The 67,253-nt window shown below is 34.6% G+C and overlaps 5 protein-coding genes across 8 annotated transcripts; 2 read left to right on the top strand and 3 right to left on the bottom strand.

Moving 5' to 3' along the window:
• Positions 1 to 39,752: 39,752 nt before the first annotated feature.
• Positions 39,753 to 42,563, bottom strand: LOC123880084 (actin-1-like). The gene is made up of 2 exons (XM_045927991.1): positions 41,990 to 42,563; positions 39,753 to 41,555 (listed from the first exon to the last, which is right to left on the bottom strand). Exons 1-2 carry the CDS (start codon positions 42,334 to 42,336, stop codon positions 40,799 to 40,801), a joined length of 1,104 nt encoding a protein of 367 aa, XP_045783947.1. The 5' UTR covers positions 42,337 to 42,563; the 3' UTR covers positions 39,753 to 40,798.
• A 536-nt stretch (positions 42,564 to 43,099) lies between these two features.
• Positions 43,100 to 44,664, bottom strand: LOC123880079 (cytochrome b-c1 complex subunit 1, mitochondrial-like). The gene has a single exon (XM_045927980.1). The coding sequence runs from the start codon at positions 44,648 to 44,650 to the stop codon at positions 43,109 to 43,111; it is 1,542 nt and encodes a 513-aa protein (XP_045783936.1). The 5' UTR covers positions 44,651 to 44,664; the 3' UTR covers positions 43,100 to 43,108.
• Positions 44,665 to 44,809: 145 nt separating this feature from the next.
• LOC123880080 (cytochrome b-c1 complex subunit 1, mitochondrial-like) lies at positions 44,810 to 46,355 on the top strand. Its single transcript, XM_045927981.1, has one exon. It carries the CDS (start codon positions 44,901 to 44,903, stop codon positions 46,281 to 46,283), a length of 1,383 nt encoding a protein of 460 aa, XP_045783937.1. The 5' UTR covers positions 44,810 to 44,900; the 3' UTR covers positions 46,284 to 46,355.
• A 3,449-nt stretch (positions 46,356 to 49,804) lies between these two features.
• On the bottom strand, positions 49,805 to 62,231 carry LOC123880082 (protein tramtrack, beta isoform-like). 4 transcript variants are annotated; one of them, XM_045927984.1, is made up of 10 exons: positions 61,744 to 62,231; positions 60,899 to 61,072; positions 60,100 to 60,290; positions 59,340 to 59,450; positions 59,031 to 59,101; positions 58,669 to 58,909; positions 58,203 to 58,268; positions 57,913 to 57,978; positions 57,629 to 57,694; positions 49,805 to 54,637 (listed from the first exon to the last, which is right to left on the bottom strand). In XM_045927984.1, exons 1-10 carry the CDS (start codon positions 61,927 to 61,929, stop codon positions 54,523 to 54,525), a joined length of 1,287 nt encoding a protein of 428 aa, XP_045783940.1. In that variant the 5' UTR covers positions 61,930 to 62,231; the 3' UTR covers positions 49,805 to 54,522. The 4 variants fall into 4 exon arrangements, with proteins under 4 accessions (XP_045783940.1, XP_045783941.1, XP_045783942.1 ...); XM_045927985.1 differs by having other exon boundaries at positions 58,675 to 58,909; XM_045927986.1 differs by lacking the exon at positions 58,203 to 58,268.
• A 948-nt stretch (positions 62,232 to 63,179) lies between these two features.
• Positions 63,180 to 64,548, top strand: LOC123880087 (UDP-sugar transporter UST74c). Its single transcript, XM_045927996.1, has one exon. It carries the CDS (start codon positions 63,404 to 63,406, stop codon positions 64,394 to 64,396), a length of 993 nt encoding a protein of 330 aa, XP_045783952.1. The 5' UTR covers positions 63,180 to 63,403; the 3' UTR covers positions 64,397 to 64,548.
• The last annotated feature ends 2,705 nt before the right edge of the window (positions 64,549 to 67,253 follow it).

The following is a 67,253-nucleotide window of genomic DNA, read 5'->3' as shown; positions in this document are numbered from 1 at the left end:
GCGATCCATTACATCTAATGAAGATGGATTTTCAGACCCAGTACCTATCTACAATAAGAATATTAAATTGGCTTCGTAGGAGGAAGCTGCAGCGGTCAAAGTATCTGCGTTATTTTAAATAGCGTATTTATGAAGAATTGATATTGTTGTAAGACTACAAAATTAAAGTTTAAATAGCTTAATATTATACTTAGCATAATTTAAGAATAATATCTATAATTATTTTGTGTTAGGTTTATTTTTATAGTTATCAAGTTGCCCCTGTTATAATATCGTGTTGCGTTACCTTTTTCATTTTTTGTAAATAAATTGACCGACTCATGCATTGTAAGGTTTATTTTTATAGGTATTATGAAGTTGCCCCTGTTATCATATCATGTCCCGTTACCGTTTTTTTTTTTTGTTATTTTCAATTAGACTTTTACAAGTAAGTACTTTTGAATCGTCAAAAGCATCAACCACTGGTTCGGAATGTCTTTCCTACCGACAAGAACCTGGAAAACGCTATTGTTACAACTTTCTGGTACAAAAACACATAAATAAAACGAATACACAAATAAGTTTTAGAAAATATTATTAAGTTTACACCTATTTACACAAATCACATTTTCCTTGACAGACACGACGGACGGACGGACGGATGGACGGACAGACAGACAGACAGCAAAGTGATCCTATAAGGGTTCCGTTTTTCCAGTTGAGGTAAGGAACCCTAAAAATAAAAGGTACAATCCTTCATGTGCGAGTCCTACTCGCACTTGACAGGTTTTTATCATTTACATAATCTGAGACAATAAACTTAGTTTAAACATTACAATAGGTTAATCAAAGGCATATGATTAAACCTGGCTTTGTGCATTACATCCTGACCATCCTACTTCCTGCGGTGGACGTTGCCTGCCAATCAAGGGGTTCGCGCTGGATAATAATATTCCACCCTGACAATATCCGACACCGATAAATGAACGTTTAAATTAAATCCGCCGTGTTATGCCTACGAAGCATGATTAATGTTTGTTTTGCTGGAAATGAAGCGCGCTTAAAGAGTAGGTAAATAAGTTTTCTCCCACTTGCTCGAAAATTGCTACATTACTAAAAAAACAGTATGGTAATCGGCCTTAACTGTACACACGCCAGCAATTTCCGACAGGACGGTAATAGAAATTGCTGGACAGTTTCAAACTGGTAACGAGGATTTTTGGATGCACACTAACAAATATCAAAACGTAATATTTGGATGATTTGATCTTCAGTGTGGCATACAATGTTCATGATCCTTGCCTCTTGAGAAAGAACAAAAATTGAAAATAAAGACAGAGGTAGTCAGTTGATTGAAGATCGAAGAACAGCAAGGAACTTATTGTTGACAAGAGACGGGAGCACATCAGCGTAAAGGATGGATTAAGGTAATATCCCATACGTAATATTATCTACTATTTTATCGTAATACTACTTATACTTCCTATTTTGAAAATTCAATTTTTTTTAAATTATATAGACTAGCGCTTGGCTGCAATCAGACCTGCTAGAAAGTGATAATGCAGCCTAAGATGGAGCGGACTTGCCTATTCACTCTTGACTTGAAGGTACCCATATTATAGATGGAAGGGAAAACTGATGCCGGAAGGGCGTTCCATATCCTAGGGGTTCGGATTAGAAAAGAGGAAGCAAATCGCTTAGTACGTGTTCGAGGAATTTCGACTACGTATGGATGCAGACCTTGACGATGCCTGGCAGTACGATGGTAGAAAGGTTAAGGAGGAACCAGGTCAAAGAGTTCTTGTGCATACTCTCCGAAATATATCCTGTAGAATACCAATAGACTGGGAACGTCAATATCAAACACTAGCATTTATTAAAAAAAGACTGACACTTGCTCATACATATTTTATTTCAGTACTAGTTACAAAATATCGTATTAATACCAGACATACACTTTGAAAGCAATATTAATTTACATGATACTCAAAACTCGGCCAGTGCATAAAACAAATGCAGCTGTAACCAATCATTGTTCAAATTACATAATGGATAGCATGATATCATGATATGCAATGATATTGTGTGCGGGTGTCAGACTCACTGCATTTATAATGATTAATGAAATATTTTGGATTTATCAATCTTGTTTACGATATCAATAATATGATGGACGCGTTTTAGATAGCGTTTATCAGAAACTACATTAATAACGTCTGCGTAGATTTAATTTTTAATATTTCCCTAAAAATTCTTTGATTTTCCAAGACAAATTATGGAAGCTATCTCTGTATCTTCTGACATTTTGCACGATAAATCAAAACTATTATGCATAAAAATAAATAATAATCTGTTTTAGAATATACAGGTAAAGCCCTTTCATATGATACACCACTTGGTACAGTTATCTTACTTTGAAAATTTAAACACATTTTAATATTTTTTTATTGATGTAACCACAAATTCACGGTTTTCGGATTTATTACTTTACTTGTGCTATAAGACCTACCTGTCTGCCAAATTTCATGATTCTAGGTCAACGGGAAATACCCTATAGGTTTTCTTGACAGACACGACGGACGGACGGACGGACGGACGGACAGATGGACGGACAGACAGATAGACAGACAGACAACAAAGTGATTCTATAAGGGTTCCGTTTTCCTTTTGAGGTACGGAACCCTAAAAAATCATATATGCCACTGTAATGAATCAAGGTGCCCAGAACACTGGCTGACTAATCAATTGGTAATCAAATCGGAAGGTTGGTTACCACGGTCAGCATGACCGTGGTAACTGCCAACCTTCCGGTTACCCGTGGACTCCACCGGTATCCTCATGAGAACCCAACTAGTCAGAGGAAATAGTATGTCGACGCAGGGACGGATCTTGAATTTGTGGGGCCCTGGGCTAATCCTGCTTAGGGGCCCTACCTAATTACTCAACTAATTGAAGACTAATTGCCATTTTGACAAGAAACTGTTTTCCGTTTAAAACACGGGTTGATTGATCGTAGTGTTGCCAACCTTATGATCGGTTTTTATTAATTCTAGATAATTTTTATTATTGACAATATCGTCTATTGGTTTCAGTTCGGTTGGGGGCCCTCTGTATTCGCGGGGCCCTGGGCTGCAGCCCAAAAAGCCTTTAAGTAGATCCGCCCCTGTGTCTACGCACTACGTGTGGAAATTTACCAACGCAGCAATAGCTTGCGCTTAGCATCACCGCCAATCCCGCTCGCATCTGTACGTGATCTCAACATAACCAACCACTGAAGTATGGTAGAAAGGAAACAAATATGAAACTGTAAATCTTCAGTTTCATAGTAGTTAGTAAGATAATCATGAATTTATCATAGTGAATAATTACATTGTCACTTAGATAAGATAGTTTAAAAGAATAAAATTAGTTATTAAAAAGTCTTCGTTGTATGCATGGATGGATGTTTGTTACTCTTTCACGCAAAAACGGATTGGACTGGACGGATGGACTTCTGCACGCTTTTATCTGAATTGCGTAATGGAGATAGATTATACCCTGGATTAACACATTATCCCGGAAAATCGATGAGTTCCCACGGGGTTTTTAAAAAACCTATATCCACGCGAACGAAGTCGCGGGCATCACCCAGTACATAATAATGATAAAGTTTTCCATGTCCCAAAAAAACCTCTCAATTAGATTCAAGTAGATTTTGTTCAACTGTTGAATTTCGAAATTCCAAAATTGTTTTTAATTTGAAGTTAAAGTTCAACACGGCGTGCTTTCAAATGCGATTAAAAAGAAAATGAATTGTTCCTCCAGTGGAACGGTTACAAAAGCGTTGTATACTTTTTGTTTTGAGGGTAAAAGTTCGAGCACCGTAGCGGCCAGCAACTATATAGCTTACCATAGCGAGGATTTTTATTTTATTGTTTAACTTTACTTAGTAAAAAATAAACCGATTGCAATCGGAAAGTCGTATCTATAGTAAATTAATATATAATATAATTTATTGATACTTATACATTCATGGGTTACATAGCAAGATTGAGATTCCTACCTTCTGCTGCAAATACCTGTATTGCAGAAGGTAGGAGTACAAAGTTTAAAGTTTTCTTAGTTAATTTCTAATATTCAAACTTAACTAGGCTAAAATTCTGTGGTCGTAAGGAAAAGGGGCATAAGTCAGAAACGCGGCTACAGCTCGTTTCGCCAGTACGGGCCAAAGAAAGAAATTAGTCGAGACACCGTTTCTTAAAATCAAGATACCCTTTGAAATATACATTATATTGTGACTTAATTTATAGTTTTCTTTTGTAAATGAGCTCATATAATATATATTCCAATTTTTTTTTAATTTATTATTATATATTTTAAATTAATGTGACTTGTGCCTCTTTTCTAAACCCAACTTCGGCTGCCAACCTTACGTCATACTAACTTAGGCCATTTTTTTAGTAAGTAGTTATTAATAAAAACGAACAAATTAAGATAATTTGTTTGTTATACTATTCATTTATTTGATAAAAATACTTATAATCTTAGATCACCGGATGTAGCTGGTTCAAATCTCAATAATTTGAAGTATTTGTGTTATTAACACAGATTTTTAGATGATTCTATGTTTATGTAAATGTGATTTTGATATTATATTATATTAAATATATAAACCTAAATCTAATATAATATATATTATATTTATATATATTTTATTATATATAGATTTAGATTTATATTACATTTAATTTTTGTATGTCTGTAAATTATTTTTAAAAGTGATGTTAACAAGAATTGCTGCAAACCAAAGGTTAATCTTTCATTGCTGAAGGTTTCTTTGTTTCTTCAATTTTCTAGATTAGCAAAATCTGTTTTTATTTGATGACTGTCAAGTTGGTGTCTCTTTTTCAATGGGCTCTACTAATTTAATTATCATATGTATCGCGTCATAGGTATCACACGTGTCTAGAACTGGCTTTTAAATTTAAGACCAGTGCTCTTAAATATTTTGCCAAAGTGTAATCTGGAAACTGGATTTTTGTCTTCTTTATACATTTCGTACCCACATAAATTGTTAAGTTCAAGCCTAATAGAAGATAGGTTTTGCCTGTGTGTCGTCGTGAATAATGAGATCTATAAGTTAGGTAAGTCATAAAGTAAGTAGCTTATGTGGTCAAGAATTAGTTATTCTTTTCTTCCGAAATTTTAGAAGGTGGAGTTGTAAGATCTAGTTTTGTCATTACTTGTAATAATGCCAGATATTTCAAAGAAGGATTTTTAATAACTGTTCGCATAAATTTGTCTGTCTCACAAAATGTCTGTTTGAAAGATTCTTATTTCAACTAAGACTTCTAAACTCCAGACAATCTAATCCCGAAATACATGGTCAATGTAATTGACATTTCTTCCATAAATTGTCCACTGATCGTTAAACGGACCTACAATCTTTTTAGGACCATGTGAAATCAGTTGTACTAAATATAAAACTCTCTTATTGAAATCACTATGGTTTCAGTACCCTTGAAATATCTGACTTTGCTGCTCAAAGGTAAATTTTATAAGCAGATTTCTTCCTGCAATCTGATTAATTTTTTACTCATAGATATGTGTTTTACTTTACTCGCACTAACTATTCTTCCTTTTTGGTTTATATAATGTATCCTCTGTTTCTTTTAAGTTTTATAATGGACCTTATATTGTTGGCCTTCCTCTTTCTTTCGTTGTGAGTGAGATGAATCTAGAATAAGAAATATATTTCTGAATTTACCGGTAATATACAAATTATACAACAAAATTATAGGAGTAGGGCGTAGGATTACGGACACGTTTTGACAACAAAAAATAACAAATAAGTTATAACTAAACCGTTAACTAAGTAATAATAAATTAGAAAACTTATTACCTACTTAGGTACTTCCGAAGTGGTACAAAAGAATCCATAACTGACTTAAATGAAACAATGGTGGTGGAATCTTGCGCAAAGGTCCAGGTGCCTAGCAAACAGTGTTGTCCTATAATGGGATCGGTTACCTAACGGTTCGATAGTAATAATTGGCCCAAAAAAACACCAAAACAATTAAACAGTGCAACTTCGGTCATTTATCATGAGCTTTTTTGTTCTGAAACGCAACGATTTGAGAACTAAGTAGACATGATGCCATATTCCAAACCAAAAATTTTGCGAAACCTTGTTACAAGTAGGCATGATTTAAGTTGTGCCCCTATTCTTTGTTAAGAAGTGGTTAAGACAAACGATAATCGACTTGTGCCCAATTTTTGTTTAGTTTTTATTCTGGAATAAATAAAGTTTTCGTAAAATATGCCTTTTTCCCTTGAAGCTTGAAATAATATATTTCATTTGTGAGTTTTTGTAATTTTAGTGAAAAATGCGACTTGTGCCCCTTTTCCTTCCGACCACAGAATTATGGATGATTTTGTGTGTATGTGTGCACATGTGTTTGTTTGTGTGGGCGCGTGTAAATAAATATATAGTTGTAGTATATGGATTGGACGTCGATACCATTTTTTTTTATTTCATTACAAGTTAGCCCTTGTCTGCGATCTCACCTGGTCGTAAGTATATGGCAGTTTTTTTATAGCCCTCAGGACAATGACATCGTACAATAACGTTAAATTGTTGGCAGCACGCCTTTATTGGTGTGGTATCTAGCTACGGCCATAGCCTTCCACCAGACCAGACCAGGGAAAAACAAATATCAAGATGGCTTAGATTGTTTTTTTAAATAACTTTTCTTATTTGCTTTGACTGCTTTTTGAAGTTAGCTTTTTATTTTATGTCATGTTATTTTCAAAACTTGATTTAATGTAGGTATCGGTAAGTAATTTTTGACGTGACAACGTCTTATAATTCGATAGAGCCGGCTGCACGCACGAAAAAACATGACTCATGCGGCGTTACCTCGCTCTGAGGCGTTCCATGTAAGGCTTGAAGTGCAAGCGAGAGCGCGGAACGAGCAACAAAGAAGCACAATCGGCCTTTGTTGTCACGTTCAACTATCGTCAGTAAACCGACTTTACAGACAACCAATTTTTTTTTTATCTCTAATACATTCTCCGAACCATTGTGAGAATAATATAGTAAAACTAAATTAATATACTAATTTAAATATAAAATATTTATTCATACTGACTAAAATCGTACGTGAATTTGTTACTCTAGGTATGTCAATTTTTAACCATGCTCAACAATGTTCTCATGGAAGCAGTATAAGTCAATGCATGGAAGCTATTGACTCAATATTCTTTATTGAACACGTACGACCCACTTTATGTGGCTAACAGATTTTGTTTACATGACTCTTTCTATATTTCACAAAACCGAGAATAAAGTCGTAAATGTTGTGTCAATGATTATAAAGTAACAACACTCAAAAGGCCATTAAGCACGTATATGTTACTAGCTTATGCTCGCGACTTCGTCTGCGTGAACTACACACATTTCAAACCCCTACTTTACTCCCTTAGGAGGTGAATTTTCAAAAATCCTTTTTTAGCGGATATCTTCGTCATAATAGCTATCTGCATGGCTTTCAGCTCGATCATCCATCCAGCAATTTGAGCTGTGCGTTGAAAGAGATCAGACAGACAGTTTTTAGCTTTTCCTTTTATATATTTGTATTTATTTAAAGAATGGAGAAGTATCTGACTATCATACAGTATATAAATATGAGTAAATGAGTATATAGACTTATACAGTGATGAGTAATGTTAACAAATCTCATTGAAATTATTTAAAAAAAATACAAAAGGAAACCGGCCAAGTGCGAGTCAGACTCGCGCACTCGGGTATTTTTTCCGACACTTTGCACGATAAATCAAAAACTGTTATGTATAAAAATAAATAGAAATATCTTTTAGAATATACAGATGAAGCCCTTTTATACAGGGTGTTTGGTAATTAGTATATAATGACGACACATACTCATGCTACTTTGATCTGATAAACACAATGTTGAAGTGTAATGACGAAATAAAATTATAAAAATTTCCATACCAAACAGATACACAGATACACACGTCAAACTTATAACACCCCTCTTTTTGGGTCGGGGTTAAAAAATAAACACGTCGTTTTCGTTACACAAACATTATTTGCATTTCAAAGTATCTTGAATTAGATATAGCAGAGTAATAAGAGGCGGATGCTGAAATACGACGCCGCTCCCCGGAAATAATAAATCTTAACACGCAAACCTTTCTGTTTGAATCGATTTCGAATTTCCTTATTTCGTTATGGCTGTTCCCTTTTCATTTCACGTTTCTCCGATATCCGAATTACAATGAGAACGATCGGATCTATTTTCAATTTCATATCCGCCGTATTGTTCTATAAATAAAAGAAAATAACGTATATTAACAGGGCTCTCTCTGTCACTCGTTTCATACAATCGTAGTTCCAATTTCATTTGAGTATTAAGCAACCAAAGTCCATGAAATTTTGCAGACATATTCTAGAAACTAATATCTGTGTCTGTGGTGTTTTAGATTTTTCTAAAAATATGTAGTTTTAAAATTATAGGGGCTCAAAGATTTGTATGAAATTTTTTAAAACCGCGTAACTTTGAAACCGAATATTTTAACGGAAATCTGGAAAACCACAGGCATAGATATTACTTCCCGGAACGTTTCTACAAAATTCTATTGAGTATGTTTGGTTAGTATTCAAATGAGAGACGAACTACGTTGGTATGGAGCGAGTGACGGAGAGACCCCTCTTAAATCAATTGTGGTTGGAATTTGAAAAATAAAAACTATTTTACTATAAAAACCGTGTTTTAATATTTTACAAAATTTAAATACGTAAGTATTTTTATTTGAAAACTGGTTCTATGAAATATACTTCCATATTCCAACATTCTCTGAGTGCTTTGCGAATGGCCCTCAATCTAATTTTCTCTGCGAGAATAACTTTATGTAACTTTTATTTATAATTTTTAGTCCTTTAGCAATTTATTAAATCGTAGTGTTAAATATTTCCATATCTGAAATGAAGACTTAAAATTAGAACACTTGAACATTTGTAGAGCGCCAACTCTTTTACTCTAATGCGTTTTTATCTTCTGTCTTACTCATCACTGAGCATGAATTTTCCTGTATACACGCCATGTAATATGAACATATTATGTCTAGGTAGTGCTTGCATTTCCAACACAAACAAATCTGCCTATAAAAAACGCTCATCATGACAGACTTATCGAACCGCCTTTTAGTAAAGATGTCCAAATCAAGTTTTTTTAAACTTTCCGTATTATATTGGCTATGGGTTTTAATAGGATACAAGAACACAATATTGCAAATTATTATGTTTTCTGATTAAATTATTTATTGTGATATGTTTTGTACTCTTTAAAGATATTGCCAGGAGATATTTTATTTTTAAATATACACTTGCACGAAAACGTTTGAAAATACCAGCCATTTACATAAACGACCACACTGCTACTATCCACACAAATTCGATCACGTTACGAGCCACAAACAAAAGCTATTCAGAACTGCGAGTAACCTATGCATAGCAAATCGCTCTACCTCCAGCGATAGGCTTGCAAAGTGAACGGTTTAATAAAATTTTGGTAGAGATCGAGTCTGAATCGTGTGCCTCATCTGGAACAGTTGGCAAAATAAGCAAGATTTTGATTAGATTTGGTTTCTAGATATTCCATACACATATTATACCGAAATACGAAAGTGTATCTGTCTATCTCTCTTTGTGTGTGGAAGGATCTGTGAACCTACCGCATTATTATTCCAAGAGAACTCCTGCCACTATACAATGAAAGAATTTTAATAGAAAGAAGATACGACAATCAGCAATGAGAAATACGACTAGGTATAAAGAAATAGTAACTACCTCATAAAGTAAATATTAAAGTAGCCACGTGCGCTCGTTCTGACGTAACTTGAATTTGAAGTGGTATTATCGCAAAACAGTAAAACGTTTATCCCTAGAATGCCTAGTCTTTTAATTATAACATGATATAATAGAGCGTTGTATTATTATAATATATCAGTCCCAGTTCGTAAGTTCTGCACACAATTAGTTAAGTTTGTCTAGTAATTACGAAACACAAGTTAACTCATCTAATTCTAAACTTTGTTTAGTACATATAAATGGCACATAGAATCTGTGTATACGAGGAGTATTAGTATAAATACACCTTATGGATAGAAATTATAATTATATAGCTATGACAAATAGTTCACAGAATTGATAACTTTGTAGTTTCGACATATTTGGTAGAAATATTAGTAGGGAGTAAATTTGTTTGTGACTTCACTTTTCTAGACAACTAGCAAATATTTTTAATTAAGAAAAAAATTACGGGCAAGCAAAATGTCTGCTTTACTTTAAAAATGTCGGACCATCCTGTTCGTATGTTACGGTAGCAAGGATTTTCTTTCTTGAAAATTTCTAAACAATTTAATACACAACGCGTGTATAAAAGCACTTTATTTAATAATGAAAAGAAAATTTTATCACATTATAACAGGTAAGTATGATATAACGTGCACGACAAACTCGAGCTTTGAGATATATTTAAAATGTCGGAAGAGGATGAGAGTATTATGTAGAATGTAGGTGGGAATATTATGTAGAAAATGTTTTCCACTAAAGTCTCCGTCGTCTGTCATGTTGCGCGAAGTTATTCTAGAACGGAGTTCACAAGGCATCAGCAGATGTTCAATTTAACTTTATTTTAAGTAAGTGCCACACACAAAAGCAAAATTGAACACACCTTAGACTTTGATGCTAAGACCGATAGAGTAAGATCCGGGAACCGCCAGACCTTACTAAGAAACAAAATTAAAAAGTCCAGAAAGTCTGTACTAAGTTAATGTGCCTTGGGCCAATTAACCTATGTAAAAATATTACTCCCTTTTTTAAAGTCTGGGTGTAGACTTTTATCACCTATGTTTCACAGAAGATATTTAATAATTACTATTCAATACTTTGATACGTTTTTCGGCAGTAATTTCCACCAGACGAATTAAAGCTCGCAAAAAATAACATGTTATAGTCTGAGTCATAATTTGAATATATGATATTAAGAAATATCATATCTAAAAATCATCGCTCAGACTTTAAAAAAAGTGAGTACTGTTTTTAGTTAACTTTAGAAATTGATATTCTTAAATTAGCCCATGGCACAAGCTACCAAATATGCGTACCTACGTTAGAAGTAGGTACTCTATCACACATTATGATGATCTGGCGACACTGGGATCTTAGACCATCAATATTGTTCAAAGACATTGTTACTGTTTACTAGGAATCATCCGGATTTGACTTTTGAAAGTGGCCAGCCGAATTAATTAATTCAGTTTCCACGCAGAGCCCTTAGTTTCGTCATAACGCGAAAATACATCTCTACGCCAAAGTCATCAGCTGCATGTCTTCAAACTAACTGGGTCACATAACACTAAAAATGTCCACAATAGTAAAGTACTGCTAATAACAAGAGAGTTCAGTACATATAAATTCTGTCCGAGTTGTAATAAACAGGGTATCGTGCCTCTAACAAAGGCCATAATAGCCAGTGAAGAAATTCGAAGGAATTTGTAACAAAAGAACTGTGACGCCGTATACTGATTGGAAATAAAAATACAAAGCGACGAACAGAATAACGGCAAGTGAAACGAATATTTATATTATATATTATATCAGTCATTTTCTGCGCTAGGACGCTGACAAGTTCAAGTTTTGTGCGTTATCATCGATATTAATATGTCTGGGGTTTTCGGGACAACAATCTAGGGCTATTTAGGACACTGTCCCATTTAGCCCCTCACTTTCATATACGAGATTGTTTATTTGTAATTATTTTATTATTATACAGTATATTTTTATTTAACTGGGACTGTCTGGAGAAATTCAGAACTAAAGGAGGTGCAGAAAGAATGTCTTGGAAATTATTAGGTAGGTATTTTTTGTGAAAATAATTTTGGCATAGTTTATTATTTGAGCAAGTTTGAGTTTTCCATAAAAATAAAGCTAGCTGAATTTTCTTAAGGCTGATCAACACAGTTTCATATAAGAGCTATTTCATTATATAGGAAGAAAAACATTGGGACAGAAGAAGTTACAAGATTATTTGTGTTTTTAAATAAAATACGTTCGACAAAATGATTCGGATTTAGACTCAAAAAACTATAACAAACTAACGAAACTTTCCACCTCGCCTAAATAAATACTTTGTAATTCTATTAAAAAATGTAATAAACATAGCCAACGAAATTATTCTCAAACGCGAAGAAGTTATAAAAATATGAATAAAACCGTGGCAGTGAATTCATATTTTTAAGTAAGAGGGCTTACGGCGCGCAATTGAGGTCGCGCAATGTAAAAGAAAAAGTGTTATGCACATACCGTTATGCAATGAAATAATTTTAGATAGCGGGTGTTTATTGCTTTTAATTATTATTTTTATCAACCCCCGACCCAAAAAGTTTGAAGTGTGTATCTGTGTATCTGTCTGTGGCATCGTAGCTCTTAAACTAATGAGCCGATTTTAATTTAGTTTTTTTTGTTTGAAAGGTCGCTTGATCGAGAGTGTTATCAGCTATAATCCAAGAAAATTGGTTCAGCCGTTTGAAAGTTATCAGCTTTTCTAGTTACTGTAACCTTCACTAGTCGGGGGTGTTATAAATTTTTAATTTACACTTGTTAAAATGAATCGCTGATTTCATTCAAAATACTTGTATAATAATTATCAAGAGCAATATGATATTATTGTAACGGTGTCTGTAATGAATAGTAAAATCACCATTTATCAAAATGGTTAAGTGGCTTCTCTAGAGACTATGTAGAGGGTTACTCTGCTGTTAAAAATTATTCAGTTATTTTTACAATATTTTACTATTCATTTCCGATATTATGCCGATGGAATCTTGAAAGTACTGCTAGTAGCATTGTATACACTTTGCACTATATCATCTTTCAAATCTAACAAATCGGACAAACAAAAGGTGTATAATATCTATTTTGAATAAATGATTTTGACTTTGACTTAAAATTGAAAAGATTTTATATTTTTTAACTAAATCAAGTCAAAAATCTCAGAAGTTTATATACCTGCATATAAATACTTAAAGCTTAGGCAGCGTACTCGTACCTACGTAAGTTTGGCAATTTTTCAGTTTCAACTCTCAAACTGAGTTAAAATATACTTTTGAAATAAGTTTGTAGAAGATTAAAGAATATTATATTACCCATAAAACGTCTGATTTCATTCATGCCATGCCATTTTATTCATTTCCTTTCCATCCATGTTCATTCAAACTCGCATATGACTATACATATATATTTATATGTGTGTACGACACCGTACTAAGGGACAACACTTACAGATGGAGTTGAGTGTATTACTGGCCACAGTGTCTGGTTAAAGCTTATACTAATAGACTACAATATGTTGATGGAACTGGCATTTACCATGCATTTAGCCATAACCAATTTAGCTGGAAATTGAATATTCAAATAATTACGTTCACCGTCCAAATTAGAGAACCATTGTTGATCCTAGGTACATACCTAGCGTTCATAGAATTGCTCTTAAAATTAAATATCATTGGTGAAATTGAAAAATCTGAGACTTTGCATTGCTATAAAATAAAGATTTATTTTAAAATCCATCGCACCAACTGTTTTAAGCTAAACACTGTGGGTGTCTTTTTATAATATCTCAATGAAAACCATGTCGCTCTGACAAAAACGATGAATATCCAGCTATAAAGTGCAGACTCAACTAACAATTATTTCTACTTATATTTCCTATGGTGGATCCCATTCAATCGTTCATTCGACGTCTTTCGAGTTCTTCCCTCCGAGACAGGAATAACACCTATCCAGATTTTTAAAAGTATACAGCATTTATTAGATCAGAATAATTCCTTAAACACCAACCACCCATCTCTACCCACGCGAAAGTGTGTTTGAAGTGTGTGTTTGTCCTTCAATCACGTCGCAGCGGAGCAACGAAACGACGTAACTTCTTGCAGGGGTAAAGTTTTTAAATTAAAGAATATATTGTGCACTCGTTTCGCTCAATCACTTCAATAATTTAGAGAAGCCAAGAGACTTCTTCCAAACTTCCAAATATGAAAAATAGAATATACTTAAAATTGAAAATAGAGAAAAAAACCTTCTCATTCTGTTCTGAACACATTATCTATATTGTTTTAAAACATTTATCTTACTAGAGGAACGTACGAGTACTGCGAGGGAAAATAGAGTAATAGCTTTCGCCGTGTAGGAATGTAGACTGTATGCTTAGACCTATCACCTACCGGCCGAAGGCGGTTCCATAAAAAAGTCAAATTCAAATCATTTATTCAAATTGGGTACTATCTTGGTTTGTAAGATAATAATGTAATGGTGATTATTTGATGATTTTTTATTAATAATAAGGCTATTTCTAATAATCAGCTTTTTATTTGATTTCGAGGTTTTCATACCTGCTGTATCCATTATTATCTTTTCAAAAAGTTCAAAGTTAGACATATGGTAAAGTACGCTTGAACTAACTTACTAACAATATTGAGTCTTGCGTATGCGAAAAGTTTTCGAAATGTTGACTCTAATATTACTAAAACTCTTCGATATAATATTATCACACTAATATATATTAAACAACCGAAAAGTCTTATGTATGTGTGTGTCAGTGTGTATGTTTGTTACTTTTTCACACCAAAACTACTAACTACCGATTTGACTGAAATTTGAATGGAAATACCTTATACCCTGTCCTTAAAACGTATATCGATCATTGTATCATCTTGTATTAAATATTGCACAGTCCAAGGATTTAGGCTGGCCTTAATATTCACAAGGCTAACTTCAATGATATAAGCTCTCTCGGTTGCTTTCTGGCATCCGTATTAATCCAAGCGTTGCAGGCGCCAATAAATCATACACTACTTTGGGCTATCCATAGTTTCTCTAACCTTGGTCACAATAATATATCGAAGTACGCTGCTCTGTAGAAAAGCATTTCAAGATTTTCTATCAAACTAATCTATGTATTTTATACCTGAGGATGCCCGCGACTTCGTCCGCGTGGATTTAGATTTTTAAAGATCCCGTGGGAACTATTACATTTTTCGGGATAAAAAGTAGCCTATGTCCGTTCCCGGGATATAAGCTAACCCTGTACCAAATTTCGTCAGAATCGGTTAAACTGTTGGGCCGTGAAAAGGTAGCAGACAGACAGACAGACAGATAGACACACTTTCGCGTTTATAATATTAGTATGGATTTGCACCCATATTATTTTAGTGTATACTTTCTTCCGTATATTACTTATCATGTCCGCAAAACTCTGAAAATAGTCACTTGATTTGAAATTTTTACAACGTTGTTTTTTTATTTATTACTAGAGGATGCCCGCAGCTTCGCCCGCGTGGATTTAGTTTTTTTAAATCCTGTAGGAACTCCTTCTATTTTCTTATGTCCTTCCCCGGGATGTACCCCAAGTCTGTACCTTTCATTAAAATCGGTTCAGCGGTTGGGCCGTGAAAAAGTAGCAGACTGACAGACAGACAGACAGACACACTTTCGCATTTATAATATTAGTATGGATTGGCAAGCGCTTGACCACAATCACGCCTGATGGAAAGTGGTGATGTGGCCTAAGATAGAACGCGTTTACTTAGAAGATGCCTATTCACTCTTGTTTTAAAGATACCCGGATAATAATTGGTAGGAAACACCGTCATCTTGGACGGATGAGTATTCCAAACCTTGGTCATGCGTATGGGGAATGATGACGCAAAACGTTTGTGAGTGCGCGTGTATTTCTATTAGTGTTTTACATACTTTCTTACAATGAAGTGTGGCCCAGTTTATCCAGTATACCTAATTCGACATATTATATTCAATATAGGTAACACAGTAGGTATGAAATAAATAGTGACATAATTGTTAAGTAAAAATATATGTGAAACTAACGTACGTAGTACATGGTAGTACAATACGAGAAAAATATTTTTAAAACTAAGTTTTATAATTTTGCTTTGCTTAAATTTCTGCGTTAATTACCCTGCCTGGAGCATAAAGAACTTGACATGATATTGTTGCATGATACCTGTTTTCAAGTTAATAATAAGCCTTTGTGAATAATTCAGGAACAACAAACAGAACATTACGTTTGTTCTAGTTCTGTCTTCCAGCCAGTTTATTGTTTGTTAATGCATGGTAGATTATAATGCAATTCCATATGAGGCTAGTTGTTAGTGTGCCTATTTCATTTCTGTGGGCTGAAATGGACATGAAAAGGTGTGACTTATAATAATTACAATATATAAAGCCTCATTCGCACGAGAGCTTTTTTAACGTCTCTTAAAAAAGCGTTTCAAATAGAACAAATGCATTCCCAAGTATCTGTTCACACGTCAACGCTTTTTTAACGCGCACTTTGTAATATTATGTTCAGCGCAACGCCGGGTTTTAACGCAACGCTTTTTTAACGCTCTTGCGAATTATGGCTTAGGTACATTTATTTTTTTGTGCCAAGGCGCCCCACCGAGGCTACCGGAAATTAAAATTATTGACATTTTGTGTCAAGTGTCTTCTTATTGACAGTATCCATGTTGACAAATGTCTTTTCACTAATGTTCTAACTTCTGATATGCTAGATGCATATCAGAAGTTCACTAAGTAGGTACAGCAATCAGCGCCAAAATAGTGAAAACCAAGTTGCTTCAAAAACTTATCGTAAGTCCATTGTACTTTTAACTATTAATAGAGGTCAGTGTATTTAACTCTTAATGATCGACTTTTATAACTGAAGTGACAAGTGTACCAACTGTTCTTGAAGTTATCAATCCTGCATCCTGTTTTATGTATTACCGTACGGAAACCATTGCTTCTGGAAATTTTATAGCCTGTTTTATACTATAAGTATTTATGTGTGGAATTCTGACCAGATAACGCAGTATTTTTAATACTATCAGGAATTGTACCTAAATAGAGCCAAAATCTTTCTCTAACGCCAAAATTAGACTTCGAGACTTGGGCGAAACATGAACAAAACGCAATTTTGCTTAGTCCAAGTGCCAACACCTAAATTGAATTCAACTCTGGATTTGATTAAAATTTGCATGCTCGAGAATAGCTTTCACAGGCCGAATTCTAAACGAGACGCTTGAAATTTAATAACCTAATCTAATAAACTTTTAAGGCATTGGGTAAATATTATTATCCTCCAGCCTTGAGAGCTTTTTTTGTATGGTAAATTACTGAAACATCAAAATTTATTTATTTTTGTGTGTGTTATTTAGTTATTATTATTTAATTATATGAGACAATATTGTTTGCTTGAATTGTAGCGTAGTTTACTTTAGTAGTTTTAAACATTCGATTAATTATTTGAGTATACAGTTTGATTGTAATTCTTTGTATATTTGTGACAAAAAAAAAATTGTTGCTACTATTTATTACCTGCTTAGTTTAATAATGAATTGGGATACTTTTAGAAAGGCTTGTTTTTTAATTTTAATTGGAAGGTGATTGTGTCTTCAAGCGTCAAAAGAGACCTCCGGGAACCCTGTATCTTAAACAGATGTCTGTTAACCGACTAAGAACTAATTAACAACTAATCGCACGATACTGAAACTGAGCCAAGCCACAGCCACTATCTTTTTTATACTAAGGAGTCTATATTTATGAATGGAAGCAAAAATATTGTAGGATAGTTAGTATTCCTTTCCGTAGGTGAGTGAGAATCGTCTAGTAGGTAGTGTACGTTTTTGCCGACATTTAAACTAATAAATCCATACTAATATTATAAATGCAAAAGTGTGTCTTTTTTCTGTCTGTATGTCTGTCTTTCTGTCTGTCTGTCTCTCTGTCTGTTTATCTGCTACGTTTTCACGGCCCAACCACTGGGATACATCACGGGGAAGGACTTTTTATCCCGAAAAATTGAAGAGTGCCTACGGGATTTAAAAAAACCGAAACCCACGCGGGTGAGGCATCCTCTAGTAAAGTATAATAACCAAATTGATATATTATTTTTATTTAGAAAAGAAATGTACTAAGATCCTACTACTATAGGACATCACTGGACCTATAGGACGCGACAGGTCAAGATGGCAATCGGGGTGTGGGGGGGGGACCTCGCACACCCGCACGTCACCCGCGCTAACCCGCACAGGGTTAGCGCGGGGGCTGTGCGGGTGTGCCGGACGTCCCCACCACGATTGCTATCTCGACCTGTCGCCTATACTACTTAATCATGTCTTCACTTACTTATATAAAATTAGTTTGTTTTTGAGCAGATTTCCCAATATTTCACTAATTAATATAATTGCTAACGTAATCTTTTTCATTATACCCAGTTTTATATGTTTGCGATTAATTAATGACGATGATTTATAGTTAATTATTATCATTAAATGACCTCTGTTTGTCGTTATTGAGCCAATTCTGTTGTTTATGATGCAAATTGAAAATGGAATTGAACGTTTGATAGTTGTTACTGATTATACACAAGAAAATTATACCAGTCTCTTTGCTTCGTATTCCTTATTGTTGGCGAGCGTGACCTTTGCCAAATCTAGAAAGGTTTTTTTATGTCAATAATATGGTGGGTGGAATCCCACACGATGCATATTTCTTAACACAGATAAATAACTTCAAATTACGCGTCCTTTTTTTGTATTCAGATACAAATTAGCCCTTGACTGCAATCTCACTTGGCAGTAAGTGATCTGGTAGGCAAAAATGGAAGAGCACTAACCTGGCAGTTTTTATTAAACCTACGCAACTTTGGTTTCTTCAAGGTATGTACCGGAACGTCACTCAAACAGCTAAATGAACAGTTGTTGAAGGAACAAGAGGACAGTGAAGTTGAGTTAAGAGCCATTATTGCCAAGAACACTCAATTAAAGGCTGAACTAGCTGACTTGAACAAAGTTCATACTCTAGTACTCGACGAACGGGACCAACTTCAGAATGCTGTTGGCTCTTTCAATGAGTGCATTCAAACATATGAGGACGCTCTTAAAAAGATTTCTACATTGGAGGATGAATTGAGCAGAGCTCAAATAACAATTGAGGACCTTCAGTCTCAAATACAAACTTATGAAACTCGAGCTACCTACAGTTTGTATGATGAACTGCTTGCTTCATCCTCTACACCACCGGTGTTGACTATTGATTTGACTTGTGACAGCCCTTCCCCAAGCAGTAATAAGCCACTTAAAAATTCTAATTTAAATCTATATAGCCATAAAAAATTGAAAAAATATATTAAAATTAGCAGAATAATTAAAAAAACCAAAAATTTAATAAAATTGCAAAACGCCCATACTAAAAACATAGCATTGCGTAAGGAACGTTCACATCTGTTAAACAAACTTAAATCTTATTGTTCAACTATAAGAGACATTCAAGAAACATATGACTTGAATGTTCAATGCCTAAATGAGAAAATTTCAAATTTGAATGATTCTTTAAAATATATTTCTGATAAGTATGAGCAGTCACAAAAACAGATCCATGATCAAATACTGGTGGCTGACGAGTTGTTGGCCCTAGGTGCACACAACATGGCTCGTTTTGAGTCATTAACAAGTAAATGTCAATGTACTCAAGGTGTGGCTATGGTTGACAATCATAGTAATAGTATATTGCTTACGGACAATTTGGATACTAGTCCGGGGCAATGTACACCAAGTAATGTAGAAATGCCTTCATCTTTGGATGCGAATCTTTCTTTGAAACCTAAGAGACAAACTATAATCATATCGGATAAGTTAGGTAGTGAGTTTGGATCCCTTTTGAGCTACCATGTTCAACACTCAGTGATTAATAGATGTTCACCGGGGGCTAGTTTGGACTATTTAATTGATAGTTTAAAGGAAGAAAATTTGGACAGCAACACAAACATTATTATATTGTTTGGGGACGGTTTAAGGGTCAAAAATTATGACATATCAAAATGTTTTGGAAAATTACTGGAATTACATTCCAAGACGAACTGTAAATTTATTATGTGTGCTTTTCCTTACTCTAGCACACTAAGTAAAAAACAAAACAATTATATATACAGATTGAACTTAAAACTGTATAACTTGACAAACTGTCATAGTGACACTTTATTTTACTTTGATACAAATAAGTTTACTTCTAAGTTTCAATTGATCGGTGATAGTATGTATCTTCCGAGAAAATGTAAGACAAGGATAGCGTCACTATTAGCATATAATTTAAAGGAGCCAGTTACAAGTGTTGTAACTAAGTCTTTTGACACTTTTACAAACTGTACTTCTAGTACTAATATTCTTTGTATTGACTCGAGTACTTCTAGTACTAATATTTCTATTATTGACTCAAGCAATAGTTTATGTACTATTAGGGACCCTATTGCTTGTTTAAACTAGATAGTAAGACAACGGAGGAGCTCTGTAAAATGAATACTGTACATCAAAACATACAGAGCCTCACCGGCAAAGATAGCCAAAATTTAAAACTAAGTAGTGATACAACAGACAAGCACTGTATTATTAATCTTGTACACCAAAATATACAGGGCTTGTCTGGAAAAGAATATGAAATTGAACTTTTTATAAAAAAATTAGATATTGATATTCTATGCCTTACTGAGCATTGGCTCAATAGTTATCAATTAATTGTCAATCTTGGAAATTATTCATTGTCAAGTGCGTTCACAAGAAAGAAGGCTATTCGCGGAGGATCTATGATAATAACCCGCAACAACATTAATTACAAGGAACGAAAAGACATTCTTAATCTTTCGGTCGAACGCACTATTGAGCTGTCCTGTGTTGAGCTGGAGCGATATATTATAGTTTGCGCATACCGACCTCCTTCAGGTGACTTTTCTCTGTTTGAGGACGTCATGGAGGAGGCACTGAGGCGGATATGTAGGTCATCAAAAAAATTATTGATTTGTGGAGACTTTAATATTGATATTTTACTTCACACCTCCTTTACAGATAGATTACTTAACTTATTTAAAAGTTTTAATTTAGAAAACATTTTTGTTGAGCCCACACGTGTAACTGCAACTTCAGCTACTTGTATTGATAACATTTTTGGTGATTGTAAAATTATTAAAAAATCCATTATCACCAATCTTAGATCCGACCACTGTGGACAAATGATATCTGTTCCCAGCTGTCAACTAAATACAATAAAAGTAGTAAAGTATAGGCCAGTCACTACTAAAAAAGTAAAGCAATTCAAACATAATATTTTATTCACCTTACCTTCACTTGACCTTACACAGGGTGGTCCGGATGAACTGTATAATGCTTTTTTTAACTTAATAAATTCCCAATTTAATTCTATTTTTAAAATCATAGAAAAAAGATTGTTTAAAAATCTTAAATTTAGTGAGTGGGCTACTGTTGGCATTTATAAAAGTAGGAATAAGCTGTTTGACTTGTATGCAGAAAAGCAATATAATTTTACTCCAGCCTTTGTTCAATATGTAAGAAATTATTCAAAATTATTTAGAAATGTTTGCATACAAGCTAAGTCAATTCACATAAAACGAAAAATTATTAATTCAGATAATAAAATAAAAGCAGCTTGGGAAATCATCACAGATGAAACTGGGAAACATAAAATGGAAAATAATAATAAATTGGAACTTAAAATTAACAATCACATTACTGACTCTGACATAGAAATTGCAAAGACATTTGAGGACTTTTTCCGAAACATCCCAGTTACCACTACTAGTTCCCTTAACTCGTCGCCAACAGAAGCCTATAATCTTCTTAGGGGCAATGTTTCTGAGTGCAGTGTACTATTTAAGTTTGAACAAATTACCCCACATGATATTATTAAGGTATTCAAATCTTTACAGTACAAAAAAACAGGAGACTTATGGGGGATATCAGTAAAAGTAATCAGCAATATTATTGATATTGTTGCTCCATATCTTGCTCTAATTTTTAATAAGTCCGTAGAGTCAGGATCCTTTCCAGATCTTATGAAATACAGTAAATTGATTCCTCTTTTCAAATCGGGCAGTAAAAGTGACCCAAATAATTACAGGCCAATTTCGATTTTGCCGACTTTTAGCAAGATATTTGAAAAAATTATGCTCAACCAACTGCTCTTGCACTTTAACTTGAATAAATTACTTCACTCGGAGCAGTATGGTTTTACTAAAGGACGATCAACAATCGATGCGGGCGCAATGCTTTTAAAGCATATATTCGATGCGTGGGAGAACTCACAGAATGCCGTTGGAATTTTCTGTGATTTGTCTAAAGCATTCGACTGCGTTGAGCACGAGACTCTCTTAGCTAAATTGAGCTATTATGGAGTCAAAGACACTGCGCTTAGTCTTATTGCGTCTTATCTCAGTGATCGTATACAAACAGTATGTGTAAATGATGTGAAGTCATCCGGATCAGCCTCATTAATGGGTGTTCCTCAAGGCTCTATCCTAGGTCCCTTCATGTTCTTGGTATATATAAACGATCTACCATATTTTGTCCAAAATACTTGCGATATTGTACTATTTGCTGATGATACGTCTTTGATTTTTAAATTAGATAGAAATGAGAATAATTATGACGATGTAAATAGAGCCATATCGCAGGTCACTCACTGGTTTACTGTTAACAATTTGCTTTTAAATGCAAAGAAAACCAAGTGTGTCGAATTCGCACTGCCCAATACCAAGACGACAAATAACATAAAATTAATGATAAATAATGATATGTTGAAAGTAGAGGAGACCACCGTGTTCCTGGGGATAACTTTAGATGCAAAGCTTCAATGGAACGCCCATATATCAACACTTGCTGGCAAACTCAGCTCTGCTGCTTACGCTGTTAGAAAGATTCGACAGATAACTGACGTGGAAACTGCAAAAATTGTATATTTTGCCTATTTTCACAGTATTATGTCTTACGGAATCTTGCTATGGGGTAAAGCGGCAGATATTGGAAAAATTTTCGTTTTACAAAAAAGGGCAATACGCGCAATTTATAATTTAAAACCGCGCGATTCCCTACGAGAGAAATTTAAGGAAATAGGTATTCTTACAGTAGCTTCTCAATACATTTACAATAATATAATTTTTGTACGACAAAACATCCTCAGCTACAAAAAAATCGGTGATTTCCATGACAGGCCAACTAGAAATCGTAATAAGCTCGCAACTCCTACGCTCCGCCTCAGAAAAGTGGGAAAGTCATTTGTGGGAATGAGTGTAATATTTTATAATAAAATTCCACAGTCAATATTAGACTTGCCTTTACCAAAGTTTAAAAAATCCATTAAAAGTATGCTCCTGGCAAAAGCATATTACACAATCGAAGATTATGTAAATGATAAAAAAGCATGGATTTGACTCGCTCCAGCAATGCGCGGGTCTGCAATTGCTTGTATAGTATAGAATATTATTGTAAATTGCACAATTGAAAAGAGCAACCGCCGAGTTTCTTGCTGGTTCTTCTCGGTAGGAACGGCATTCCGAACCAGTGGTAAATTATTTGACGATTCAAAAGCACTTGTAAAAGTTTATTTGAATAAAAATCTATTCTATTCTATTATATTCTATTCTATTTAATTGATTGGCAACACGGCTTTTCCGGTAGGGTGGTAAATAGCCACGGCCGTAGCCTTCCACCAGACCAGGGATTTAGAAATTATAAAATTCCAAACGCCTGCCGGGAATCGAACCCGGGATCTCCCACTAATAATACCACAGCACTAGGCAGGTCGTCATCCTTCTTTTGATGATAAATAACTTTGTATGTATTCGTTTGATGAACATTTTTTTATATTGTAGCTAGAACATGAACTTAAGAGGGGTCTCTCCGTCACTCGCTCCATACAAACGTAGTTCCGATTTCATTTGAATATTAAGCAACCAAAGTCTATGAAATTTTGTAGATATATTCTAGAAACTAATATCTATGCCTGTGGTTTTCCAGATTTCTGTTAAAATATTCGGTTTCAAAGTTACGCGGTCTTAAAAATTCACATACAAATCTTGAGCCCCTGTAATTTTAAAACTAGATATTTTTAGAAAAATCTAAAACAAATTCAAATTCAAATTCAAAATATTTTTATTCAATTAAACTTTTACAAGTGCTTTTGAATCGTCAAAATAATCTACCACTGGTTCGGAATGCCGTTCCTACCGAGTACCGACCACAGGCATAGATATTAGTTTCTAGAATATGTCTGCAAAATTTCATGGACTTTGGTTGCTTAATATTCAAATGAAATTGGAACTACGATTGTATGGAGTAAGTGACGGAGAGAGCCCTGTTAAGACTGCCATTAGGGGTTCGTAAATGTAGCGACGCGAATATTCCGAAGTCACAATTCTATTTCCATTTTTAGCCGAAACGGCAAATCTATGCTAGTTCCAATGTCTGGAACGGTCAATAGATACAGCGACGCTGAATCAAAGGCGCCAGTTTTATTGTGCAACATATACAACTATAGATACCTACCTACCGTGGCAATTGTATTCTACTCTTATATACATTGTTTAGTTTACAAAGGTCGACGCTACGTAATTTCCGTGCGACACAATTTTAGCCTCTTATTCAACTTTCCACCGAGGAGAGAAAAGCCACCTCCTTTGTAGTATCACTTCTTTTGTTTTCTTTGGAATGTAATAGACAATACCGGTGCCCGTGTTGCAAATGTACGACATAATACAATGTGTGATCCAGATTATTTCTACGCAACAGTGCTTTTAATTTCAATGACTAATATGCCTATAAATCCATATCCATACTAATATTATAAATGCGAAAGTGTGTCTGTCTGCCTGCTACGTTTTCACGTCTCAACTGTAAGGTTATTTTTAAAAAGTTGATTTGAGTTGTCAAAAATAATATAAAATTATTAATTTAGCTGATGAAGGTAGTTCGGTAAAATCGATATTTGGCTCATTCGATGTCATACAATCTGTTACTAGGAGGCCAACAAGATTGACCTTGCATAAATACGGGTGTTTTGAAGGTTTTAGTTCAGTCTCCTTCTGAGATTCGGAGCGATATCGCATATTTTCGGTATTTGGATTGTGAACTGAATAATTAGATGTTGTGATAGCAATCACGCTCTAATTAAATTATTTATTTTGGCATTAGTTTGTTTAGATTAAAACTCTCGGATAACCTTACACATTAAACTTGTGTTTTTTTGTGTTGGTTTTGGAGAGGACATTCCAATAATTCGATAAAAATATTTAAATAATACCTGCTTTTCTGAGTGACGCCAATACAACCGTTGAACCGATTTTAATGAAATTTAGTACAGACTTAGGATACATTTCGGGGAAGGACATACGCTACATTTTATCCCGGAAAAACAAACTGTTCCCGTGGGATAGCACTCTATCTTTTACGCATTTGTAGTTCAATAACGCCGCACCAGAGCTACGGATTAACGGTATTTTTTGCATAGACATAGTTGAAGACTTTAACACATGATAAAATAACTTAAGCTTTGCACCAAAAAATATTGTAACAACCCTCACATATTATTTAAACCTTTAGTCACGCGAGCGAAGCCGCGGGTAATAGCTAGCTAGCTACGGAAATATATAACAAAATAAATAACTTTATAGCGACGGTATTTAAAGAATTTTACGCAGTAGGTAAGTAACGTGGGTACATAAAGTTTCTACTTTGTAGTAGAGAGCTAGAACTTGTTTATGTACAAATTCTGGAAGCCCGTGAGGCACTGAACGGTTCGTTAGGCGATCCGGTCGCGACATAGCGATACAAATAAGTGTCTATTTAAAGAAGTAAATGGGAGAAAGAGACGTCCAACCAAATATTTTGAAAATATTACAATAACTTAAAGCTAGCCTTATCTAATTACTATACAAATCATGCCCGCGTGGAATGGTGCCAAGAATACTGGCTGCATTTCCGCGTTGGACAGCCAGGCTGATCCGTTGCGCAAAAAATGAGCCAGCCCTTCTGTCACCCGATGAGGCTATTAAACGCGGTGAAATGTCTCGTAACTTTGCACTAAGACTCCATGGCCCCAGGGTCTCCACGGCAAACGGAACAAAGATGTAACTCTCAATAAGAGAGGCATACTTGCGCCGCTTGCCGTTTTCAGCCATTTCTGCTGCGGCTCCCGGTCTTGATACTGTCTCCCTGATATTACACGGGGCCAATGTGTCAACGCACGTTGCGTCCCACATTAGCGCCCGTCCCCGTTCCCAGGGAACCAGCGTCAATCCATCAGGTCTCTTGCCATCATCCCGACTAATCCCTGCCGGCTCAATGAGCGCAGGAACGTCTATGGTGGCAAGAGCCCTTTTGATCGTGTCGTTAAGAGAGCCATGCCTAAATAGCCTACCAGCGCTCCTTTGGCAAGAGAGTCCGTGGATTCCAAATTTATCAACCTCTTTTCCACACGGACATCTGTGCTGATGGCACAGCGGTGTTCCCAATCTGAGACCTAGAGCCACACGAAAACTTTCATTATCTAAAAGGGTGCCGAGATTTTTGGATGAAGCCAATACCCAGATTCCTTTTCCGATAATGCTAGGAGCCTAGCTTGATCTCTGTATATTATGTTTATCATTTGGTTCCTATATAATAACCGGATTAATTGCTGTCGTAATACATTCGGACAATCGAAAATCCAGATAATTGAATGTATGAAGCAAGCGATTTTTGTACATACCTACTACATATTATAAATAAATAGGTAATGTTAGGGCTTCATTCAAAATTAGTTTAGACAACAAATACAAATCGAACTTAGCAACAAAAATCAATGTTTATTAAAAGAATAAAGATACATTTTCGCATTTACATATCAATATTATGTATCTACCTACTTACATACATATTATCTTTAATATTTAGTTTAAACGCACGGACGGATTAGACTACAAAGTTAGGTACTATCCATATGAGGTCCAGATAATCGAGTCTACTGTACCTAAATTAAACCTTGGAAGATGTTCCTTGAAGCAATCGCGTTACAGATGCATTTATGATTTAAACTATGAGTTTTGAAAATTGGTGGTTTTATAGATTTTGACGTGCTCTTTCCGCATTTTTATTATGTATCCTGGCCCTGGCCGTACTAAAAGCCGTGCGACTCCTACGCTTCGCCTCAAAAATGCCTGAAAGTCAGTTGTGCGAATGAGTGTAATCTTTTCTAATAAAATTCGCAATCAGTTTTCGATTCAACTTTAACACTTGTTTAAAAAATCTATAATAAATCCTGAAAAAAGCATATAAATATAACAGTCGAAGATGCGAGCCAATTCCACGCTGATAGGATTTGGCTCGCAGCTCGCTCTAGCAACGTGCGGGACTGAAATTACTTTTATACATGGTATAATATTGTTGTAAATATAGAATCTTTGAAAAGAGCATCCACAGAGTTTCTTGCTGGCTCTTCTTGGTAGGAAAGGCATTCCGAATCAGTGGTACATGATTTGGTGATTTCAAAGTACTTGTCAAAGGTTATTTGAAAGATTAAGTATAAATTGACTTAATAACCACAAACACCAAAAAAAGTAAATAGTAATTTCTTCTTTACCGAATATAATCTATAATAATATCTATTGGAGCCGCTGCCAATTAGACGCAAAAACCATCTATTCTTTATAATATTTTTTGTGACTTCACATTGGCACCGACTCTAAAAAATATTTTATAGGACTACATTAACACTTGCATACATAATTCGGTAGTAAATTAAATTATTTTAAACTTTTAGGGTTCGTGGTTATTAAACCGGGTCTTTTTTATTTTTATTTCGCAGGTTTCAGGGCCGCCATGTATTAAAATATGGTTAAAACCCTATTTTTCACTAAACTATTACATTGATGGCGAGCAATTTAACTAATCCGTTGAGGAGTTTAATTCTCTATCGCCGAAGATATTCATCAGACCTTCACTCAATTTATATGGGATCATTTCTGAAATATGACCTACTATCATATCAAATCAAAATCAATAATCGCGAATCAGATAAATAAAAAAAAATACAGTCGCATTGAGAACTGTTATTTCTAGGCTTTTGGGAGAGGTTTGAATAGAAACACATTTATACCGTTACAAGCTGTACCTATTCCCACTGATTCACGTATCACGCAAGTGCAACCGTGTACAGAAGTTTCTTATCTACGTACATATTATAACAAGAACATCCTCCTTTTTTTAAGTCGGTTAAAAATATTTCTGTTTCAATTTTCTTAGCCTGTATGTCTGTATCCTCACTCTAAATATATTCGCGACAGTGGTCACCAACGGCACTAGTTTTTTAGGGTTCCGTACCTCAAAAGGAAAAACGGAATCCTTATAAGATCACTTTGTTGTATGTCTGTCTGTGTCTGTCTGTCAAACAAATTCAAAGTAAGAAAACTATACCAAGTGGGGTATCATATGAAATGTCTTTATCTGTACATCCTAAAACAGATTATCATTTATTTTTATGCATAATAGTTTTTGATTTATGGTGCAAAATGTCGAAAAAATACCCGAGTACGGAACCCTCAGTGCGCGAGTCTGACTCGCACTTAGCTGGTTTTTTTTCATAAATTACAATGATTGAGGTGCGTATGAATTAAAAATGCAGCAACGTAGTTGAAAGCAAGTCCCGCGCTCTCGTTGGGGTTCATCACTTGATTGCATAATTCATGTCTTGGCGTACTGAGGCGTGAGATGGAAATATAATATGGCACATTCGACCTTAATTAAGCAGTGTTAACCTAGTGGTTAAGACGTCAGCCTTTCGGGAGGTTGAGGGTTCGATCCCGTGCACGTACTTCATACTTTTCGGAGTTATGTGCCTTCCGAGCAATCTTTAACCTCGAGTGATATACAATATAATAATTATGTATCTGGTAGTCTGGTGTATTGTAGTTTTTAGATTGTATATTATAATATATACAAAAGAATTTGACAGGTACGTTATTTAAAGTGAAGACTTAAAATTAAAACTACCAATATTAGTACTTATTGTGTTTTAAAATTTAAAAAAGTTATTTCTTTTTTTTCAACATGGTCATTGGTCACATTATTTTGTAGCTAGCTACCTCTTCTACAGAACTACTCTCGTGCGTTTTTGTCCCAAGTTATTAAACCATTATTGAAATTGGTAGATCTAACAAACATTTTATTCGAGTCGCAATGAAAATCATTTATTTTCCAGCTTTCAAAATTACAATAATAAAATTAAATGCATAATCCTACTTAGCTACTTATAAATTCTATTTAAATAACCATTACTCGTATTAGCGCCAAATTAATACCATCAATTTTAAACATTAATAATATGCATACGTAAATAATGTTTGAAATATTCATGAAATAGTAACATAACAATTAAAACTAGCACTAATTAATTTTTCGCACTAATAAAGGCAAAAGTTTCTATGTGTGTGGTGTGTACATTTGTCACTGTCTCACGCAAAAACTACTGAAGGATTTGTCTGAAATTTAGCATGGAGATAGATAGATTATACTCCTACTTATGATTCCAGAATATCAAAGAGTTCCTACGGTATTTTGAGAAACCTAAATCGACGCGGACGAAATCGTGTGCATTAGCTACAACTTGATAAAACTCCACTAAATAGCACAAGGACCGTGAATGAATTTGTATTACAAGAAGATTCTAAATAGTAAAATAATATTATAAATCAAAACGGCCATGTAATACCTATAATGTGTATATTTGTGCCATGTAATATGAACATAACATATTTATGGTATAGTATGTACATGTACAATGGTACAAGGCTAAAAACAATGGTATCATTTTCTAGAAACAATAACAATGCAGAATATGTGACGGTGTACAGATGCCGAGACAAATGAAGCGAAAACTAAAAGGCCTAGGATGAAAACTTCAGAAAGGCGCCAGAATGTAGGACGCTAACCAAAATAATGGACTAGCAACGCATCAAACTCGGGTAAAAGTAATATAAATAAAATATCTATAGTATGTTTATCAGCAGAACTATTTTAATAAACCACTTTTGAAAGTTCGCAATAAATGGAAGCAAAATATATATTACTTACCTACTTTTTTTTTAAACGTGTCTAGCACGAGTCGGTCTCGCACACGAAGGGTTCCGTATATCGATATCAGATATAGATATATATAAGATATAGCACTCTGTATGTACATATAGGTACTTAAAAAAATTGCACCACGGCCTTTTTGAAATTCGCCGTCTCGGTTTTTTATTAGGTATTTGTCGTTATAGCGGCAATAGAAATGCAATTTTCGATTCTCTACCTCTCGACCTATTACGATTCATGAGATACAACCTGCTGACAGACAGACAGACGGCCAGATGGACGGACAGCAGAGGCTTAGTTATATACATCGATGGTTATATAAGGTTCCGTTTGTACCCTTTGGTCACGGAAACGTAGTTTACCTAAGCTGAAAACATAAGCGGACTTCTATGAGAGGCAAACCTGGTGGCGCTACTTACCAAAAGCTTGCTTACAGGGCAGTTATTATTATATTATCAAAGTACCTATCTACCATATCTTACCATGCACCACCTAATGAGCGCAGTTCATTAATACAAATAGCCGTTTAAAATGTCAATCGTCGATTAATGCAATTCCGCCCGAAGCGGTCTTTTATTCCACAATCTACGGCGCTTTCACTGGTTTTATTGCTTTGATCGCCGTTCTTCGGTGCAAGTCTCAAAGCATATTAGCCGCCTTGAGAATTCCGCCCTGTGTCAGCTTAGCTTTTTCCAATGAAGTTTCTTTTACCTACCTACTATCATTTTATTGTTTTATACTACTTACTTTGTACCGTAGAGTGTCCCCAAGTATCATTAAAAACTTATTCGACTTGACATACGTATACGTAACACTTATCTACAAAATTGTAAGGAATCTTTTTTTTTGCGCGGAAAAATGAGCCAGTAAAGTTTATTCTCAGTGTGAAAAATCTGAATATTACCTTTAATAAAATCCCTCCGAGTGCGCTCCACGACTATAACTGCCACGTTAACCCAAAAAACTTGGTGTCTAGTTTTAAGAATTTCGTTTCCTGCTTAACATTCCAGATGCGAGAAAATGCGGTAACTGTGAACTGTAAATATGCATCAGTGTCATATAAATATTTACAGTTTGAATTTTGTGTACAAATGAAAGTACGATCTTTTTAACAAACATAATTTTGGTTCAGGTTATCTAATACAATAAGAAGGAAACATTAATTCAAAATTTAAAAAACCCCCAACACAAACCTCTATAAGAAAACTAGAAAAGAGCTGATAACTTTCAAACGGCTGAACCGATTTTCTTCGATTATAGCTAAGAACACTCTCAATCAAGCCATCTTTCAAACAAGAAAATACTAAATTAAAATTGGTTCATTAGTTTAGGAGCTACGATGCCACAGACAGATACACAGATACACACGTCGAACTTATAACACCCCTCTTTTTGGGGTTAAAAATAGAAATATATCAGAATCTAGAATCTAACTTTCCAAAATTGATCCAAATGTGAATTGAAAACAGAATCTATTGCTTGCTAGACGTAATATAGCGCTGTTGGCAACGTCTCTTGGCAAACTACGTAACAGAGGTACCTATATTATAGGCCTCCCTGGCACAGTGATGAGCGATATGATCTTATGAATGGGAGGTCCCAAGTTTGACTCCTGGCAGGGGCAGCTCGAGAATTTATAGTTTGTAAATTATCTCTGGTCTGATCTGGTGGTAGGCTTCGGCCGTGGTTAGTTACCACCCTACTGTGCAAAGCCGTGCCGCCAAGCTTCCGTTCAGCTTGTACTAAATTCCTTAATTAAATTTCTCCAAAATACGTATAAATCAAATAATTTGTCGCCTGTCTAATTTTAATTAAGTTAAGTACACTCTGTATGTAACTTACTTAATAAATTATGTACGAACCTGATTTTCATTTCGTTTTCTCTCCAAATCCAGACTCTTGAGATTTGAGGAGCCAGAAATGTAACTCATAATTTTACAGGGAAATTAATTATAGAGCAAATGCTATGTACAGACAAAGAGTAGGTAGGTATATAGTTTTATCGTGAGAGAGTTCCCACCGGATTGTTGAAAAGCCGAAATTAAGTTGGACGATGTCATGGACATCAGCCGTGACATCAGCTAATTTAGATATAACATTTTTTTCGGATTTATATAGTATCCATAAGAGCATTTTCAGTAGGTTTTTGTTTTACTTCAGAAGCAAAATTGATATTATGCAAGTATATTATAGGTATAATTAAGCTATAAGGGTACAGGGTAAACTGGGTAGCAAAGTTTTAAAAATTTCAACATACGTTTTTAAGTTTACAAGTAAACATGGTATGTTGATAAGATTTACGATGAAAAATGGAGCAAAGAATACTGTACAGCGCTGCTCTCGTTAGAGCAATTCATATGCAAAACCTGAATAGCACAGGAAGCTCTTAGAGAGGACTGGCTGCATTCGATTTTACTGATATAATTCACCCAAAAAGGAAGCATTTTGACTTGGTGACTATTACGGGCGATCGAACAGACCTCTGTCTCACGTGTTATCTTATTCTGATCTAGATGTTGCCCGACTCCGTTTGCGTGGATTTAGGTCTCGTGGGAATTTTTGTTTTTTGGGTTAAAAGTAGACATTGTCCCAATCTATAATCCCCTCTTTTTAAGTCGGGGTTGGAAACGTTTTAAGTAAACAATGTCTCTAAAGGGGTTAATCGTTTGCCGCGTGCAAATGCGTCGTTGGTGTGCTAAGGCGTAAATCCTATTAGGCGTTAGTGAGTGCACGCGTGCTGTGCATGTGTACGTGACTAAAACGTAGTTTGAAATTCAAATATTTTGCTTCAAAACCTGATCAGAACCTTCAAAACACGACTTCCTTTTTTAATAAAAAACCAAAGCTAAAATTCATACTTGATACTTGATTTAAGGCTAATCTGGCTGAGCTTAGAGTATCGTAGACATTATACCTATCTATGACTGAGAGCTTTGTACATTGATGAATAAAGACAATTCGATAGATTTTCAATATCAAACATTCATTTGGCGATTTAAAGATTAGATTTTACAATAATTATTATTTATTATTTAGGTTCCAGATAAAAAATGTTCTATTGTTATCTTTCCGTAATCCCATATGCCCGTCATCATACATACAAAACACTATTGAATGAGCAATATTTATACACCAAACCACGTTGATTGAGTGAACAAGGGTGCTCTACAGTACACTATGAGTATATTAAGTATATAATATTTTTTCTCGGGTCTCGTTCATGACGAAGCATAAAATTACTGTGCCCAGTGGAGAACCCTACAGGAACTAAGTGAAGTGTACAAACCGTGTCACCTCATTTACAAAGGCTTACATTTATATTTAGTTTTATTTTATTTATCTTTAGTTTATGTTTGGCTAGTAAAAATACCCGTGTGCGTGCCTTTCTCTATTTTCCTACTTAGACACAATACGAAAACTCCTAAATAAAATAAAACAAACAGAACCTACTCAAATAAATAAATTAAGTAATCTTTGGGTAAAATTATCTTGAGGGTAAGCCGTGATAGCGTTCGCCTACTATTTCGAATATTGGAATTTCAAGTTTTCCTCTAAGTTTTCGAAGCTATAGGCGTTAAATATCACTTGCTTTAATAGTGAAGAAATAGGTACCTACCACATGTTCTCAAAGGTGTATGAAGTCTCCTAACCCGCACTTGACTAGTGCGTGGCTAACTATGGTGTAACTCCTTCTCATTCTGAGAAGAACCCCTTAGATACTCAGTAGTGAGCTGGTGATAGGTTAAAGATGATGAGAAAAAATTACTCGCTTAAATAATTAAGATTTCTAGAATGCATTGTAATCTTTTGAAAGAGTAGGTACCTACCTACTAGATCATATTTTGCAAAGTGTCACTTTTTTTTTTCATTTATCCTACTCATTTCTAAATATATTAATACTCCAAGATAGGTATAAATAATTTAAGGGATAGCCAAAATAATATATAGCTATTGTTATAATCTTAAAAATAAAAAATATAATACCAAACAAAAGCAGTCTTTGTTCTAATTTGGTACAAAAAATACCTGCAGTTTTACTTACCAAATTACGAACTAAATAAAACGACCTTAGTTTGCGGTATTTCCCAAGTTTGTGATTGCAGCAATGAGCGCGATTCCTTACGGATCCACGAATTGCTATTATTACGTAAGTAGGAAAGGAACAACACGGTTACTCTAATGTTAAGTAAGTAATACTCTACTTATGCTTTATAATAACTAGAGGATGCCCGCGACTTCGTCTGCGTGGATTTAGGTTTTTAAAGATCCCGTGGGAACTGTTCGATTTTCCGGGATAAAAAGTTGCCTATATCAATTACAGGGACGCAAGCTACCTCAGTACCAAATTTCATACAAATTGGTTAAGCGGATGGGTTTTTAGGAATCCCGTGGGAACTCTTTGATTTTCCGGAATAAAAAATAGCCTATGTCCGTCCCCGGGATATAGGCTAACCACAGGGTTAGCCACCAAATTTCGTCAGAATCGGTTAAACTGTTGGGCCGTGAAAATATAGCAGACAGACAGACACACTTTCGCATTAATAATATTAATATGGATGGATATATTAGGACTGCAAAGGTTCCGCGGCTTTGTTTTCAACTTTTCAAATTGGATAAACGTGTAAATTAGAAAAAGTATAAATGATTTTTCTATTATTTAATTTATATAGAAGAGAAATATTTGTATTGTGTTCAAACCACCTCATTAACCATCTCATTGGATCCATAGGAAGTAAGGCTGGCAGTAAGCTTAGCCAGCATAATATCCGTCTCGGATATATTTTAATTATAGATATTTCTCCGGCAGAAATCTGGGCACTTGATCTCGAATAATAATATCAGGTTTGTATGTTTGCATTTTTAAATATATGTAATATTTATCTTCATATCATTATTTTCATTCATATGAATAATAAATAATAAATATTCCTAAATACATACTTCTGGGATATTTGTCGATATGGTCGTATAAATTGGCATAGATAAGGCTCAAGTTTTAATATTTATATTTCATAATTTATATTTTAATAAAGTTATACTGCAGTTATTTTAGAAATGTTTGAAAAATTAAGCTTGAATGCAGCCGACCTCTTATATTTATTTCACACAAAGAATAACTTATTATGATATATTGTAGGTACGTATGGTTAGGTCTTATACAAATAATAAGTAATTAAAATTTTATAACGATTCTTGTGATCAATATAAGTACATATAAAAGATCAATGGCAGAGGGTTCCTCCAATCTTATAACAATCCAAGAGGTCAAAATTCGTGATTCTGCCATATAAATGGGAATTATTTGGCAAGACTGATAAGGCCATTACTTGCGTTGTTTATAGCCGAGAACATCCTACCAGTAAAGGCTTGGAAAGACACAATAAGCCCCGGCAGCGTGTCCATCTCGGCTCTTAGAACTCGTAATATTCGCATGTACAAGCCGCGTTGCTTCCTGCACCGTCCGCATCGCGCTTTTCAGAGTGGTGCACATCATAATCTTTATGACAAATTGTAAAGTACACACTACTGTGTGTACGGACGTTCTGCAAAGTTGCTGCCATCGCGTCGTGTCTAGCCAGGTCTGAAACTATGCGGAGAGGAGAGAGCAAATCCCATCGAAACACGCAAACCTTGTCGCATCGAGCGTCAGCCTCGAGGACGAATCAAATATATAGCATCCGCATTGCCTTGGCGTGATATCAAATACGTTCTAAGTAGTTGTTAAAAGTGTTTTGTTACATCAAAGTTACTAATTGCTATTAAGATTTCTCTTTTCACCCATTGCATCAAACAACGTCTTTCTGCGTTACTAAAATCCTTCAGTCACAGTTTCTGAAATAATCGACTAAGACAGTCGATTATTACAGAATGTCTAGATGATATCCATGATTTGGTCAGCGTGGATTTAATTTTAAAAAACCTCGCGGGAACTCTATAATTTTCGTTAGTTCAAGGTCTATACCTACCTACACTATCTCCTTAACCAAATCCGTTCAGTCATTGTAGGAGTAACAAACATTTAAACATCCAAACTTGCATTTGGATGTTTAATTAATAACAAGTGTAAATTAAAAAATTTCAACACCCCCGACAAATCATTTTCAAATAAATAATTATGTATATCTAGGCAACGTCCATCTTGACAGCTTGACTTTTGTCAATTGACACTTGAATATTATGAACCTAAGGGTTATCTAACCTTCTTTTCTACAAGAAAACTAGAAAATAGCTGATAACTTTTAAACGGCTGAACCAATTTTTTTGGATTATAGCTAAGAACACTCTCGATCAAGCCACCTTTCAAACAAAAAAAAGTAAATTAAAATCGGTTCATTCGTTTAGGCGCTACGATGCCACAGACAGATACACAGATACACAGATACACAGATACACAGATACACAGACACATAGATACACACGTCAAACTTATAACACCCCTCTTTTTGGGTCGGGGGTTAAAAATAGACTAGAACGTAAATCTTAAAATACCAGGAAATAGACGTTCGAAATGCTTTGTACAAAATATGTACGCACAATACGCGTAAAATGTCATTTTGACATATTGAATTGTTCGGGAAGTGTGAGTTGTTACTCCATTCGACATGACACACCTCACTAGAAATAAATCAATCTCGCACCAAGTTTGTTTGAATTCGTTTTTTGTAGCTTTCCTGTTTCATATTGAGTTTTTCACCAAACAACAAAGTAGATAAAACATTTACGTTTCAAAGGATTTATTCAAAAAAAAATGACTGTACCGAATAAACCATTGAGTCATTTTAATTTTTTTGACACTTTTCCATTAATTAGTGAGAACCATAGATGATGCCCTTCACCCGCGTGAATTTTCTAAAAATCCTGTGAGAACTTTTAGATTTCCCGGGACAAAAAATTTCTATGTCCATCTCCGGGATGCCAGCTATCTCGGTACCAAACTTCATCAAAATAGTTCAAACGGATTGGCCGTGAAAATCTAGCTCACAGACAGACAGACCGACAGACATATTTACTTTCGCATTTATAATATGAGTATGGAAGTGAAGCTATATAGTAGGTATTTGCCAAAGAGTAGCATTTCCCCGCGACTTAGTCCACAATTGGGCTTTAGGTTTTCATAAATCTCTTTGGAAAAAAAAGCTACGAGGATTCCAAACGCACACTGATCTGAGAAAAAGCCCACAAACTCAAACAGACATCGAAATCCTTTCTTTGTTGAGTGTATTTTCGAACGAATATCGAAATCCTTCCTTAGTGAGGGACCTTATAAGAGATTTCAATGTTTGTTCAAATTTTTTGTGGGATTTTTCTTCGACATACTTAACGTATACGTTAGATCGGAAACATATAATATATTATACAAAATGTAAAGTATATATTTCCGGATTTTGTAACTCACCGTATATTTTTTTTATTAGGTAACCCAGTACAATGTACAACGCAGAGAGAGAATATGGAGATTACCTAAATGACATACCTAGTATATTACCAAAACACAATGCACTCAGAGTAATGCAATGTTGAATACAAGCGCACATTAGTTTAAATCTCCTAAATATATTATACAGAAAGCAAGCAGAAAGATATACCAGATGCCTTGAAACCATCTTGAAACTAACATATTAATTGAATAACTATAATAATTCTTTTCGCATTAATTGTAGAAATTTAGATGGAAATATTTATTCACGCTGTTTTGCGTTCTTATTTTCTACCTTTTTCAAAGGGACTCAATTAGGAGAATAATAATTTTTGTAGTTTTTTACACCTAAAGGAATTGACAATTTTACATCCGCAGTTTAAAATTGACCAGTTAACTGATTTTTAACCCCCGACCCAAAAAGAGGGGTGTTATAAGTTTGACGTACGTATCTGTGTATCTGTCTGTGGCATCGTAGCTCCTAAACTAATGAACCGATTTTAATTTAGTTTTTTTTTGTTTGAAAGATGGCTTGATTGAGATTGTTCTTAGCTATAATCCAAGAAAATCGGTTCAGCCGTTTGAAAGTTATGAGCTCTTTTCAAGTTATACCTACTGTAACCTTCACTTGTCGGGGGTGTTATAAATTTTTAATTTACACATGTTAGATATTGTTTACGTTTTTTTTTACAGCATTTTTCTTGATTTTCTTAGGATTATTTCATCATCTGGGACTTCCTAAAAATTACATACTTACTTGGAAACCTATTAGTTTTTCTAATAAATTACCAGCTTCCGTAGATGTCAAGTACTTTCCGCTACATTTACAAAGATTTGTAGAGGTAATGCCTCGATCTATATTGAAATTCTCCTTTGTGTAATTCTCAAGGGCTTTTCGGACTGTATTGCGAAGCACCAATACAGACGCGGTATTACCAAACCACTATTATTAAGTTGCAATTGTATTCCACTAATAAAGTCCAATGAGTATTTTTATTAATAAACTAGCTGATGCCCGCGACTTCGTCCGCGTGGAATTAGGTTTTTCAAAATCCCGTGGGAACTCTTTGGTTTTCCGGGATAAAAAGTAGCCTATGTGCTAATCCAGAATATTATCTATCTCCATTCTGAATTTCAGCCAAATTCGTCCAGTAGTTTTTGCGTGAAGGAGTAACAAACATACACACACACACACACACACATACAAACTTTCGCCTTTATAATATTAGTGTGATAAAAAGCCTAATCACAGCTTTAGGTTGGTTATTAATGTACCAGAAAATTTTATAAAAATATATATTTATATGAGTTTTCATTCTTTAACAAATAAGTCAGTCGCCAACAAAATTATATCTAGGGGCGGAAAAAGCTCCCTATAACATGTAATATGTAACTTTCTCCTAGAGATCAAATCATATAATTTTCTCATTTACAAATTACCTATATCTAGTGCATAGGTATACCGTATCAGTGAATTTGCACTCGACGAGTTCGAACGATTTTCACTTTACAAACGACGTAAATGTTTTCCAGATCAACAGATTCACGAGGCACAAAGAACGGATGATCATTTGTTGCTTTAAGTTGAATCCATTTCATCTCCTGTACAAACTGTAAACACTCGTGGAATGTGGAACGGTGAAGTTCATTTCTTTTCTTTTAAATAGAAAGGTAATTGAGTCAATTAAAAAAGGTAAGGTCGAAATGGAGATAATCAGGACATGTCTAAAGGACCACAGGTCGATGGACCAGCTTGCAACTAGAATGGAGACCACATACCCGAAGAAAAAACGATGGAACAAAACCATCCCGTCGATCCGACGTCATCGACCTTGCGAGAAAAACTTAGAAAAGGCTCGCCCAACACCGGGAAGAATGGCGTGCACGTGAGGAGGCCTATGTCCAACAATGAATAAATAAGGGCTGACAACGATGAAGAAGAAAAATTGAGTCAAACGAAACAATTATTAATCTAGGAGTAACGCGTACTATTGTGATTTCAAAGATGGAACAATTTCGAACGAGAGCACTTATATAATGACGCTACTTAAGGAAAAAAGCTACTGGAGTTAAGTAATGCTACTTAGAAAATTATATTAAATAAGCTAAGCTGATTCGTAGTTTCATTCTGAGAAGCATTTTATTTTACTCTATTGTTTATATTACTTTTCAAAGCTATCACTACTCATATAATAAATGCTATAATGCGTTTGTTTTTGTTTGCCCTTCAATCACGAAGCAACGGAGCAACAGATTTTTGATAAATCCACGCGGACGAAATCGCACGCGTCAGCTAGTTTTCTGTATACCTATCAGCCTTCTATAGGTACATCAAATTATATCATATTTAACAAAGAGCAAAATCAGATGGTAAATACTTTGTATCCAAACTTATTATATCCTGAATAGTCAGAAAATTAACAAGGCCTTTAGAGATATCGTGAAAATGCTACTCGTAGTTCGAAGATAATAATAATATGGCTCCGTAAACGACTTCAATATGTACCTACCTACTACGTACTTAAATGTAAGATAGCGAACGGTTATCTTACCCTTCCTTAGGAATACGAAATGAGGATTGGTGCAGCAGCGGAAAGTAATTACCTATTTGAATCCTGAAAATTCTAAGATAGGTAGGTACGATTTCATTTGATTGCCATTGTAATTTATTCCACTTGCTGTAATAACGATTTTGACGATCTAAAAGGATGTTTGCAATTAATTAATTAAAGTTTTGGTGATTAGTGTAGCTAAGGGATTTTGATAAGTTGATTTTGAAAACTTATAGCTCCTATGTTTTTCAAAGTCCTAAATAATGTTGCAGTGTATAGACAAGATAAACGGGGACATGAAGTTTCATCCTAATTGTCAACCGACTAGTGATTCCCTGCGATGTCGTTTGTCCATCAAGTATCCATCGGTGCGAGGTCGCCATCCCAGCTTCTTGGGACCCCAAAGCCTTCAGGTTTTCGAACTAGGTATGTGCGAGAACTTCACCTTCGCAATCCACCGTTGTTGGTTACTCTGGTTTCCTACGGATCTCCTCATTTCTGATATCATATAGAGAAATTGCAAGCAAAGCTCTTCCCATCGCTTTCTGACTGACTTTGAGCTTTCTTATGAAACCCATACCATCAGTTATTTCCGAAGCCATTCATCAGATCTTCGCTAAATTTACACGACATTAACCTAAGAATCACAAATCAATTAGTCGTGAACCAATTTGCATTTATATTCTTTTAGTAGTTTCATGGTGATAAGCGCACAGATAGACATAATTAAATTAAAATTCACTATTTTGGGCTACGATGATACTGACTGCTCCTATTAAACTTTTTTAAATATATATATATTTTCATGTGCACAAATTGTCCTACTCTTGATGACTGTTCACATAAATTTATTCTTTACAATTTTTTCGCCATAATCCTCAAACTGCTTCTTTTGTATCCAAAGTTTTTTGGCATCCGACAATCCTGCAAACGTGGCTCCACCCAACCATGCCACAGCATATGGCTCGGACGACGTTAAAATTGTAACAGATTTCTTAATCTTATTCTGTATTTCCATCTGTAATCGCCCATTTATCCCCGGCACGGTGGACATGCCTCCACAGCTTACAATAGCATTATAAAGTTCCAGTCTCAACTCTTCATCACATTTTGAGGCTGCCGTGACTACCGCATCTTGCAATGATATGCGTTTTTTTCCATTATCGTCTAATAGATCCGGTTGAAATATCAGTTCCGCAGCCATGAATGCCTCATTGCTCACATCAATTTCTTCACCACTTGGTAACTTGTATATTTTTTTATGTATCGACATAGCAGAGTTAGGAGTAGCATATAAATATTGCTTTTTTATATCCTCAATGTCTTCGAATGAAAGATGTATTTCTAAAAGGTCACGCTGTCCCAGAGATTTCTTTAAATATTTTGATACTTGGGAACCAGCGATCCCTGTTTGTACATGTGCATACTTGACCATACCACCTTCGAAAATTGGTACTATGTCAGTAGTATCATAACCAATGTCTACGCAGATGCCTGTAGTTGTGCCAGTTCCATACATTGATAGCACAGGTTGTGGCTGTATACAAAGTGCAGGGCAGTTAAGCGTCTCAAAAAAAACTTCACAGCATTTTATTCTGCAAAAAAATCTTAAATTATTATTATTTTCTATGAGCGAAGTAAATAAACCTAGACAAAAATTAAACGCCTGCATGTTGTTACTAAAAGCAACGAATAAGTACTAGAGAAACTGTATAGATACTTAATTAATTATTTACTATTAGGGATTTGACAGTTCTATATTTTCAATGAGCAATTCTGCACACATCTTTACACACGACACATATGCATTCATGTGTCGTGTGTAAAGATTTCAATTCCTAGTCTGCATTATAAATAAAGCCACTGTGCTAAATTTTAGTATTCTAGGTCCAAGAGTTTGGGCTGAGCGTTGATGAGTGAATCAGTGAGTCCGAAGTTTTCTTTTAATATATATTTAGAATTTTGAAAACCTAATTCCACGTGGACGAAGTCGCGGGCATCTTCTAGTTTATAACAAATAGGTGCCTACTTTTCTTCCATGGTTGACGTTGCCCCACAAGCCAATATAACAGCACGATCTTCCGGTGCGACTTTTAGCTCTCGATAGAACAAATTGTGCCATATCCTTTCCATGTTATCCCAATGCTCTATATTGCCTCGTACTACAGGATGGTTTACTTCCAGATCCATGACCTTCGCTGCGGCTTCATCACCGATGTATACATCATAATATTCACGGCCATAGCCCCCCTTTAAGTTGTTGGGTCGTCCAACGAGTGTACGGAACATGGAAACTGGGTGGTTGTCGCATGCAAATCCCGCTTTGATGTTAAAACTGCCATTATCAATCACAACAGCTGGTTTTTCGAAAGACATGTAAATAATTATGTACTCGTAAATTATTATTTTTAATTTTTTTCAGCTTAATGCTTACTTCTAAAGCACTTCGCTAATTTTAATTAATTTTAATAATAATTTATAAAATAGGTAATCAACAAGACAAAGTAGTCACCAATATTGTTAGCCCCAGATCAAAATGTATTTTTGATATTTAAAGTTTTGGATCCATTAATTTACATAGACGTAAAAATCATAAAAATCATCCAAATTGACGTACTTATTCTTCTACTGATTGTCACAAGATTGTCACAATTGTTTATACTTAGGCCTCATTCGTACGAGAGCTTTTTTAACGACCGTTAAAAAAGCGTTCAAAATAAAAGTAAATAAAGCTTATTTAGATTTTTATCAAAAAAGGCAGACCTCACATCTTATATGTCTTTTCCCCAACTTTCCCCGTATTTATAGAAGCTTTTATAGAACCTCCAACCTCCTGATTAGGAGGTGGACGTCTTAACCGGTAGGCTGTCTATTCGTTGCTGTGTAATTGTTAATCATTGTAAAGATTAGCTATCGTATTATTTAACTACTTTTAGAAAGGCAGACATGTGCTAAACTTAAACTCTGTAAGTAGGCACGTGGTGAAGGGGTCCTTTAAAATAAATAATAGAAATACCTAGCTGTAAATACTTGCCAAATAGATAGTTATATAGAACTTCAGCGTAGTATGCATTCATGTAGAATATCTCGTGGTATGTAAAAAAACATCTGCGTAGTTAATAATGTTTTATTAGGCATCATACTAAGTTTACATCCTTAACCAATACATGCCGGCTCTGAGCCTGTTATAGTCTGGTAAAGTCTCGGTAGGACCAATAGCAGCAAGGACGGGGCACTTGTCATATATATATTTATGACCCAAATTCTTAATTTCTTTGTGCGATAAGTTATTTATATCATTAAAAAGGTCACCCAAAGATTTCCAGTTAGGTTTGTGTAATAATTGTAGCCCAATGTCATAACAGGAACGTATTACACCAGCTCTGTTGTTCGCCAATTTAAGTTTGGCCACATTTATTGCTCGCTGGACATCACTTTTACTAATTGTGGTGCACATTTGCATCCATTGATCTTGTATGTTATAGATCATATCATCTAACCCAATCCTCTTCCCAATGAAATATATTCCCCACAGACCTGTGTCTTGGTATGCTATATAAAATGATTCGAACTTCTCACAAAGCTTAGAAGTAGCAACAGCTCGAGCTAACGGAGAACCATGTCTGTCAGTCCCACCTTGTGTTCGTTCCCACGATCCTGTCAAACAGCTTGCTACAAAAAGTGGTAAATATTCCGAGCTATCATACCCTGGCACTTCAACGGCGAGAGCAACATGAGCATAGGGCATTGAATCATCGCGGTAAATAATCGAGGATCCTGTAAAACGTTTCGGCGCATAGTCTGCAGCACACTCGGAAACACATGGCGACAGATTACCAAGACGATTATTAATTTCGCACATGTTCGATAAATGTGATGTACAACCGCTCGAAACGAAGAGAAGTCTATGGGGATGGTAATTTTTTTCAATATAATCACATAATGTGTTCCGATCAAACGTCAATCTGATACTGCTTGGACCAATAACACTTTGGGCTAGAGGTGTACCTTGAAAAGCAGTTTGGTTTAAATAATCGAAAACTACAGATTTAGGATTTTTATCCTCGTCAAGCGCTTCTGAATAAACGTATTCTTTCTGAAGCTCGATATCTGAGTCGCATAACTGAAGATCTATTAAAAGTTTTATTAGGATATTGACACATTCTGGGGCGTGTTCCGCGGAACTTATGGCTGTAAACACCTGGTATTCTCTAGTAGTTAAAGCAGTCAGTTTCGTACCACTGCTGCTGATATATTCTTGCAAATTGGATTTAGACAAAGTGTTGAAGCCTTGATAGGCCATGTGCTCTATGAAATGAGTAATGCCATTATTGCAAGCATTCTCGAATCTTGACCCTGTTTTAACGAAAAGCGAAGTGCAGGCCAAAGGTGAGTCAGTTTCTTGAGTCGCAACTCGTATTCCATTTGTTAGATTCGCGACATGAACTTGTGAAGTAAATAGTTGACCATGTAGAGTGGTAAAATATCGATTTATATTGATACCTTTTATTGATGAATACACTAAGGACTTGAACATGTTTTGCAAATCTTGAATATAAAATCTTATACTCTCAGACCAGTACTGGATTCTTATTTCAGTTAAATACAAGTCAAAAAGTATGTAATCACTACGTAATACAAGTTTCACAAATTCTTTACAATTTTCTATGACATTAAATATGAGGATCATGAATTTGTCATAGAGATAATATATTTGTGAATTTGTACTTCATTTGACAAGACAAGATTAATGATTAAAAGACACTTTGATTAGATATAAGGACTCCTTATATTATCTAATCAAAGGCAGGATAATTGAATTTGAAGTGATACCTATTTAGTACTTTTGTCATGCTTTTGTCAGACTGAAATAACATTGCCTCTGTGAATACTGCTCCCTGCTCCGAAATTACAGGAATTACTTTATCGTACAAAGTAAAATGCTGAAAAAAATCTGGAATCCATTTAGAAATTGCTTTCGGCACCATACGTCATGTAATTCAAATTCTTATTTTATAAGAAACTTTCCAGAAACACGATGTTCTATGCTCTGTAATGGCCTTACCATCGCAACGGAAGAACGGCAAAGTTCCAATGTATGCATCGGTTTTTATATTGGTAGTGGTTCTCGGTACGAGAATGAGAAAACTAACGGTTTTACGCATTTTTTTGAGCATGTTGCTTTCAAGGGTACCAGACAAAGAGCAAAGGCAGCACTTGAAAGCGATATATCAAACACGGGAGCAAAATTCAAATGCTTTACAAATCGTGAAATTACGGTCTATTACGTAGAATGCCTAGCACGAGATTTACTCTGCGTAACAGATATTTTGTTTGATTGTGTCTTCAACAATGCGTTTGTTAACGATGAAGTAGAATTTCAAAAGAATGTAGTATACCAAGAAATGTTGAAACACGATGTTTCTACAGTGAATGTATTGTATGATTATTTACATTCCACAGCTTATCAAGGCACTCCACTAGCACAGACCGTTATGGGGCCAAGTAAAAATCTATTCAGTTTAAATTGTGCCAATTTAAATAATTTTGTATCTAAAATGTTTATCCCACAACAAACTGTTTTGGTCGCTGTTGGTGGCATAAAACATGAGTCTATAGTAAGTTTAGGTGAAAAGTATTTGAGCCATACAGTGAATGCAGAGCCCATCGATCTTGGTCCGAAGAGATATACGGGTTCTGAGATCGTTTACAGGAATGATTCTCTACTATTAGCTCATTTGGCGATTGCTGTAGAAGGACCAGCGTACACTCATGATGACAGACTTATAATGGATCTGGTTACCTCATTCTTAGGAGGGTGGGATGCGTCTCAACCGGGTGGTATAAATCATGGAACACGTTTAGCCCACTTCGGATCTGCTGGCGGTCTATGTGAAGCATATAAAGCCTTCAATTTTCACTATAGAGACACTGGATTATGCGGCATTGAGTTTATATCACCAAGGCTCGAAACAGATGACATGGTACTGACTATTCAACAGCAATTGATGAGATTATGCCATATGATAACTGATGGTGAGTTAGTGAAAGCAAAGAATGAACTTAAGTCCAAAATACTAAACAAAGTTCAAACCACCACTGGCGCTTTTCACGATATTGGTCAATATATCTTTAGAGCTGGATATCGACCATCCATTTATGAGCAAATGAATGCAATTGATAATATAACGGCAGATACGTTTAAAAGCATATGTTACAAATATTTCTATGACAAATGCCCAGTAATTGCAGGTATAGGATCGACAGAAGGGTTGTTGCAGTATTCAAGAACCAGAGGTTGGATGTATTGGTTACGAGTCTAACCATTATTTAATTAATATTCAAGCAACAAAATAATCTGTAACTTTGGCTGCAAACAAATAAAAGCTATTTTCTCAAAATTTTTTGTTATTAATTTTAATTATTTGTTGTCAGTTTTGCATAAATTTTTAGTGGATTATTTTTTAAGGTACTACGTATACCTTTTTGTAAGGCAATACGTATGCCCTTAGGAAGATCTGAGATAGAGGACGGATCTCCTTAAAGGGTGGTTAATCACTCGTGATTGGTTCAATACTTTAGTAAACTGTTTCTATTTAACCGTTTAGACACAGAACACGAAATATGCTGACATGAAACGGTACGCAGAAAGCCAAATTTGCATAATGCCATGTACGCGAAATGCCAAATTGCTTACCGCTAAAGTGCAAGTACGCAAAATACCAAAACACTTCTCAGCCCAATCCGTCGAGTAGTTTTTGCGTGAAGGAGTAACAAACATACACACAGTAATTCGAACTTGGCTTCGATACACGACCGTGTGTCTTGATTACTAAATTGAGGTCAATTTAATCTAGCTATATTTTAATACAGAGTAACTGCACAGGGAAATAATAAAAAGCCATGGATATAAAATTATAATTTATTATTTTGAATAGAGCTAAATTAAAAAATATCAATAATTCATGAGTATAAACGAGTATAAAGTTTTCGATAAGACAATGTTTCGAAGATCGAAACTTTGGAATGTACAGACGTGATTACCGATCTGAAATAGATTTTTTATAATAAAACAAAAATAGTCATGTAATTATTATGAGAACTAATTAAGTGTTTAGCATAGCAGTCTTTCGTATTATTTTTAGCATAAGAAATTCAAAATAGAACTTATGCAATATATCATTTTTCAGCGTTGAAATTATTCGGCGTGATGACGTGGCGAAAGATTTTCGGCTATATTTATATACAAATCGGCTAAACCGTTCTCCAATAGATACTGTTTATATATTCAATTTAATAGAAAGCACATAATTAGATCTCAACACGATCATAAATAAAATTGTACAACATACGTAATAAAAAAAATACGTAATAAAAAAAGGCTTAAGATACACAATATGTGTATTTTTGTGATGACTTTTAAATCCTGTGTTTGAAACGCTTGTTTTAGGACTGTCTCAGTTTTCAATTACAGAAAATTCTAAAAACAAATCCGAAATCAGCATCCAGTCCAGTACAAAAAATACTGTGCTTGCGGTTCGTGCGATAAGGTTAATAATTGTTACACAATCGTAATTTACATTTTAACAAAATCAACAAAAAGTCTAGAAATAAAGATGACAAAATTTACTAGGTACAGATCGGTAAAAATCACAAGAGATTTGTTCGCAAATTGATTATTGATCTCAAAATAAAGAAAAATAAAGAATCATTTCTTTTCATTTCAAAAATCCTATAAAATATAAAATCACAACAGTAGAGAGCATTGTATTTGAGATTATGAATAAAATAAAGAAAAATACAAATTAGAAAAATCAGTATTGAATCATACAACCGATAACAAATTGTACGTACTCAGTTACAAGTTCATTATAATACACGAGAAAATAAAAAACTAATCAGAAAATCTGAAATATGATAAATGCAGTTTTGTTAAGGTCGGTTATTAGAAATTTGATAACACGAATTTATTAACAAGCGATTAAATGCACAATGCATTAGCAACCACATTGCTATTAACACTGATATTATTCTATTTCTTCCAACTTTGCTTTATTTGAACTATCTCAATTGATAACATCGAAGGAGCTTAAAGCTTATTATTATTATTGATTATTTGTTTACTTGTCGGACAACTTGTTTTTCGGATTTCATGATAATAATATTTAGATTAAAAAATATTATAACTTCTTGGCCTTTGGCCTCTATACAGGAAAGGTCCTGTCCTAATAAATGTAGAGATATGACAACTGAAGCACTTCCTGCGCTTAAAAAAAAATATCACTAGATTTCGTGACATTTTAGTCAAAACAGTTTACAAGAAAAACTCAATTATATTGAATTTGGTTACGCTAAGGGCCGGCACACATATGGCGGAGCGCAGCGCAGAGCATGCCCGCGAAGTTTTCTAATCGCATGACACATTACGCGAATTGATTTTAGATATTATTTCAATGAGGACACGATAATATTTTGACTGTGAAAAATGCTCTGCGCTGCGCTCCGCCATATTTGCGCCGGCCCTTATAGTATGTTTTGATTTATTTCATTAATTTGTGTAATATTACAATCCAAAACGGAATATACGAAATTCTAATTAAATCCGGTCCAAGTTAAGATGAAAAAGTCAGAAAACTTATCAGAAAAGTCCCTGCCCATCTAGTACTTCAGTCGTTCATTTTAACCACAACGCAAACACTATATTCACAGACCGTTGGACACCAATAAAATGTATAAAATCTCAAAAATCTATACAATCCATCGCACAGTGACACTACTCATATCACATTTTGACACAAAAGCAGCCTTTAGTTTACGAGAGATTCCATCTCTACGGGACGTAATTTTTCTATCACTGCACCTAATCAGAACCCCGATCTGCTTATATACTGGCCAATTAAACGAAATCGTCATTGAGGGGGAAAAAAGCTGCAGGTAATAATAATTATTACTATCCATTTCAAAATTGCGAATCATTTAGTTTTCTTTATATTACCACCGGACAGATCTCTTTCAGATCTAGAATTGTAAACGTTGTTTATTAGAAGTTTTAATTTTAGTATAAATTTACATCAACATGAGTTGTAAATTATGAGTGGATTGATCATCAAATATAAATAAGACTTTTGTCAAGGCCTTTTTGCGCAATTGGTTTCCAAGACAATCCCCTTTATTTTACGATGCCGGAATCAAAAACTTTTCGACCTGCTAATAAAAAAAGCATTTTCAAAACAGAACAACGTGTTGAACAATAATTATTTGTACTTCGTTAGGGCCGGTGCACATATGGCGGAGCGCAGCGCAGAGCATGCCCGCGAAATTTTCTAATCGCGTGACACATTACGGGAATTTCTACCAGAGAATGCGCGAGCACGCGCGGGACTGCGCGCGGATGCGCGAGTATCCGCACGGATGCACAATTGATTTTAGATATTATTTCAATGAGGACAATGTCGATAATATTTGGACTGTGAAAAATGCTCTACGCTGCGCTCCGCCATATGTGCGCCGGCCCTTATTGTATTATATCAGCAACAATTAAAGTCTCATTTATATTTGACCGATCCTAATATTATGTGAGTAATATCTAAAAGATTTATATAATATAGCTTGCCAATTCAATAATTATTCCCATTTCTCAAAGATAAGTGCTAAAGAAGTAAAGTGGAGAAGGTAATAAGCTCTGTGATGTATTCCACTTTACAAAACCTTAGTGTACTTCTTGCACTCTTGGGTTACAAGCGACCTTGCAAAACTGAACTGTTTAGAATTGCAAGAAAAAGAATCTGATTTATGGAGGGTTGTTTGTGATTAGCCTTTTAAAATTAGATTTTAATGGCAATCGTTTTAATACTACAAAGATTAAATTCAAAAATATGTATATATAGTATATGTAAAAGGATTAGAAGCTCCTTTTTACCCTGATTATGATGGAGTAAAAGGAGTGTAATTATCTTAAAGCTACACAATATGTTAGCAATAGATGTAAGATACAACTACTTGACACCTATTACAATAATAATATGGCGAGAAATGACGAAATTGACAGATTTTTTGATAATAATATTACTTGAGATTACACATGTTACATAAGACGCACTCGTAGATATTTTGTTAATATATACCTACTCATAATTACTATGTTTTAGCCAGCTGTAGTAAGATTATGAAGAACACACTGTATTTCATTATTTTTTTACCATCCGGTATTCACTAGGTATATGTTTGATTGTGTATTTGTTTTGATGAAAATATGAATATAAATACGAATAGTACATTGTAAGTTGTAACTTTAAGAGAAACGATGGAATATGAACCCTGCAAACAGGACAAGTAAATCAAAAAAATTTAAAAACAAAACTCTTAGAAGCCATGACTGCTGCGTAGTTGAGGAATTACCACTCGTAGAAAAAATTATAAACGACCGCAAATGGTCTTGTGCGGTAATTCGTACAAAAATGCTCTCTGCTTCAATATACCGACACATCATTTACTAACCGTCGTGTGGCAGAAAACAAAATGATAAATTGTATTCGGTACCCAGAATCGAACCATGATACAACAAGTAATAAACTTTTTTTATCAAAATAGGTACAAATGCGTCTTATGTTCTTATAGAATAATTACTTAAAGCTAATTTGTCATGAAAAATCCTGTATATAGACATCGATATTTGAGCACTTATCGTAATTAATTGGTACATGAAGTGTATATTATTGAAAATAATATGGTACAAAATAAAAGAGCACGCCTATCGTAACATTAAAACACAAATAAATAATCACAAAACTTACTTTTTCTGAACAATCGTTAATATTTGGTCAAAATCACAAAATGCAATCTACAACCTGTAGGTATATGACTATTCATTTATTCATGACTATATTGTGTCTATTAATGTTAATCTGTGTTTTTTTTATTTCTAAGAAGGATGACATTACGAGAAAATTTTTGAACAGAAATATTACTACATATTATTATCAAAAATAAAATACCTCAGCCATGTTAAAATTGATAAAGATTGTTATCATGTTTTTATTTATACGGATTCCAGATTGCATAGTTGTGATGATCATGTATAATGTCTTTTAAAATGCATGTGATATACGACTAAACTACTTAGCCGTATTTATTGAGTATTAATTTGTCCAAAAACTAGATTAACCTAAATAAAATGGCGCCAACTACGAAACTAATCTGTTTAAGCTTAGTTTCAAGTAAGTCGAGACTGAATCCTAAAAAATGAACGTTTCACCTATATATAAATCCGTTACAAAAGAGCATTGGTATAAAAAAAATTTGGTAAAAAATATCGCTATATAAGTATAAACGCTAAAATAATAATACAGCTACCAAAATGGAATGTCACTTACGTGCACACCGTACACAACATAATAATCTCCTTGGACAAAAAATATAAAACTTATCAAACTCTACGAGTACTTAGATTGTTTAAAATTATGTTAAAATACTTATACCTTATCAGGTAGAGTAAGCAGACTAACAACTAATGGAATGTAAAAAGATATAAAAAACCTTATCATGGAAAACAAGTGTTAGTTCTGTTACCCCTTAACATTAATGGTTAGATAACCCAAACCACGATAATATAATTTCTTTTTTAAATAACGCATCAAATGTTTAATTAATATTTTGTAACCTTAATATTTTTTCAAATATCTTACAGTCCATCCTAGATAAATACGTGGAAAAGTTCGAGATAATGATATATGGTCTTATTCTATGGAGAGGTATACACAGTCACAACTAAATTATTGAGCTCTCATGGGAAATATTTCGAAATTGGTCTAAAATTAGTTTGAGAAGTAAATTGAGCGAGATATTTAAGCTGTTGAGAGTCAATTTTATGTTAATATTCCCAGATTGTTTAAAGGACGGCATAATCAAGTCCTTTTAAAAATATAATAAATGTATGACAAACTGTATTCACTTTCTTGTTTAAAATTCTATGAAAAAGTCGCTTTCTTAAGCGGTTGAACTCTAAAACGATGGGACGAATAGATAAAATTAAAGCTTTGCTGTAAAAACTAAACAAAAACCGAAGAGTTCAAAATAGAATCGAACTTACAAACTTCGTACAACCTTATAAGATTGTTACTTATTATAATAATTATTTATTTCACAAGCTGGCCTTACAAAAACGGAATGTATAATAATACGGAATTATCATTTCATCTTGGAATTTTTTCCACATCCGTAACGTGTCGAATCACAGGAGTTTAGGAAATATTGTTACAAGTATTGGATTACAATTAAAACGACGTTAAAATTGTTTATTATCTTAAATCAGGGCATGGCAATCTTTATTTGTTTTAATGATGACAAATCTGAAAACTCTACGCATGTATATCAATATGAGAATGAATAAAGTTACTTCAGCAGACCTAATAACGATAATTACCTAAAATCCTGTGTGATGAATTCTACCACACCTTATGAAATTTTCATAACCAATGATATTATAATTACATGTAACACACACTTCCGATAAGAAGACTTAAAACTACCTCATTTAGGTCACATTCGTAGATAGCATGTGGTCTACTCTGGTGAGTTTTGTAACTTCTATCATATTCATGAGCGGGAACAGATTTTATAAGCCATGTAATATGAACGTAACATATCTATGATAAAATATTAAAATATCATTTCATTGAATAAAACTAAAACAGTCACATGAGGTACATATAAATTTTCAATTAAATATACCTAAAACCCTTGTATTATAATAATATTAAGAAAAATATATAGAAATTCAGACTAAAAATAATTGTACGTATAAAAAAACTGTTCTAATCAAAACTAATATGTGATCTTATCGTAAAAATCTTAAAATTACTAAGTAAAGCATAATTATATTTTTATAAATGATTAATATACACAATAAGGTATTTTGTACTGTAAGGTTATGTTTTAAAATCTTTTTTGTAATTCATTTTACTACGAAAAAATTTAAATGTTGATAATATCTTTGTACATTTTATTGAGAATGGCAACATTTATGTGTATTAGAAACTAATTATTCAAGCTGCCTTTTATACTTGTACTTTACAGCTTGTCAGACATCAGTACCGATTGTTAAAAAATTTAAATGCATATTGGGAGGGTGTAGTCGTCATAACGTTACTGCAAACTTTGATGTGAAAAAAAAAATATCGTCAAAAATTCCTTCATTTTCCGTCAATCACGGACGCTTGAAGACTCTAGCTACACTATTCACCATAAAGCTGATTAGAACAACTACATCGGTTGATACGGCTTAAAGAAAAGTTACTTAAAAACTATTACCATTTACGAGGTGCGTGCTAATTCTCTCAAAAACTTATAATTGTAAAGTTTAGACTATCTTTATATTTTATTTTTAGCGTATGACGACTTATTTTATTTTATAACTAAGTACGTCATTCAACGCACCTCGTAAATTATTACGATACGATGATTCGATTGGATATTTTATTTTTGTTTCAGTCTTTGGAAATCATGTGGTGGAATGTAGTGTAAATAATATTCAACTCAACAGCACAACTGTATACAAAGTTGCATGAAATAATAAAAAAATCATTATTTTTGTTCAAATTGGCTTAATGACTATTATTAGTACTTAGATATCGTTCCTGTATTAAATTCGGCGGAAACTTCATAGCGACTTTATTAGACACAATTAACGATCAAGAATTTCAGTGTGTTAAACAGGTCCACATTATACCGCTATACTGTTTCACAAGGAACATTCCGAACGGTATAGTGGTACATTTAGATTTGCCGTTTTAGTTACAGATTGTACACAAAAAATAACCACCTTTGTCATAAATATTTATGTGAAAAAACTTATATGCGAAATATTATACCATAAAAAAAGATATACAAAATTTTATTGGTTTGAAAAATAATAATTATATTGTCATCGTGGCAGGCCGGAGATTGAATGACGTAGAGAGTATATTGTCTCAAACAACAAAGTATACTGAACTTTGAGTTCATTATGTAATGAATTAATTTGTGCCAAGCAATTTCTTAAAGAGACGTAGTGCGTGAATTTCACGCATTTTTACTGTTACTGTTATGAAACAGTCATACTGATACTTTGTACATGACATTTTTTGTTAATTACGTCTTAAAAAGATACTGTCGTGTAAGTTTAACTCTATGGGCTAATGTTCTGATCCTAATTTAGTAATAAAATCTATTTTAACCCCATTTTCCAAAAAAAAATATATACTCGAATACATAGTTAGAATAATGCAGTTTTGTTTGAAATTGAAATTCTGAAAAAAACTTTATATTCGAATGTAGCACAGTAAATTCTTCGTGTTTCTAAATGGAGAAATCACAGTGAACCAAAGAAGAAGAAAAAGGAAAGAACACTTGTAAAAATAATAATCAGCCTGTGTCATTCATTCTATAAAACGATTTTTTGGGTTCCCTGGTGTTAACACGACCGAAAATGAGCTTTGCGTCCCAGCGGAACTGTTGAGTGAATATAGCAGCCAAGGTTAATGGGTCCACGTAATCGTCATCGGCGACCGTAGCGTTGGGTGCTAATCATACTGTCTCGAGATTCGCTTCGACCTTCGGAAGCGCGGCTTCGGCGGCAACCGGCGACTGGGTCTCAGCAGGCGGCTGGTACTTCGCTTCCAACTGGCCCGACGCCGGATAGCTGAAATGCAAATAGTTCTCCTTTATATTATATCCATATAGTTAATCAGGTCAACAATCAACATCGACAAGACAATTTCATACGTCAATATCTACAACAATCGCATTGTACATAATAATTATTCGCCTATTTGACTACAACGTGAATTGTTTAATTAGTGTCTCAAACAGTATATGTATAATATATTTTCTAATATCCTCCTGGCTGAATTTCTGCTACAAACGCCATTGTCCACAGAGATTAGCATACACAAGTGTGTATGCAAACATGTCTCATTCATAGTCCGATGGGATAGCAATCCAACACGACCGGGGATAGATAAGGCACAGGGATGACGACTTTACGCGCTCGCCACGGTACGTGAAACACCACCAACCCGGTACCTAATTCTTATTTGGCCTGACCAAAATTCAACCCAAGACCTCGTCATCCGCAGTCGAACATGCTAACCACTAGACCATCGATGCAACTACACATATGTTTTACAACAACTACAAATCGGCTAAGCAACATTTTTTGCAGCATAAAATTTTTGTTAGAAAATGTAAAAAATAAGTGTTTAAGGAATATCTTACGCGTATAATATATTTGAATGAACACCATCGCAAAGCATTTTAAATTTTTTTTATTATAACTATTGACACTTCTAATATTTCAACGAAGAGGTCTCTTTCCTGGTATACACGTAATAAATAATACTCAAAGTCAAGCTGAACAATTTTAAACCACTAAACAACAATGACTGATTTATAATATTTATAACACATGTGTACGCATCTGAAACAGTGCAGATAACACTGACTAGCGCATTTCGAATCGCGCGGATCAATAATTGCATCCGAAACATGATAGCCAAACCATGGAGCAAGAGCAAACAAAAATAATCCCTATCGTGGGTATCGCAAAGCCTAAATTCGGCTGGGCATTAGCTTCTGTGACCCAGACGAATCAACCCCTAGCTAAGCTAGGTTGCCTTGGCAGTCTGAGAGCTTACCGGCGCAGTCTGTACGCGCGGATCAATAAATGCATAATAATTTGACCAGGAACCCAGGACCACCAGACGTTACTTATTTTCTGAGAAACAAAATGTATGGGATAGTGAAGTGTCATTGCGTACCTTTAACATACAAATATCTGCTAGCTTTTGCCAACGGCCAATTTCAAAAATAGGTTCAGCCGCTTACAAAGTATTCATCAGTATTGAATATTAACTATTGACAATATTCTGTTAAACATACTTAAAAATCAGCATTCAGATTTAAAAAAAAAAATGAGTTATATTCTTTTAATAACTGATATCTTCATTTTGGCCGTATAGGAACAGGCTAGTAGATTATGTGTTTGTTAAAAGTACACACTACCATTACTCTATCTCACACATTTTGTTTCTCAGAGAACTCAGACAAAATAGTGTTTTTGTGCGTATTTTAATAGATAGACAGATAGGTTAACTTCTTACTAAGAAGGAAACAATAATTTTAAGCATTATATCAAACCCAACTGGCACAAAAAGCGACAAAAGTTCAAGATGGCAATAAGGCTTAATGGATACATTTAAAGTATAATTTCATAACTAAATGATGCTATGTAGGACATTGACGAAAAAACAAATACAAAATTAAATCACACACACACCCCCAGACACCCCCACGCACCCCCAGACACCCCCACACACCCCCACGCACCCCCAGACACCCCCACGCACCCCCAGACATCTCCACGCACCCCCAGACACCCCCACGCACCCCCAGACACTCCCACGCATCCCCACACACCCCCAGACACCCCCACGCACCCCCAGACACTCCCACGCACCCCCACGCACCCCCACGCACCCTCAGACACCGCCATGCACCCCCACGCACCCCCAGACACACCCACACACCCCCAGACACCCCCACGCACCCCCACGCACCCCCAGACACCCCCACGCACCCCCAGACAACGCCACACACCCCCAGACACCCCCACGCACCCCCAGACACACCCACGCACCCCCAGACACTCTCCGCACCCCCAGACACCCCCACGCATCTCCAGACACCCACAGACACCCCCACGCACCCCCAGACATCCCCACGCACCCCCAGACACCCCCACGCACCCCCAGACACCCCCACGCACCCCCAGACACACCCACGCACCCCCAGACACCCCCACGCACCCCCACACACCCCCAGACATATTTGTGATATAAACTTAGAATTTTTGTCCGCTTTTCACAACGCACAAATTTTTGTGTTTTTCAAAATCCCACGGGAACTCTTCGATTTTCCAGGATAAAAAGTAGCCTGTGTGACACATAGACTACTTTGATTATACCCTGGATTAACACATAGTATGTATAATCTATGTCCATTCCAAATTTCAGCCAAATCCATCCATTAGTTTTTGCGTGATCTAGTAATAAATATCCAAACATCCACACTTTCACATTTATAATATTAGTAGGATAATGCAGTGATTGTCGATGCCTGATCGTGTTCTCTCGTGAGACACTACATAGTAAATACACTTTTTCATGGTATCATCGCCTGATTTATTGAGAAATACTGACAATCCTTGTTTTTCTGCGTCATCTACAATTGATCCCTATAAAACTTAACATTTGTCTAATAACCATATATCCGAGCCATATTCTAAACAGCTATGAATAATTTAGGTATAATTTTATGACCTGGGAAATATTCATTTTCCATTTGATACAACGGTTTTAGACGGACGGTTTAGTAGTGGGTTAAATGTAGTTATTTTATTTGGTTTGCTAGGCTAGTTTTGCGTCCTTTCACACTGTATGCTCTCAATCCAGTTTGGCTCATATATCATACAAAAATGCAATTTCTATTCAAATAATGACCTATAAAATATTTCATATCGCAATGCAATACAATCTACACACAAATAATGTTAAACTATAAAAAATAGTTATTTCATGAATTACACTTACATTTACCCACTTACTTACTTAGTTACTTTATGATTTATACTTACTTGTCGACATCTCTCAAGTCTGCATTCACATCAGAACGCCATTTGTTTTCAACCAGGTTTTGTACACTGTAAAATATTAAAAAAAACAGTTGAATTTGATCTGATTAATTTTGTACATTCTCCCAGTACAGTTTGTCTCGTATATCATCCAAATTGTCATTGCTATTCAAAGGCAACTAAAATTAATAATTTTGACTTATAAAATATTTCAAATCACAATACAATGAAATCTTATTGTTTACAAATACTATAAAAATAAGTTACTTAGTTAATATTGTACTTACTTATCGACATCTCTCAAGTCTGCATTCGCATCGGAACGCCACTTGTTTCCAACCATGTTTTGTACACTGTAAAATATGAAAAAAAAAAAATTCAAAACAGCTGAATTTGATCTGATAAAAGTACATTTTTCCTGATTTAGTTTGCCTCACATATCTAAAATATTATTGCTAGTCAAAGGCGACAAAAATTAACAATATTGACTTATAAAATATTTAAAATCACAATGCAATGAAATATAAATGTTTACAAATGCTATAAAAATGAGTTATTTAATTAATATGATACTCACTTGTCGACAGAGCTCAAGTCTGCATTCGCATCGGTACGCCACTTATTTCCAACCATGTTTTGCACACTGTAAAAAATGAAAAAAAATACAGTTATTTAAAACACTCAAATTTGATCTAATAAAAGAAAAATTCTAAGTAGAAACCAATAATAATCGATACAAGGTAAGTAAAAATAGGTAGGCTTTTGGTATTATGTTAATGGGTTAGGGGTTGCCCGTAGTTACAAGTTTTAAAAATTCATACACCGTTAACCCTTGACTGCAATCTCACCTGGTGGTAAGTGATGATGCAGTCTAACATGGAAGGGGTTAAGCAGTTAACCTGTACTTAACATGGATTTAGTATAAGTGAAATAGCTATTCTAACATTAATATTTTTGTTTTTTGCAGTTCAAAAATAGTTTGGAGATTAAAAAGGTGCATCAACATAAAATTAGTTTTACAAGCGGTTAACATATCTACTCACACGTGCCTCATTTGGTCTCCTTGAGCACTCAGCTGTGCCAGATAGGCGGCCTGCTTACGATGGTGGTACATGTGCACGCGAAGACACGAAGGGTTGCGCATACGCTTCTGGCAGAGGTCACATTGTAGAGTTCCTTCCCTTGTGTCGTGTTTGTCCCGAATATGTACTTTCAGGTTGTATCGATTCGCGAAAAATCGGTGACAAGACGGACACTTAACCCCGCCCGTTTTGCAGTTCCATCCTTTACATAAAAAAATAATTAATATGCAAAAATTTTCCATATGAAAAAATAACCATTTTTTTTATATTTTATATTGCACTTTCCTTCGCGAATCGTACAATTTAGAGGAAGCTTTACTTACCGGACTCTTTGCCTGAATCTGGCGAAACCAGGTTATGAAGCATATCGTTGTCAAAGTCGATCATTAATTCACTGTAAATTCGCAAAAACAAAAGGAATAAAAAAATGAAAAATGAAAATAAACTAGTAGTACTAAGCAAAAAATGTGCGGCTTGAAATAGAACATGAAATAAAACTTTGTGGATAGCAACTAATAATTTTTATATTTAAACAGTGTGAACTTCAAAACAAATAGAATTAATACAAAGAATAAGGGATGTTTACAAAACTAGTAAACACTAGAGTAGCCATAACAATAATAACGACATACCCGTCAGATGCATATTCAGTATTTTCAACAAGAGAAGGGCTATTTTCGCTTACTGGCCGTGGCTTCTTTTTGATGTTGTAACTGTTCTTGTTCGTGGTATTCTTCAGCAACCTTTCAAAACAATAAAATTGCTAACTAACTATTTAACTAAATGTCTAAGCATGATATAATTTTTTTTAAACAAGCTAAGCTGATTGCATGAGCATGAGTCCAGACATTAGCCTTTTTCATTTATTACACACAGGTAAAATGCACCAAACATTGAAAATCTAAATTTTCTCGGCGACAGATACCACCGCACCTGACAGTGCGGTCAATTTTATTATTATATCAAACAAACCCTCCCGGATTTGACTGATTTTTTTCACTCAGTGGAATTCGGTATGGGTTTTTCGAAAAATCCTGAAACACGCACTTCTTCATTTTTGCCCGAAGGTCCAAATATCAATTTGGATAGATATAACTTGCAAAATGACAGACAGTATGTTACTAATTAAATTAGCCATCAAATAAATTAATGGCAACTGGCTAATGTGCCTGACAGTGCCAGACATATGAAAGGGCTTTACTTGTACATTCTAAAACAGATTTTTATTTATTTTTATTCATATTAGTTTTTGATTTATCATGCAAAATGTTGAAAAAAAATACCTGAGTACGGAACCCTCGGTGCACGAGTCCGACTCGCACTTGGCCGGTTTTTTTATATAAGACAACCACTACAACCTTGACTTACCTAAAGAACATTAGGAAAACTAACCGTTTCAGTGGGCTTCGGGCAGCTTCATCTTTAGGGACTAGTGAGCTTACAGACTCTTGTGGGACTTCAGGAGTGATGGCTTCTTCACCCGATGGAACCCATTCGGGCAAACTGTCACTGACAGGTTCAGGTGGCGTAGGTCTTGCATTTAACGAGTCGTCTTCCAATGGTGCAGGGGGTGACTCGCTTCTCTATTCAATAGAAACCGCAATGAAAAAACTAGATATCAAATACAAATGAAAATTACTTACTCCCTCACAAAATCAATACATCCCAATCACTTTAAAGTTTTGATAATTTACTATTCTGGGCTGTTCCATCTTTAACATAAGGGCAGGTGAATTGTGAACCAGCCTGATGGCAGGTTTGGTTCAGAATGCCAAATGTAGTTCTAGTCCCAAAAATGTATTTATATACAAACACATTAATTTATTAGTTCAATGATCATTACAAAATCGCTATGTGAGCTACAAGTTGACATCAATCTACTGTCATCATTGAAAGCCAATGAAAAAGTACATTTTGATATTTTCTTTTACATCCCCACCCTTGAACAAAGACAGCTCTGATTAAACTAATGCAATTAGTAAAGTTAACTTTTAAGTGCCCAATGCATCAGAAAATGATATCAAGCCAAACTTTAAATACCAAGATGCAATAAGTTGGAACTATTTAGTACAAATTATATCAAACTCAAAGATTAACTGTTGAACTTTTGCCCTCAAAAAACATTTAAGCTATTTAATTTAACATCCTACCTAATAATAATTTGATGATTGGATTAAAAAAAGTAACTAACCTCTCTACCGCCAGTTAGCCCTTTCACCTGCAGCAATTCAGCTGTGTGTAGAAAGGCAGACAGTTCTTGCGTTCTTACATGGACTTCTCCACGATACATAAATTGCAAAAGCTGTCGCAACTCCTGGTGTGCCACATCTTTTAAGATTACAATTGGATGTTCACAAGGGTTCATCTAACAAGAAAATAATAGAAACATTACTAACAGATAACCTTAGTAGGAAGCTGATAATTTTAAATAGGCTCAGGTTTTTTTGTCAAACACAAAAAACAGTAGTTCTGCAAAGTATACTGAAGGCAGTCTGAGTGGCACGATTGGTATTTGAGGCTTCAGATAAAGGCTAGTGTCTAAAGTAAGATTATAATAAGTACTTATTATTATTTTATATTTACCATTAAAATAGCTTAAAGATTGTTTCACAAAATTCATTACATCACATTTTGAATACTTGTGATAGGATAGAAAGGTGGTAGGTAATACAAAAAGAAAGAATGATTGAATCTTCAAAGTTTGTCTAAAACTATTTAACTTTAAAAGTTGTTTTAGCTATTATCTAATCACACAAACATTTTTTTTTTATATAGTGAATAACCAAATTTGTGTTATCACTGTAATGTCATAGGTACTACATATTTACAATCTATGTTTACTGAAGAAAGCAAAACTATGTACCCAAACAACTTCTTATTGATAGTTATACATAAAGGCACAATATGTACAACATCAAAACAAGTATTGATTTATATGGAAAATGTCTGCCTTTTGTAATGTATTAACTACATATATGTATGCATGTATTGAGGAAAATATTTAAAACTAACAAAGGCAATATGTATGACTCATACCTTAAACAGCTCCTTGAAATAGGGACTGCAGACGGAGAGAATGAGTTTGTGAGCGTGTACATACTGTCCCCCAGCGGCCAGTGTCACGTCTACCAGGTCCTCGCCTTCCAACAACGCTTGGAAGGACTGGGACAAGTTTGCGTGGAAATCATTCCAACGCAAAGAAAACTGCTCCGGCATCGCCATCGCAGCCTGAAATGCGCCACCCGTAAATCAGGGCTGACGACGCCCGCTATTTGCGACTAACTGTACACACAACTTTCAGTCCCACTCGCGTCTCCACAGTCCACATACACAATGAAAAAGCCACGGCACGTACTGAAAATAAATCACTTAAATAGCTGCCTACGTATGCATCTAACTACGCGCACGCACAACCTGTCTGGCAAAAATGCATGTTAACGAAATTATTAAATCATATAAAATATTCGTGAATTAAATACCTAAGCACTTCTCTTTGCTTCTCTTTGCTTCCAGTTTCGTTTCGCCAGTTTGTCACAGACTTAGCCACAGACCATAAACTACATAGATTAATGATAAGCGGCGCCATGGCTGCGCCCCATGCATGCACGCGACAAATAGCATACAACAAGTAGTTACTGGTAAACGTGTGGACGGGTGGTTGTGTATGTAATATTATATTATTTCTTCGTCTGAAGTCTGAAAAGTTAGAATCATGAGTAAACTTTTCTTCTTCTTTCCTTGTAATGGGTAGCTTTTGTAGTGGGAACTACAACCATAACATGCACGAAGTAGAAGTTTAGTGGACGTTGCTACTTGAAGCAAACAATAGATTTTATTATTATTAGAACCAGTAGTAGATGCTTTTGACGATTCAAAAGAACTTGTAAAGTTTAATTGAATAAAAATATTTTGAATTTTGGTAATTTTTTTTTTTTGAATTTTTCCCACTTTCAGTGCAGTCTCTTATCCTGAGTGGGTGAGCGGTGTTTGCAAGATGCCTGTAATGCAATAAAGTAAATAACTAAGCTGATCAAGCTTATCGTAATGGTTACTTTTAGAAAAGGTGAATGAGGATTTTTTTGTGTGATATGTAAAAAGGATACAAAAATGGATTCATATAAACATGAAACTCTAGTAAAACGTCAACTAAACTAAAGGTTCAGACTTGTTTAGCCAATGAAGCAGTGAGCGGTGATGTGTGGTGGAACTGGGAGTGGGAAGCGCTACGCGCTCGGAAAAAATATAACAAAATGGATCGACTCGACTAAACAATATAACTAGTTACTAAGCTTCTCAGCTAAATTGGTGTCAGAATACTAAATTACTCGCTACTTGACTAAAATACTGTAGTAGTCTAAAGTAGCCTTTACACTGCCTGCCTGTCTTGCTGCCTGTTTATTTAATTTGACAAATGCCACCTGTTCCTATTGTCAGTGTCAGTGTCAGATGCTAATGTAGGTAAAATGCTGTCGTGTATGCCAAGATTACTGAGGTTCATAACTTTTTGCTTTTATTTAATTATGTTTAATGAACAGAGTACTGTCTGACCATGAAAACGCACCGTTTGTGATAAAAACGACCGTATCCAAACAAAAGTGTCAGGCAACAATCGTTTGTGGCGCACAGTGTCGGCTGAACCGATCATGTGAGTTATACAGCTTCAATTAACTAGTTATTTATTTATTGCAAGATCGCCATGTCGGTACATACTTCACAAGAAGAGGCAGAAGCTGATAGAGTGCTGATGGTGAAGAAGATCCTAAGCGCAGCATTTTATGCATTTGCATCCTTCATGATAACGGTAGTGAATAAAACCGTATTAACGTCTTATGCCTTCCCTTCGTATCAAGTTTTGGGCTTAGGCCAAATGATAGCCACAATCACGGTACTGTGGTGTGGACGTTCATTTAATGTAGTGAAGTTTCCGCCACTAGACAGTGGTGTAGCACGCCGTATTTGGCCACTACCATTGATCTACATGGGAAACATGGCAACAGGCCTCGGTGGCACAAAGGAACTTAGCCTTCCAATGTTTACTGCACTCAGACGCTTCAGCATACTCATGACTATGATCCTTGAAAGATTTGTGCTTGGAATCAAGGCTTCATGGCCTATCCAGGTGAGTGTATTGGCTATGGTCGGAGGAGCATTACTTGCAGCTGCTGATGATGTCACATTCTCTTGGACGGGCTACACACTGGTACTATTGAATGATGGTTTTACAGCTGCTAATGGAGTTTACATGAAAAAGAAATTAGACTCTAAAGAACTTGGCAAGTATGGGCTAATGTATTACAATGCACTTTTTATGATCATTCCTGCAGGCATAGTAGCTTGGTGTACAGGTGATCTGGAACGCTCTGCTGCTTACCCACATTGGTCTGACATGCTCTTTTTTATTCAGTTTTTAATGTCATGTGTTATGGGTTTTGTGCTATCCTACAGTGTTATGTTATGTACCCAATACAATAGTGCGCTAACAACTACTATTATAGGATGTCTTAAAAATATTTTTGTTACATATTTAGGTATGATGATTGGTGGAGATTATGTGTATTCATGGCTCAATTTTGTTGGTTTGAATATCAGTGTACTCGCCAGTTTAGGCTACACATATGTGACATTTAAACGTAAACCTCCCTCATACATGCTGCTAAATGAAGCAAATAGTAAAGTTGATACTGTATAGTGGTTTTTAAAAAGATATTCAACTCAGTGCTTTACAATAATTGTATGGTAAAAGTGGTTGTTGCCAAAGATATAAATGATTTATATATTGCCTGGTATAACCTTATTATTTTTAATAATGTGATGGCTCAATTTGAAATAAAATTGTATTTGTTACACTCTTTGTTATACCATTTAATGAATTAGAACAAAATTTATTTTATTTGTACAGTATACAAACATTATTGTAAGTTTATAAAATTTTGGCGATGAAATGTTAAAATATTTTTTAATCATATTTGGTAACATTTATCTAAAATGCATTTTATTAATTAAGTATGACGACATCGAGAAAAATTTAACAATCAATATTGAATAAAGTAATTGATAATGAACCAATATATAAATAAAATCAAATATTGTAATATTACCATTTTAGCAATTTTTATAAAGCTAAATATTTATACATTGAACAATTTAAAAAAAAATCAAAAACAACACTTATATGCCCCTAAATTATGTATTTAAACATTTTGTACAGTGTAATAGCAAATTTTTTGTAATAACAAAATGAAATGAAATCAGTTGTTAAGTTATTTTAATCTAGCATTAAATCGGAATTTCGTTTAATTCATCTATATTTAAACTATAAATGGACAATATACATTAAATATATTATTAGGAAAATTTTAATGAGACGAAACATTATTATGATCAATATAGAACCCATGGATACAGTTTTCTTGTCTGTCTATCTGTCTGAGCAGGTTAACGTATTAGATTTATTTTGACAGACAATAGGGTTAATTTGGGATAGGCAAGGAATATTTGCTGATGTTACTCCTTAACTGAATCAAATCTTAAACAATTATTATCAGAAAGGCCCATCTAAAAGTAAAGATCTGTACATAGTTTCGGAGATAGAGAAAAAAAGTCTATGGCGGGTAACAGTAAATTGTAGCGATCAGTTTAATAGCAATATAGAAATAATAGTGTTGAAAGACCAACGCTGGGCTTTTCGGTGGGAGGTTGCTATTCTAGCACCTTGGGGTCCCAACGTCTTATCAGTTTTTCGAACTATGTGTCCATTGCATTGTAGATTCAATTGCTCGAAATCAAAATTTAGAATATTTAATTTGAACTCATCGCTTAAACAGAATCAAAAGGTATAAAATACAGATAGCCTGAACTCATAGGATGCGTCACACGAGGTCTAACTCTATATTCAGATGTGACAAGTGCTTCATCTGACCTTAGTATTAGTTTTAGGCGGACCATTAGTAATTTTTATAGTGTCCAAAAGTTTTTCTTACATTTCTGCCCTATACTTATTCATATTTCACTATTACGTATTACTAGTTATACTACACGTATTCCACTATCAGTAATCTTGTATTGACGATTTATTTGATGTACAAGTTGTTACAATTTATATCGATAAAAATAATGTTCTTTTTCATGTTAAAAAGTCTACAAATAGATAAAACACAAGTTAGTAAGGTTACATAATATTGTCATTATAGTATTAAATCAAAACGATTTTACCGCCCCTTTTTTTAGGGTTCTCTAGTAAACAAGGGATCCTCCTTCATTATTTCGTCACAGAGTCACAGACATAAGAATTGTCTTATGTCTGTAAATCTGTTGTGAAGTTGAAAAATACAGAACATAGACACTTGTTATAAAGAAAAAGGTTTCAAATTTAAAACATGTATTTTCTGAACATGAAAAATAAAAAACGATTTTTTTTTAGCATATCACCTCGAGTAAGACCTACAAGATAGAGTAGGGTAGATAGAGTAAAACCAACGGGTAGATGGATACGTTCATTACGAAGTTTCTTGAACAGTTTTTGGCAAATTTAATTTTACATATTATGCACACCTAAAGTGGCAGTTTTACTAATTGACTGTCACAAATTTTAAATCCTAAATTACTACATAATATATTGAAAAAACCTAAAAATTCTAGGATTAGTACATAGCATGAAATTAAGTATATAAGCTTTAATTATACACAAAAATTAATATATTTCATATCTATATTTTATTTTATATTTATGTATAAATATAAAATATATAATATATATATTTTATATTGATACATAAATATTTAATAGTCCCCTATAAATCTATGAAAGAAATTAGGTGCCTACCTAAAAATTAGGTTTTATTACCATTCAGAATATTGATTGACAAGGAAGTTTATAGCAAAAGCCTAGCATATATTAATATCTTTCTTATCAAATGCTTTCTCCGATTAAAATTTTCAACATCTTTATTTAATGTACAAAAATCGTCCAGTTATAGTTTCATTATAAGAAAAGATTTTATATGTATATAGTTATATTAAATATTCAGTTTTTACTATTTTAGATGGTAAGAAAGTAGAAATGAATTAACTCCTTATATTTTTTATTTTCTATCTACGCATACCGACGCAAATGAAATATTTCATGAAAATACATAAAAGTATGTATTACCTAGTAGAATTCATAATACATCAATCAATACACAATAGATATGTTAAAGTCCAAAGCCGAAACTCCATTTTAACCGACTTCAAAAAAGGCGAGGTTCTCGATTCGTCGGAATCTTTATTTTTATTTTTAACCCCCGACCCAAAAAGAGGGGTGTTATAAGTTTGACGTGTGTATCTGTGTATCTGTGTGTCTGTGTATCTGTGTATCTGTCTGTGGCACCGTAGCGCCTAAACTAATGAACCGATTTTAATTTAGTTTTTTTTGTTTGAAAGGTGGCTTGATCGAGAGTGTTCTTAGCTATAATCCAAGAAAATCGGTTCAGCCGTTTGAAAGTTATCAGCTCTTTTCTAGTTACTGTAACCTTCACTTGTCGGGGGTGTTTTAAATTTTTAATTTA

This window comes from Maniola jurtina, chromosome Z (genome assembly GCF_905333055.1).
Source record: "Maniola jurtina chromosome Z, ilManJurt1.1, whole genome shotgun sequence".
Lineage (NCBI taxonomy): Eukaryota > Metazoa > Arthropoda > Insecta > Lepidoptera > Nymphalidae > Maniola > Maniola jurtina.
This window is presented reverse-complemented; position numbering and strand designations above follow the sequence as displayed.

Coding starts and splice junctions, on each gene's coding strand:
- LOC123880084 (XM_045927991.1), bottom strand. CDS start 42,336: ATGTCTTTCGAAAAACCAGCTGTTGTGATTGATAATGGCAGTTTTAAC. Junction 41,556..41,989: donor ACGTCAACCATGGAAGAAAA/GTAGGCACCTAT, acceptor ATTTTTTTGCAG/AATAAAATGCTGTGAAGTTT.
- LOC123880079 (XM_045927980.1), bottom strand. CDS start 44,650: ATGATCCTCATATTTAATGTCATAGAAAATTGTAAAGAATTTGTGAAA.
- LOC123880080 (XM_045927981.1), top strand. CDS start 44,901: ATGCTGAAAAAAATCTGGAATCCATTTAGAAATTGCTTTCGGCACCAT.
- LOC123880082 (XM_045927984.1), bottom strand. CDS start 61,929: ATGGCGATGCCGGAGCAGTTTTCTTTGCGTTGGAATGATTTCCACGCA. Junction 60,291..60,898: donor GGCTAACTGGCGGTAGAGAG/GTTAGTTACTTT, acceptor TCTATTGAATAG/AGAAGCGAGTCACCCCCTGC. Junction 54,638..57,628: donor GACTTGAGAGATGTCGACAA/GTAAGTATAAAT, acceptor TTTGCATTTCAG/CTATCCGGCGTCGGGCCAGT.
- LOC123880087 (XM_045927996.1), top strand. CDS start 63,404: ATGTCGGTACATACTTCACAAGAAGAGGCAGAAGCTGATAGAGTGCTG.